A 72,089-nucleotide genomic window follows, 5' to 3' on the forward strand; every position below is an offset into this window, starting at 1 on the left:
TGGGATGACTCATGTGGAATACACTGGTTAATGTAAGAGTTACTCTGGGACTTGGCTTGGACTGAGTCTGCATATCAGACTGACATTCTCCCAGATAGCTTTGGCAAAAGGCTTGTATAAAATATGCAGCTTCCTATTTGAGGATGGACTGTGTACACTGTAGGTTGGATCTTCCGGGGGCATGTACTTCCACAAGTTGAACTAGAAGTGTGTGTGACTAGAGTGCAATGGCCTAGGTGTTCAGTTGACTCATGATCATGGGTGTTCTTTCTCCTCTGTGTGAGTGGTAAAACATGCCTCACTGGTAGTATGTGATTTTGGCCTGAGTCAGTGCATTTTGACATGTGTGGACCTTGGATAGGACAATGTTTGGCTGACTCCAAAGTGTTGCTAGCCCTTCATTGGTGTTGTGTGTGGAGCCAAATACTTGTTGACCTTTCTATACACTCCTGGGTGTGCATTGAATCTGGGATTGTTGGTTGTTCTTCCCACCCCACCCTCAAAGAGTGCCATGTGATTGGGAATAGGGTACCTAGGACTGTAGCAACCAGTATGTTACACATACTTGTGACCTTTTGCAACTTTGTTTAGAACCTAGTGTACACATTCGGTTATGGCCCATGGGTTCAATATTTGCAAACAACAATTTACAAATGGCATTGAGTGAGGGTTGTGATAGTTATCACATAGAGTGACATATGTAGTGAAGTCAGTATGCGGAAGAGGTTCAGCCATAATGTCAGCAGCATTAGGCATTATTTGGATGAGAAGTTTAGGCTGATGTCACCCATCATGTAGAGACATGGATATGCTAGGTGTGAGATGGCCTTATGTATGCAGGCTTCACATGTACTTCCTCTGAGACTTTCAATGAACTATGTTGTGACAATTGCTGGAACAAATACTGTACAAGTGATGTGCAAATGACCCATTGTGCTATTCCACCCAATGCATTTCCCATGGTAAATATTTGCCATATCTCTTCACAGCTGCAAACATGAGTGCCGCAGATAGACACCAGTTTGAGAGGCGTGCCATGCGATACCGGCACATCCTGCAGGTGCAGTCGGGGTACAGGAGGATGGGCCGCAAATACCAAGCAGATCGTGCCTCCGGGGCATGGTGGGCCTCACCACGGGGTGGCCCTACATTGCCCACAACAGCCACCACCACCACATCCACCAGGTCTCCCCAAGTGGCCCCAGCAACGGCGGGGACAGTTGACCCTGCCTCGTCATCAAGACCTGGACCCAGCCATGTTCAACACCCAGGACAGTCCAGTGGGCATTCAATTACTGGCACAAGGTCCACCTCGGCCAGCGCACAGACTGCAGCAGCCCCTCCTGTGGACCCAGCCGCATTCCTGGCATTAAGCCGTAAATTGGACAAAGTTTTTACAAATGTGGACAAGCTAAGCCAGGATGTGGCATATATCAAGAAAAGGGTTCGGTCCATCAGGCGGACCCTACGGAGGGCCAACCTCTAGGACTTTTGCCATGTTTTACTTTTACCCCTCCCCTCTCTTTTCTTTCCTATTTTGTACTGATAGTTGGGTTTTGGGGATTAGTATTAGGTTAGTATAGGTTGTTAGCTTAGTTAGTGTTAGGGAAGAGGGTGGGGGGTCCTTATTCTTTCTATTTTTCTTTTTTGTGTGGGTGGGTGGGGGTCAATGTTGGGATTCCTGTTTGTTTAAAAAAAAAAAAAAAAAAAAATTACAAAATAAAAATAAAATTACAAAAAAATATATGATTGTTTAGGATAGTATAGTATGTGTGTAGGTTAGTATGTGTTGTCCTGCATGTGTCCTGTCTCATAATGGTGGGTGGGGGGTTGATGTTTAGATCGTTTTGTTATATGTGTAGAGTAAGTTTAGCTTAGGTTAGTTAGGGACAGTTGTGGGTTAGTAGTAGTCAGGTTAGATTAGTGTAGGTATTACTTTTCCCTTAGTTGCCTCTTGTGTGAATAAATTGTAATAAATATATAGTTAACCCTTTGCATGATGCGTTAGGTGCTACTTTATCATGGCCTTGACATCAGTGTAGGTGAATGTTTTTCTATGACATTAGTGTCCTATGCTACCCACCACAGAAAATTGAGGTTTAACATGCCAGCTACCCGTGTGCTAACTTGGTAAGTATCCACCATTTGGGAGACCCACCATTGGTAGTTTGCATCAATCACCAAGGTTTTGTGTTGATGAGTAGGTATTCTACTTCACAAAGTGTGCTTCCAGACTTTTTATTGTGGGTAATTTAATAGGTCGGACTGCAGTGTGATGTTCAGGGAGATCTTTGTAGATGAGGTGTTGTTAACACTCTTGTCTTGTTGCCCTCATTGCTGACCTAGATCATGTGTGTAATAATTCAGCATGACTTTCCTTCATGGAAGTATACTCAGAACGGGTGATTGATGCAGTGTTTATTTTTTGTTTGCTTAGATTTTGCTGCATAATTTCATGTTTTAGTATTGCATGGTGCCTACATTTCTCAGCCCCCAGTAGTTGACTAGAATTGCTATAGATGGAGCATTATTCTGTCCAACAGAGCATGAATGTGTGTGGTTTGTCCCTTCATCAGTTATTCTCCTCAGGATGGTAAGGCTATGATGCAATCCTGGCCACTGCACAGATGTATCAGACTAAATGATGTCAGGACAGTTGTATTGACAAGCTACATGGTTGCCACACAGGCACTTTAGAGTTATCTACTGCACAGTTGATGTGTCAAATCACACAGAGACATATTAGGTGTGCAAGTGCTATTTATTGATAGGTGCTGTAGTGCAAAATGTCCATTGTCCATGTTTGCTGATTCTGTTCTAGTGCATTCTTACATGGTGATCCTACAGAAGGGGTGTGGATGATGCTGCTGACATGCTGGGGTGATGTCACAGACAGTGCAGAGGGACAGGAATTGGCAAATAGTAGGAGAGAGACATTCACTGGCAATGGTGACAAGTCATGCAGTGGATTGCAGAACAGTCATTGAGTGTAGTTGTAGTGAGACTGGCATTTGACAAAACGTAGGACCTTGGTCAAAGTAGGCCATGGTGCAGGGACTAGTGCTTCCGGGAACTCTTCCGTGAGAATGTGATCTGTTCCATGTCTTCTTCTTCTGATGTGTGTGTTGCCTGGTTTGTCCTTGTTGTTGTTGGTTATGAAGGGGCAACACACACCTCAGTGTTAGAAGACGTGGAGGCAGACATCCCGGGGGCTGCTCCCTCTGAAGTTCTTAAGGGCAGTACTGCTGCAAGGAGGGCCTGCTGGTTTTTGAGAATAGCAGCCACATCATGATGGTAGGCAGCCAGGTCGGCCCTGAGGGGTTCAATGTTGCATTCGTGCACACGTTGACTGGATTGCAGTTGTTGGTGTTGTGTCAACTGGATGACAGCTGTGCTGATTTCCTTCTGTGTTTTAGCAAGTTCCTGCAAGAGAGATGTTAGGGCTTGCATTGCAGCTGCCTGATCTGCAAATGACGTAATGCACGAACGCACCCCCTCAAGGCTGGCTGCCATGTTTTGCATCCCCACCCGCACCTCCTTGGCCAGCTCCCGCTGGACACCAACTACAGTTCTTTCAAAGCTGGTGCCAGTGTCGTCAGAGTCCTCAGCTGTGTAGGAGCTGGCAGGTCTTACAATTGGGGTGGTGGGTGGGTCTTCTGTGATGGCTGCTTGTTCTCTGCTCCTCCTTGTGACTGAAGGTGGGGTCTGGAGGGTTTCAAGGACCTTTTGGATGGTCTCCTGGGAAATGTTTATGGGCTCGTCATCCATGTCATCAGGGAAATCAGGGACAGGCATATCGGCAGGAGATCCATGTTCCTCTGCAATGAAACAGGGTACAATTAGTGTGTCTGTGTTGTGACAATTTTGCCATAACATGCAAGCCTTTTGCTGAGTTTACTTTGTGCTCTGTTTTGGTATTGGTATCTGCTGTCCTTCATATGAGCATTGTTATAGGCCTATGGCCCACCTGTGCGTCACATGTATGATATATAGTTATCAGACTTGTCTACCTAATCGCCTCTAGGTGTTGCTTTGTACCAATTAGGGAATTGCCATCTTTTTGTCCTACTCGTCCCTCCGTGTATATCTATTCTTATGGAGAGACATTTTGTTGCGTGGGCTCTCATTATCCTAAATGAGACTACTGGATTTCTAGGCAGCAGGATCGATAACGGTGTGGGGGCCTGAGTCTGACTCACTTGTAAAGAACTCTGTCACCCTAAATCTTTTTTATGGCTCTGGCTAACTAGCAGTGCCTCATGTCTCCCACGGGGAATAAATGATTAGGCAGCCGAGCGCGTGACATGTTTTGCAACTTCTCAGGAAAGTGGTGGTCACTCAGATCCAAACCAACTCTCTCATTTCCAGTATGATCTCATATACAAATGACAAAGACAGTATGAGTTTTATATGATGATTTCATTAAACAACTGTATTTTAAATAATAAGGCATGAGCCGCAATAACCAGAACAATACAACATAGTAGAATTGAAATAGTCACCAGGAGAGTAAAACTTAAGAACAAAGCTATCATAGTGCCTAACAGTTTCTACTCTCCCTCTGCTTGTTCTATTTAGAGCACAGCATGTTCAGCTTCTAGCTTGCCTTTCCGAATCACTGGGGAGACATCAGCCCTCATACCTGAGCAAAGGCCTGTGATCTGGTTCAGCATCTGCAACAAAGCAGGCAGCGTCTAGTTGTGGTTCTCTGTTCGGAAACTCCCTCTTGTGTGTATTGGGACAAGGAAGTGTTTTTATAACTAACATGTCATCCTGATCACAAAATGTCCCTACGCAGGAATGCGACATCTAAACTCCTACCACGTCTATCGGCAATGTACCAGACTGTATCCTTGACTGAAACACAGAGTGAATATGTTATGGAGAACTCCAGTGCTGAAGTAGGCAAAACATTGTGAAATGAATACAAAACAAGACCGTAGAACTGGCTATTTGAAAATAACAGTACAATGCCAAATAAAAAGCATTTAGTGCAAAGTGCACAGAGGCTCTAAGCTGTCAGCAAATGAATAAAATACATTCAGGGCAAAGTGCACAAAGGCCTAAAGCCTGAAGCTAATGCGCAAAGGATAGGTAAAACTTACCACACTACACTTTCACTGGCTGTGGGTGTTGTGATTTCCCTGCCAGCACACCTGCCTTTTAGGACCTGCCCCAAAATCTTTTTATTCACATTGACCTAAATGTAATTGTTATGTGACATATCCTATGCATGGCAATGTTAGGATGTGATATGGATTTAAACATTGTTGATGTTTCCAGCTGATGTTGGGTAATGTGTGTTTAATTGGATTGCCCTGTTTATCATATCAATGTCCTATTTGGTTCTCAGACTGTGCAGGTGTGTTTCAGTGACCAGTTACATGTGTCCCCTCCTCAATGTTGTTGTCTGAGCAGTATGACATTAGTGATGTTGCCTCGTTAACCAGGCACGTGAGGGACCCTGACGTATGCAGCATGTGTGTGTCCTTAGTGCTGTGTGGCTCCTATTGCTGTTTACTTTGGCTGATGTATGTGTCAACTATGGGCATTGGCATTTGAGTGTACTGGTGCCTTTGTCTTATTTCTAGAAATAGTTGCAGAAGTCATCCTCACCCCCTAATTTAGGTAGGTATGTTCCATGGGGAGGTTCCTGCCATTTGCTACTATAGCTGCACCGAGATCAGAGGTGTTAGTGTCAACTGTTGTTGCAGTTACATTGCAGTTGTTGTTTTGGCTACTGGATTACTGATAGGGACCTAGTTGATGTAGGATACATTTTGACTGTTGAGTGCCTGGATGTAAGTTTGACGTAGTGGCCTTCCCACCTGTCGCTGCTTTCCCTTAGCTCCATTGTTGTCATGACAGGATGGCCCCATGGGACTGGTGTTGGTGCTGTGTTTTGTCGTGCCACAGCTTCTGTCTGTGCTGGGCATGCCCCCCTGCCGTGCCCCTTTACCCATGCCACTTCATATATATGCTGACTTACATGCATTGTGTAGTTGGTATTCCCCACCCCGGTTGCAGTTATCATTATTGCATTATAATTCCCCATGTGACTTACCCTGCATGAGCGTTGTGTCCTGTTAGTCTGCGCTGTCCTGTCCTTGAATCCCTGTGACGATCTCCTCAGGGATGACGGCTGCGACCATCTCCTCCATGTGGTCCAGGGCCTCCTGTTGTGCTGGACTCCCCCCTCCAGTCTGCAGTGCTGCCTTCCTGTTCCTGGCCATTTTTTCATTGGTCCTACGTTTGCAGTCATGCCAGCGTTTCTTACACTCGGTGACTGTTCTGCGTTCTTCAGCCACACTGTTGATCTTGTCCACAATTTGTTTCCATATGGCCTCTCTCCTGCTGATTGGCAACTTAGAGGTGATGAACAGTTGGTGCTGGTGTTCCGTCACCTCTTTAACCAGGATTTCCTGCTCCTCTGCACTGAAGCGACACTTTCTTTTTTTTCAAAAAATGTCCTGGTTCCTGTATGGATTATCCTGGCTGGTTCCTGGTCTGCTGTCATCTTCCTGGGGTATGTTGGGGCATCTGGGATCCATTTTAGCTCTCATCTGCTGAAAGGGCAGTGTTCGCGGGTAAATTTGACGCTATTGCGTCAAAATTGACGGCGCTTTCGGGGTTGCGCTGTCGTAAATCGACCCACAGTCATTTGCGTCGCGTTAACGTTGGTTTCCTTTAGGACTTGAAGTCGCTGTGTGCGTCACAAAATAATGACTCCCACCTGTTGGTTGCGCCGCCGTGCGTCAAAGTATAAATTTGACGCCCGCATGGCGCATCGAAATGGCGTTAGCCGGCGGTCATTTTTTTTACGCAAAACTGCGACGGCGCAGCTTTGCCTCAAAAAGTATAAATGTGGCCCACAGTTTCTTCTATCTAAACAGGTTGTTTTTTCAATTCATTTTGACATCAATTACAAAAGAGCGCAATTCAACTCAATTGTATGGAGTTTCGTAAAATGTTGTGAAGCAGCCCTGCTGTGATAATGCTGGTGTTTTTAAACGTTTCAGCATGAATCAGTGGGTCTCATCATGACCTGGCACAAGTTACAGAGGCAATAAACCTTACTTCAGAATACGGAGAAATGACATCCTTTCTTTTAAATAGTAATTGGTGTGGAAATATTCAAGGATAAACCACAGGTAACGTTTAATGACAGGGCCGTAGGGTCAAGGCCACATTATAGCTGCCTTGAACACTTCTGGAAGAAACAGAATAGTTTTGTGCAGAATAGACACAGGACAATCTGATAAGAGCAGCTGGTAGTAGTGCGGAAAAAGGCCTACTCCAAAAAGACCTGGGCGTGACACAACTCTATAGACCGTCATTTTGTCATACCTTACAATTGATCCCAAACTGCGATGGCCGTTTGTTAGCTAATATCTGCTCTGTTCTATGTTTTTTAACCCTGTCCAGCATGGACACCACGCCTCTCATTCCAGTGACATACAAAGAAATGGCGAGGCATTCTGCGCCAGTGAAGCGTTTGGTTTGCTGGCAGCAGATCTTAGGTGGGGCGTGGCCACAGAACAAATATTTGCATATTTTCTCGCAGGGCCCACAACCTTTTTCCTTTTTTTTCTATGTGTTAAATTGTCAATACTGTCTTTCGTTAGTACCCTCAGATCTCTGACTTCTTGCCATTCTACTAGAAGTGAATATGGTAAAAAAAAAAAAAAAAAAAAACAAGTCCTAATACAAGTGGGTGTTACTTAACTCTACCCTTATGAATTTGAGCTCTTATATTCAAATCACAGTTATTTATCATTTGTCTAGAAGGTTTTTCTGAAAGAGAGGCCATCTATTTATGTATGAGCAATAGTGTTAAAGCATTTTTAAGGAACGATATTCTAGTTTTTATTACTGCTGATCATAATGATTTTATAATAGAAAGTGGGTTATAAATATGTTTTGTTGGTATTGTTATTATTATCTATTGATATTATGCCAGCAGATGGTTTAGTAAAACGCAATGGGGTACAGTGAAGCACATTCTTTGCTGAAGACTATACAATTTTGGCTTGGTTTGAAAGCCGAGAGTTTTTAGTCTAGGTTACTTTTATTCTAGATTTGCTGGCAACCAGTATTCTTTATGAGAAGTTGGCTTTCCAGGGATAAATACATGATTACAATGTGCTTAACATGTTCAGCAAAACAGACATGCATAGAGTGAGGTAGTGGACCCGAGACCCACATGCTAATGAAACAGACCAAACATACGCAAGCAGTATGGGCACTTAAGTGACCATGAACTCGCACACCCAGGGCCTTTTATTGACAGGGTCATGTGGCTGGTGACATCTGGGTTGGATGTTTGTTGAGTGGGTGTAGTCAATGCCCTTAGGAAGGGGCTGCTACATGACGAGTCCAGTGGGTTGGGCCCGACTGGAAACCCAAAGCAGTTCTGGCAGATTTTATCACACCAGTCCCCATATGCTGCATGTGAGCGAACCTCACCAATACAAGGGGAGACTAGGGAGGACCCTCCCTAAGAAAAGTTGGAAAAATGGCATAAATGGTGCTTTCTACAACACTTTCTTCATAAAGATGAGCCCAAGTTTTTACATTTTTACACAAAGCTCAAGGCAGCTTCTCCGTCTCATTAAGTGGTTTGATCTGGTCTAGTATGCAGAATGGTAAGTTGGCATGGAAGGAATAGCTAATAAATCCATGTTGGTTGTGGGAGTTGATGATATCATTAGCCTAAATCTTCCACCAAGGCAAGAGGGCAAGCTGCTAATAAAAAATGATAGGTTGAGATCTACAGAGGATGATCGAGACGAGCTGGCCACAAAGGCTCATGCTGATTTGTGCATCTCTTTTTATCAGCCTCCTCCCAGTGAGAGTGAAAGTACCTGTAGGAAAGTAGCTTCTTTCTAGCAAGGTAACCCCCATTATTCTGCCTGTTATTAGTGTGTTTGACTGTGTTCATTGGGATCCTGCTAATCAGGACCCCAGTGATTATGCTCTCTCCCTTCCAACTTGGTAACTGTACATTTCTCCTCCTAAAGTTGGCACACTGGTCCCCCTATGTAAGTCTCTAGTATATGGTATAGGGCATTGGGGTAGCAGGGGATCACTATGGGCTACAGCAGTTATTCTGCCACCCACAGGGAACCCATGCAAAGGGTTCTGCAGGCCTGCCATTGCAGTCTGCTTGAAACAGGCGTATGCACCCGTTTTCTCTACAGGTCACTGCACCAGTTCGCTATAAGTCACCCCTATGGTAGGCCCTCTCAGCCCAGAGGGTAGAATGCAGGTACCTGTGTGTGATGACACCCCTGCATTAGTTGAGATGCCCCCTCAACCTCTAGGCCCATTTTCCTGGACTTTGGGAGTGCGGAGTCGCCATTTTACGCATGTACTCGACATAGGTCACTACCTATGTCCAGCTACATAATAGTAACTCCGAACCTGGGCATGTTTGATATCAAACATGTCAAAATCATACACCAATACTGTTGCAAGTATTGGAAGTATGATTCCATGCACTCTGGAGGCTCCTAAGAGGACCCCCCGAATTGCTACCACTAGTCTTACATGGTTTTCCGGGCAGTACAAGCTGCTGCTACCGCTCAGACTGGTTTCTGCTCTCCTGCTGCTTGATTTGATCAAACCCAAGAAGGAGGAACAAATGATTTCCTTTGGGAGAGGAAGGTAACACCCTCTCCCTTTGTAAATAGGTTTTACTGGCTTGGGAGGGGTAGCCTCCCAAAGCCACTTGTATGCGTTGAAGGGCACATTTGGTGCCGTACGTGCATAAACACGTGCCCACCAGTTCAGGGACCCCCAGTCCCTGGTCTGGCACGAAACTGGACAATGGAAAGAGGAGTGATCACTCCCCGGTCCATGCTCAGTTCTGCTCCAGAGGGTCCCTGGGTTCTGCCATCTTGTTTCCAAGGTTGTCAGGGAACTCGGGAGCATCTGAGTGGCCAGGTCAGGCAGCTGACATCAGAGCCCCCTCCTGATAGGTGCTTACCTGGCTAGGTGACCAATCCCCCTTTCAGGGCTATGTAGGGTCTCTCTCTTGCGTGGGTCCTCAGCTTCCGCTTGCAAGATTCCAGTAGGACTCCTCTGCAATCCCACTTCGGCTTCTGGCCTTCAGAACTGCAACTGCAACCTCCAGGACTCGACAACCTGCCTCCAAGAAGAAGGCCTCTTCTACAACATTGTTTCCAGGGCTCCTGCCAGCAACTGCAACATGTCCACCGGCTATGCATCCACTGAGGGCAGCGTGTTTTCAGTCTGCACTAGGACAAAAAAGGAATCTCCCTTGGAGTGAAGGAATCACTCCCCTGCATCCGCAGGCACCTGTTGCAATGACAACCGGCTGCGTGGATCTCCTTTCCTCCTGAGCTGCATGGATCCTGCATCACAGGTGGTGGTCCGGAGTAGTCCTCTTGGTCCTCTCTACTAGCTATCCAACTTTGGTGGAGGTAAGTTCTTGCCTTCCCACGCAGGACAGTACTCCCTTTCATTGAGTCTCTTACAGCTGCCACTGCTTCTTTGCATCTCCTCCAAGGGATCTTCAGGTGATATGTAGCTCTAGTCCCCAGCACCCCTTCCTGCGACGCACAGCCCTCTAAGTGGTTCTCCTGCGGCGCGGGATCCCTTTCTGTAGTTCTGCGTGGGCTCCTTCTAAGACTTCTGTGTCCCCGTCCTGTGGGACTCCGGTGGGTGCTGCCTCTGCTCCTGTGGGCTCTCTCTGTCACTGAGGGCCCCCTCTGACTTCCCCTTCTGGGTTGAGTCCTCCTGGCCCTTGCTGTTCCGAGGGCAGCACCACTTTCCCACTAACCACAAATTTGCCTTCGTCAAAGCTTGTTGATGGAATTCCTCCACCTACATCTGTCTGCAATCTACACTACAGCGTGGGGCGTCTTCTGCATCCATCAGTCTGGCCTGTCCTTCCTCACAGTTGACCAACTCCTGCAAGTACAGCTGGGTGGGTAGTAGCTCCTACTCCTCCTGGACTCCACTGTCACTTTTGGACTTGGTCCCCTCTCTCCACAGGTCTTCTTCTCCTGGAAACCACCGCTGGTTTCTTGCAGTCTTGTCTGGGTGTCTTCTTTTCTTCTTTTCCTTCCTTTCGGGTGTTTTGGGGAAAATCCAGTGATTTACTCCTTCTTTCCTGGTCTCTTGGGGGTACTGTGTTACTTACCTCTGTGGTTTTCTAGTACTCCCAGCTCCCCTCTACACATTCCACATACCTAGGTGGGCGTCCTGTGTTCACATTCCATTTTATTTGGTATATGGTTTGGGCTCCCCTTAGGTTCACTACTGGTTATCTACATTTGCACTGTTTTTTACCTTTTCTATGCCTATTACTGTTTACTAGTGTATATAATTAGGCCCGTATTTATACTTTTTGACGCTAAACTGCGCTAACGCAGTTTAGCGTGGAAAATTTTTGCGCCGGCTAACGTCATTCTGAAGCGCCATGCGGGCGCCGTATTTATTGAATGGCTTTAGCCGGCGCAAGCAGACCGGCGCTGCCTGGTGTGCGTGGAAAAAAACCACGTACACCAGGCAGCGCCGGCGTTGGGAAAAGTGGCGCTAGGGCGTCTTAAAAATGGTGCAAGTCAGGTTGACGCAAAAAATCGCCTCCACCCGATTTGCGCCATTTTTAACGACGCCCAGACGCCATTTACATGACTCCTGTCTTAGTAAAGACAGGAGTCATGCCCCCTTGCCCAATGGCCATGCCCAGGGGACTTATGTCCCCTGGGCATGGTCATTGGGCATAGTGGCATGTAGGGGGGCACAAATAAGGCCCCCCTATGCCACCCAAAAAAAAAAAAAAAAAAAAATTTATACTTACCTGAACTTACCTGAATGTCCCAGGGATGGGTCCCTCCATCCTTGGGTGTCCTCCTGGGGTGGGCAAGGGTGGTAGGGGGAGTCCCTGGGGGCAGGGGAGGGCACCTGTGGGATCATTTTGAGCCCACAGGGCCCTTAACGCCTACCCTGACCCAGGCGTTAAAAAGTGGCACAAATGCGGGGTTTTTTGACCCGACCACTCCCGTGCGTGATTTTTGCCCGGGAGTATAAATACGACGCATTTGCGTCGCAGTCATTTTTTTAGACGGGAACGCCTTCCTTGCATCTCATTAACGCAAGGAAGGCGTTCACGCAAAAAAATGACGCTATTTGCCCATACTTTGGCGCTAGACGCGTCTAACGCCAAAGTATAAATATGGCGTTAGTTTTGCGCCGAATTTGCGTCGAAAAAAACGACGCTAATTCGGCGCAAACGGAGTATAAATATGCCCCTTAGTGTATTACTTACCTCCTACTGGAGGGTTGCCCTTCTATCATTTTCCGTGATGGCCGTTTGGTAGCTAATATCTGCTCTGTTCTACTTTTTTTAACCCTGTCCAGCATGGACACCACACCTCTCATTCCAGTGAGGTACAAAGAAATGGTGAGGCATTCTGCGGCAGTTAAGCATTTGGTTTGCTGGCGGCAGATCTTAAGTGGGGCGTGGCCACAGAACAAATATTTGCATATTTTCTCACAGGGCCAACAACCTTTTTCCTTTGTTTCTATGTGTTAAATTGTCAATACTGTCTTTCGTTAGTACCCTCAGATCTCTGACTTCTTGCCATTCTACTTGAAGTGAATATGGTAAAAAAAAACACACAAAAAAAACGAACAAGTACTAATAGAAGTGGGTGTTACTTAACTCTACCCTTATGAATTTGAGCCCTTATATTCAAATCACAGGTTTTTTTTTTTACTATTTGTCTAGAAGGTTTTTCTGAAAGAGAAGCCACCTATTTCTGTATGAACAATAGTATTAAAGCATTTTTAAGGAACTATATTTTAGTTTTTATTACTGCTGATCATAATGATTTTATAATAGAAAGTGGGTTATAAATATGTTTTGTTGGTATTGTTATTATTATCTATTGATATTATGCTAGCAGATGGTTTAGTAAAACACAATGGGGTACAGTGAAGCACATTCTTTGCGGAAGACTATACAATTTTGGCTTGGTTTGAAAGCCGAGAGGTTTTAATCTAGGTTACTTTTATTCTAGATTTGCTGGAACCAGTATTCTTTATGAGAAGTTGGCTTTCCAGGGATAAATACATGATTACAATGTGCTTAACATGTTCAGCAAAACAGACATGCATAGAGTGAGGTAGTGGACCCGAGACCCACATGCTAATGAAACAGACCACACATACGCAAGCAGTATGGACACTTAAGTGACCATGAACTCGCACACCCAGGGCCTTTTATTGACAGGGTCATCTGACTGGTGACATCTGGGTTGGATGTTTGTTGAGTGGGTGTAGTCAATGCCCCTAGGAAGGGGCTGCTACATGACAAGTCCAGTAGGTTGGGCCCGACTGGAAACCCAAAGCAGTTCCGGCAGATTTTATCACACCAGTCCCCATATGCTGCATGTGAGCGAACCTCACCAATACAAGGGGAGACTAGGGAGGACCCTCCCTAAGAAAAGTTGGAAAAATGGCATAAATGGTGCTTTCTACAACACTTTCTTCATAAAGATGAGCCCAAGTTTTTAAATTTTTACACAAAGCTCAAGGCAGCTTCTCCGTCTCATTAAGTGGTTTGATCTGGTCAAGTATGCAGAATGGTAAGTTGGCATGGAAGGAATAGCCAACAAATCCATGTTGGTTGTGGGAGTTGATGATATCAATAGCCTAAAATTTCCACCAAGGGTACAGAGCAAGCTGCTAATAAAAAATGTAAGGTTGAGATCTGCAGAGGAAGATCGAGATGAGCTGGCCACAAAGGCTAATGCTGATTTGTGCATCTCTTTTTATCAGCCTCCTCCCAGTGACAGTGAAAGTACCTGTAGGAAAGTAGCCTCTTTCTAGCATGGTAACCCCCATTATTCTGCCTGTTATTAGTGTGTTTGACTGTGTTCATTGGGATCCTGCTAACCAGGACCCCAGTGATTATGCTCTCTCCCTTCTAACTTGGTAACTGTACATTTTTCCTCCCAAAGTTGGCATACTGGTCCCCCCATGTAAGTCTCTAGTATATGGTATAGGGCATTGGGGTAGCAGGGGATCACTATGGGCTATAGCAGTTATTCTGCCACCCACAGGGAACCCATGCAAAGGGTTCTGCAGGCCTGCCATTGCAGTCTGCTTGAAACAGGTGTATGCACCCGTTTTCGCTACAGGTCAGTGCACCAGTTCGCTATAAGTCACCCCTATGGTATGCCCTCTCAGCCCATAGGGTAGAATGCAGGTACCTGTGTGTGACACCACCCCTGCATTAGTAGAGATGCCTCCTCAACCTCTAGGCCCATTTTCCTGGACTTTGGGTGTGCGGGGACGCCATTTTACGCATGTACTCGACATAGGTCACTACCTATGTCCAGCTACATAATAGTAACTCCGAACCTGGGCATGTTTGGTATCAAACATGTCAAAATCATACACCAATACTGTTGCAAGTATTGGAAGTATGATTCCATGCACTCTGGAGGCTCCTAAGAGGACCCCCCTGAATTGCTACCACTAGTCTTACATGGTTTTCTGGGCAGTACAAGCTGCTGCTACCGCTCAGACTGGTTTCTGCTCTCCTGCTGCTTGATTTGATCAAACCCAAGAAGCCAGAACAAAGGATTTCCTTTGGGAGAGGAAGGTAACACCCTCTCGCTTTGTAAATAGGTTTTACTGGCTTGGGAGGGGTAGCCTCCCAAAGCCACTTGTATGCGTTGAAGGGCACATTTGGTGCCGTCCGTGCATAAACACATGCCCACCCATTCAGGGACCCCCAGTCCCTGCTCTGGCACGAATTTTTGGACGATGGAAAGAGGAGTGATCACTCCCCCGTCCATGCTCAGTTCTGCTCCAGAGGGTCCCTGGGTTCTGCCATCTTGTTTCCAAGGTGGTCAGGGAACTCGGGAGCATCTGAGTGGCCAGGTCAGGCAGCTGACGTCAGAGCCCCCTCCTGATAGGTGCTTACCTGGCTAGGTGACCAATCCCCCTTTCAGGGCTATGTGGGAATCTCTCTTGCGTGGGTCCTCAGCTTCGGCTTGCAAGATTCCAGTAGGACTCCTCTGCAACCTCCACTTCGGCTTCTGGCCTTCAGAATTGCAACTGCAACCTCCAGGACCCGACAACCTGCCTCCAAGAAGAAGGCCTCTTCTACAACATTGTTTCCAGGGCTCCTGCCAGCAACTGCAACATGTCCACCGGCTATGCATCCACTGAGGGCAGCGTGTTTTCAGTCTGCACTAGGACAAAAAAGGAATCTCCCTTGCAGTGAAGGAGTCACTCCCCTGCATCCGCAGGCACCTGTTGCAATGACAACCGGCTGCATGGATCTCCTTTCCTCCTGAGCTGCATGGATCCTGCATCACAGGTGGTGGTCTGGAGTAGTCCTCTTGGTCCTCTCTACTAGCTATCCCACTTTGGTGGAGGTAAGTTCTTGCCTTCCCACGCAGGACAGTACTCCCTTTCACTGAGTCTCCTACAGCTGCCACTGCTTCTTTGCATCTCCTCCAAGGGATCTTCAGGTGATATGTAGCTCTAGTCCCCAGCACTCCTTCCTGCGACGCACAGCCCTCTGAGTGGTTCTCCTGCGGCGCGGAATCTCTTTCTGTAGTTCTGCGTGGGCTCCTTCTAAGACTTCTGTGTCCCCGTCCTGTGGGACTCCGGTGGGTGCTGCCTCTGCTCCTGTGGGCTCTCTCTGTCACTGAGGACCCCCTCTGACTTCTCCTTCTGGGTTGAGTCCTCCTGGCCCTTGCTGTTCTGAGGGCAGCACCACTTTCCCACTAACCACAAATTTGCCTTCGCCAAAGCTTGTTGATGGAATTCCTCCACCAAAATCTGTCGGCAATCTACACTACAGCGTGGGGCATCTTCTGCATCCATCAGTCTGGCCTGTCCTTCCTCACAGTTGACCAACTCCTGCAAGCACAACTGGGTGGGTGGTAGCTCCTACTCCTCCTGGACTCCACTGTGACTTTTGGACTTGGTCCCCTCTCCCCACAGGTCTTCTTCTCCTGGAAACCACCGCTGGTTTCTTGCAGTCTTGTCTGGGTGTCTTCTTTTCTTCTTTTCCTTCCTTTTGGGTGGTTTGGGGAAAATCCAGTGATTTACTCCTTCTTTCCTGGTCTCTTGGGGGTTCTGTGTTACTTACCTCTGTGGTTTTCTAGTACTCCCAGCTCCCCTCTACACATTCCACATACCTAAGTGGGCGTCCTGTGTTCACATTCCATTTTATTTGGTATATGGTTTGGGCTCCCCTTAGGGTCACTACTGGTTATCTACATTTGCATCGTTTTCTTACCTTTTCTATTCCTATTACTGTTTACTAGTGTATATAATTAGGGCCATATTTATACTTTTTTACGCAAAGCTGCGCCGTCGCAGTTTTGCGTCAAAAAAATTACCGCCGGCTAACGCCATTTCGATGCGCCGTGCGGGTGTCAAATTTATTCTTTGACGCACGGCGGCGCAACCAACAGGTGGGTGTCATTATTTCGTGACGCACACAGCGGCGTCAAGTCGTAAAGGAAACCAACGTTAACGCGACGCAAATGACTGTGGGTCGATTTACGACAGCGCAACCCGGAAAGCGCCGTTTATTTTGACGCAATAGCGTCAAATTCACCCGCGAACACTGCCCTTTCAGCAGAAGAGAGCCAAAATGGATCCCAGATGCCACAACAGACCCCAGGAAGATGACAACAGACCAGGAACCAGCCAGGATAATCCATACAGGAACCAGGACATGTTTAGAAAAAAAAGAAAGTGTTGCTTCAGTGCAGAGGAGCAGGAAATCCTGGTTAAAGAGGTGACGGAACACAAGCACCAACTGTTCATCACCTCTAAGTTGCCAATCAGCAGGAGAGAGGCCATATGGCAACAAACTGTGGACAAGATCAACAGTGTGGCTGAAGAACGCAGAACAGTCACTGAGTGTAAGAAACGCTGGTATGACTGCAAACGTAGGACCAAGTAAAAAATGGCCAGGAACAGGAAGGCAGCACTGCAGACTGGAGGGGGGAGTCCAGCACAACAGGAGGCCCTGGACCACATGGAGGAGATGGTCGCAGCCGTCATCCCTGAGGAGATCGTCACAGGGATTCAAGGACAGGACAGCGCAGACTACCACGAGACAACACACATGCAGGGTAAGTCACATGGGGAATTATAATGCTATAATGATAACTGCAACCGGGGTGGGGAATACCTACATACAATGCATGTAAGTCAGCATATATATGAAGTGGCATGGGTAAAGGGGCACGGCAGGGGGGCATGCCCAGCACAGACAGAAGCTGGGGCACGACAAAACAAAGCACCAACACCAGTCCCATGGGGCCATCCTGTCATGACAACAATGGAGCTAAGGGAAAGCAGCGACAGGTGGGAAGGCCACTACGTCAAACTTACATCCAGGCACTCGTCAGTCAAAATGTATCCTACATCAACTAGGCCCCTATCAGTAATCCAGTAGCCAAAACAACAACTGCAATGTAACTGCAACAACAGTTGACACTAACACCTCTGATCTCTGTGCAGCTATAGTAGCAAATGGCAGGAACCTCCTCATGGAACATACCTACCTAAATTAGGGGGTGAGGATGACATCTGCAACTATTTCTAGAAATAAGACAAAGGCACCAGTACACTCAAATGCCAATGCCCATAGTTGACACATACATCAGCCAAAGTAAACAGCAATAGGAGCCACACAGCACTAAGGACACACACATGCTGCATACGTCAGGGTCCCTCACGTGCCTGGCTAACAAGGCAACATCACTAATGTCATACTGCTCAGACAACAACATTGAGGAGGGGACACATGCAACTGGTCACTGAAACACACCTGCACAGTCTGAGAACCAAATAGGACATTGATACGATAAACAGGGCAATCCAATTAAACACACATTACCCAACATCAGCTGGAAACATCAACAATGTTTACATCCATATCACATCCTAACATTGCCATGCATAGGATATGCCACATAACAATTACATTTAGGTCAATGTGAATAAAAAGATTTTGGGGCAGGTCCTGAGAGGCAAGTGTGCTGCCAGGGCAATCACAACACCCACAGCCAGTGAAAGTGTAGTGTGGTAAGTTTTACGTATCCTTTGTGCATTAGCTTCAGGCTTTAGGCCTTTGTGCACTTTGTCCTGAATGTATTTTATTCATTTGCTGACAGCTTAGAGCCTCTGTGCACTTTGCACTAAATGCTTTTTATTAGGCTTCGTACTGTTTTTTTTCAAATAGCCAGTTCTACGGTCTTGTTTTTTATTCATTTCACACTGTTTTGCCTACTTCAGCACTGGAGTTCTCCATAACATATTCACTCTGTGCTTCAGTCAAGGATACAGTCTAGTACATTGCTGATAGACGTGGTAGGAGTTTAGATGTGGCATTCCTGCGTAGGGACATTTTGTGATCACGATGCCATGTTAGTTATAAAATCACTTCCTTGTCCCAATACACACAAGAGGGAGTTTCCGAACAGAGAACCACAACTAGACGCTGCCTGCCTTGTTGCAGATGCTGAACCAGATCACAGGCCTTTGCTCAGGTATGAGGGCTGATGTCTCCCCAGTGATTCGGAAAGGTAAGCTAGAAGATTAACATGCTGTGCTCTAAATAGAACAAGCAGAGGGAGAGTAGAAACTGTTAGGCACTATGATAGCTTTGTTCTTATGTTTTACTCTCCTGGTGACTATTTCAATTCTACTATGTTGTATTGTTCTGGTTATTGCGGCTCATGCCTTATTATCTAAAATACAGTTGTTTAATGAAATCATCATATAAAACGTATACTGTCTTTGTCATTTGTATATGAGATCATACTGGAAATGAGAGAGTTGGTTTGGATCTGAGTGACCACCACATCCCTGAGAAGTTCCAAAGATGTCATGCGCTCGCCTGCCTAATCATTTCTTCCCCGTGGGAGACATGAGGCACTGCTAGTTAGCCAGAGCCATAAAAAAGATTTAGGGTGACAGAGTTCTTTACAAGTGGGTCAGACTCAGGCCCCCACACCGTTATCGATCCTGCTGCCTAGAAATCCAGTAGTCTCATTTAGGATAATGAGAGCCCACGCAACAAAATGTCTCTCCATAAGAATAGATATACACGGAGGGACGAGTAGGACAAAAAGATGGCAATTCCCTAATTGGTACAAAGCAACACCTAGAGGCGATTAGGCAGACAAGTCTGATAACTCTATATCATACATGTGACACACAGGTGGGCCATAGGCCTATAAGAATGCTCATATGAAGGACAGCAGATACCAATACCAAACCAGAGCACAAAGTAAAGTCATCAAAAGGCTTGCATGTTACGTCAAAATTGTCACAACACAGACACACTAATTGTACCCTGTTTCATTGCAGAGGAACATGGATCTCCTGCCGATATGCCTGTCCCTGATTTCCCTGATGACATGGATGACGAGCCCATAAACATTTCCCAGGAGACCATCCAAAAGGTCCTTGAAACCCTCCAGACCCCACCTTCAGTCACAAGGAGGAGCACAGAACAAGCAGCCATCACAGAAGACCCACCCACCACCCCAATTGTAAGACCTGCCAGCTCCAACACAGCTGAGGACTCTGACGACACTGGCACCAGCTTTGAAAGAACTGTAGTTGGTGTACAGCGGGAGCTGGCCAAGGAGGTGCGGGTGGGGATGCAAAACATGGCAGCCAGCCTTGAGGGGGTGCGTTCGTGCATGACGTCATTTGCAGATCAGGCAGCTGCTATGCAAGCCCTAACATATCTCTTGCAGGAACTTGCGAAAACACAGAAGGAAATCAGCACAGCTGTAATCCAGTTGACACAACACCTACAACTGCAATCCAGTCAACTCGTGCACGAATGCAACATTGAACCCCTCAGGGCCGACCTGGCTGCCTACCATCGTGATGTGGCTGCTATTCTCAAAAACCAGCAGGCCCTCCTTGCAGCAGTACTGCCCTTAAGAACTTCACAGGGAGCAGCCCCCGGGATGTCTGACTCCACGTCTTCTAACACTGAGGTGTGTGTTGCCCCTTCACAACCAACAACAACAAGGACAAACCAGGCAACACACACATCAGAAGAAGAAGACATGGAACAGATCACATTCTCACGGAAGAGTACCCGGAAGCACTAGTCCCTGCACCATGGCCTACTTTGACCAAGGTCCTACGTTTTGTCAAATGCCAGTCTCACTACAACTACACTCAATGACTGTTCTGCTAACCACTGTATGACTTGTCACCATTGCCAGTGAATGTCTCTCTCCTACTATTCGCCAAATCCTGTCCCTCTGCACTGTCTGTGACATCACCCCAGCATGTCAGGAGCATCATCCACACCCCTTCTGTAGGATCACCATGTAAGAATGCACTAGAACGGAGTCAGCAAACATGGACAATGGACATTTTGTACTACAGCACCTATCAATAAATAGCACTTGCACACCTAATATGTCTCTGTGTTATTTGACACATCAACTGTGAAGTAGATAACTCTAAAGTGCCTGTGTGGCAACCATGTAGCTTGTCAATACAACTGTGCTGACATCATGTAGTCTGATACATCTGTGCAGTGGCCAGGATTGCATCATAGCCTTACCATCCTGAGGAAAATAACTGATGAAGGGACAAACCACACACAATCATGCTGTGTTGGACAGAATAATGCTCCATCTATAGCAATTCAAGTCAACTAATGGTGGCTGATAAATGTAGGCACCATGCAATACTAAAACATGAAATTATGCAGCAAAATCTAAGCAAACAAAAAAAAAACACTGCATCAATCACCCTTTCTGAGTATACTTCCATGAAGGGAAGTCATGCTGAATTATTACACACATGATCTAGGTCAGCAATGAAGGCAACAAGACAAGAGTGTTAACAACACCTCATCTACAAAGATCTCCCTGAACATCACACTGCAGTCCGACCTATTAAATTACCCACAATAACAAGCCTGGAAGCACACTTTGTGATGTAGAATACCTACTCATCAACACAAATCCTTGGTGATCCATGTAAACTACTAATGGTGGGTCTATCAAATGGTGGATACTTACCAAGTTAGCACACGGGTAGCTGGCATGTTAAACCTCCATTTTCTGTGGTGGGTAGCATAGGACACTAATGTCATAGAAAAACATTCACCTACACTGATGTCAAGGCCATGATAAAGTAGCAGTTAACGCATCATGCAAAGGGTTAACAAATGTTTATTCCTATTTATTCACACCAGAGGCAACTAAGGGAAAAGTCATACCTACACTAATCTAACCTGACTACTACTAACCCACAACTGTCCCTAACTAACCTAAGCTAAACTTACTCTACACATATAACGAAACGATCTAAACATGAACCCCCCACCCACCATTATGAGACAGGACACATGCAGGACAACACATACTAACCTACACACATACTATACTATCCTAAACAATCATATATTTTTTTGGTGATTTTTTTTTTTTTGTTTTTTGTTTTTTGTTATTTTTTTTTAACAAACATGAATCCCAACATTGACCCCCACCCACCCACCAAAAAAAGAAAAATAGAAATAATAAGGACCCCCCACCCTCCTCCCTAACACTAACTAAGCTAACAACCTACACTAACCTAACACTAATCCCCAAAACCCAACTATCAGTACAAAAAGGAAAGAGGAGAGAGGGGAGGGGTAAAAGTAAAACATGGCAAAAGTCCTAGAGATTGGCCATCCGTAGGGTCCGCCTGATGGACCGAACTCTTTTCTTAATATATGCCACATCCTGGCTTAGCTTGTCCAGCTTTGAAAAAACTTTGTCCAATTTACAGCTTAATGCCAGGAATGCCGCTGGGTCTACAGGAGGGGCTGCTGCAGTCTGTGTGCTGGCCGAGGTGGACGGTGTGGCAGTAGTTGTATGCCCACTAGACTGTCCTGGGTGTTGCAAATGGCTGGGTCCAGGTCTTGCTGACGAGGCAGGGACAACTGTCCCCGCCGTTGCTGGGGCCACTTGGGGAGACCTGGTGGATGTGGTGGTGGTGGCTGTTGTGGGCAATGTAGGCCCACCCTGTGGTGAGGCCCACCATGCCCCGGAGGCCCGATCTGCTTGGTATTTGCGGGCCATCCTCCTGAACCCCGACTGCACCTGCAGGATGTGCCGGTATCGCATTGCACGCCGTTCAAACTGGTGTCTCTCTGCGGCACTCATGTTTGCAGCTGTGAAGAGATATGGCAACTATTTACCATAGGAAATGCATTGGGTGTAATTGCACAATGGGTCATTTGCACATTACTTGTACTGTATTAGTTACAGCGATTGTCACAACATAGTTCATTGAAAGTCTCAGAGGAAGTACATGTGAAGCCTGCATACAAAAGGCCATCTCACACCTAGCATATTCATGTCTCTACATGATGGGTGACATCAGCCTAAACTTCTCATCCAAATAATGGCTAATGCAGCTGACATTATGTCTGAACCTCTTCCGCATACTGACTTCACTACATATGTCACTCTATGTGATAACTATCACAACCCTCACTCAATGCCATTTGTAAATTGTTGTTAGCAAAAATTGAACCCATGTGCCATAACCGAATGTGTACACTAGGTTCTAAACTAAGTTGCAAAAGGTCACAAGTATGTGTAACATACTGGTTGCTACAGTCCTAGGTACCCTATTCCCAATCACATGGCAGTCTTTGAGGGTGGGACGGGAAGAACAACCAACAATCCCAGATTCAATGCACACCCAGGAGTGTATAGAAAGGTCAACAAGTATTTGACTCCACACACAACACCAATGAAGGGCTAGCAACAATTTGGAGTCAGCCAAACATTGTCCTATCCAAGGTCCACACATGTCAAAATGCACTGACTCAGGCCAACATCACATACTACCACTGAGGCATATTTAAACACACACACAGAGGAGCAAGAACACCCATGATCATGAGTAGAATGAACACCTAGGCCATTGCACTCTAGTGCCACACACTTCTAGTTCAACTTGTGGAAGTACATGCTCCCGGAAGATCCAACCTACAGTCCATCCTCAACTAGGAAGCTGCATATTTAATACAAGCCTTTTGCAGAAGCTATCTGGGAGAATGTCAGTCTGAAATGCAGACTCAGTCCAAGCCAAGTCCCAGAGCAACTCTTACATTAACCAGTGTATTCCACATGACTCATCCCACTCCCCATAGCGGGGCAGACTGGAATGACCTACAGCCCCTAAATCTGAGAGATGGCTAAGCATTGGTCTACAGAAACTGAAGTGATATATGAAATCCCACTAATGCAACAATACCAATGAACGGGCAGCGCATCAAACCTTGAATTCTGTTGAACACACAGTAGTCCATCATGCATCACTAGCAAACAAGAAAAATAACACTCAGGCCACACTCACTGTAGGTGTCGGGGTCCTCAAAATGAGCCACCTCTCCCACGGTGTACGGTGCAGGTCCACTTGTAAAGCATGGAAGGAAGAATATACTCAGACTCCGTGCACTGACAAACAATTGCAGTTACAATGACAATGTGAGAATATGACATGCGTAATGATACACTTTCACACATGCTCATACTGCATGGAAGAATACTTAATCAACATTTACATTGGATGAGTCTCCTGCTACAGTTACACACCCTACTACACACATGCAGTGGCCAGGACAGTCATGTGGTGTCAAAGATACACCTCCATTAGTATGCCCCAGCAATATCGGGGTGCATTCATCTCATCATGTGCATCCCAGAGAGACATCCAAAAGCTGGTTACTTGAGGACTGCATGACCCCTCAAACTCAAACAGGCTATGTGGTCATTTTCAACACACACCAACCAGACACACATGTGACATATGTGTGGAGAACATAGCTAACTTCAATTGATGTGAAGGCACCACACATTTATAGCATCATCATGGTTTTAGAAATTTCTGTCTAGCTATGGCGTCTACATATGTAGGTATGATGTTTCAACATCCCTTTTTTCACTGGCAATTATGACCTGTAGAGTTCAAATAGAGGCATTAACGTGTCACTTGTCTGACACAAAGGCAACACTACATTACATACAGCTACAGGCATCCGGTATGTGTTGAAAACATGAGCCATCTGACTGCTAGCATTGGTCTTCCTACACATTGTGCAACAAATACACATTAGGTTTCCCTAGCATTACACACAGTCAGCTACTAATCTAGCAGATTCGGTAACAATCATCACATGTCCCCACACAGCTTTCAATTATTCACATGTAAATGATTTGTACTCACCAACATGGCCACCAATCCTGATTCCCAGGTGGTCCAGCAGATCCTGCTCCCTGGATATCAGATCAGCCCAGCGGTGCTTGAGTTGATGGTCATTCCTCATGCTACCGTAGACCCGGACCAAGTGATGGCGCACCTTCCCCCACCGGACTTTACGTGCCTCCGTGTGATACCCCTGTATCACACGGCCCCCAGCCTCCAGCATGAGTGGGAGGGAATGGCAAACAAGCCAAATGAATCCCCCCAATTCCTCCTCACCCATCCTGGCAAGCCGTGGCCTACCTGACATCTTTACTATTAGTAAGGTGAAAAAATTAGAACAAAAAGTAAAAGGGGGAAATGGGGAAAGGTAGAGTAGTGAAGGAAAAAGAAAACTTAAGAAAAATAGCCCAACTAACCCCAAATTTAAACTACCCAGAACAGACTCCCACAGACAAAAAAAAGAAACACTGGATTTGACAAAAGTATACAAAACAGACTAAGACAATATTAGACAACAAGACTATGATCACAAAAGCACAATAGACAAGGTACACAGGACACAAAAGCAGTAAAACACAGGACAACACTTTTCACACAGCCACTCAGTCTAGAATACTCTGAGACTGCAAAGTGAAAGTGAAAGTAAACTCACAGTACAGATTCTGTAAACAGGATATCCTATTACATCACTTCCCGCATAAAATGGCCTCCTTTTTTATTTTTCCGTTATGCGTCATATTTTCACGCATACAGATTGTGCGTCATATTTTTTGACGCATAACAGTGCACATAATGCAGAGTCAAAACTAATTTCTTCATTGTTCCCTTACATTTGTGTGAGGCTGAGTTTACAGTTCTAGAGTAGAAATGTAATTTGCTGGCAAATATGAGAACCAAATATGAATATGATATTTGTCTCTGCATTCTGTGCACTCCTGTACGTCAAAAAATTATGACGCCCATGCTGTATGCGTGGAAATATGACGCATCATAGAAAATATGGTGGACATGTAATGCAGCTTACTAATCTGTTATTTTTAATAGGAAAATGTTTGACTCTACATTCTGTGCACTCCTGTACGTCAAAAAATTATGACGCCCATGCTGTATGCGTGGAAATATGACGCATCATAGAAAATATGGTGGACATGTAATGCAGCTTATTAATCTATTATTTTTAATAGGAAATTTTTTGACTCTGCATTCTGTGCACTCCTGTACGTCAAAAAATTATGACGCCCATGCTGTATGCGTGGAAATATGACGCATCATAGAAAATATGGTGGACATGTAATGCTGCTTATTAATCTATTAATTTTAATAGGAACATTTTTGACTCTGCATTCTGTGCACTCCTGTACGTCAAAAATTATGACGCCCATGCTGTATGCGTGGAAATATGACGCATCATAGAAAATATGGTGGACATGTAATGCAGCTTATTAATCTATTATTTTTAATAGGAACATTTTTGACTCTGCATTCTGTGCACTCCTGTACGTCAAAAAATTATGACGCCCATGCTGTATGCGTGGAAATATGACGCATTTTGACAAAAATGTCTTAATTTTTTCAAGTTGTGAAAGGAATTTTGTCATGACCAAACAGTGCTATGTGATACACATTTGTGATTAGCTATGACACATGTCCCTTATTGGATGTATAGAAGGCATTCACACTGTAATATCAATGATTGCTCAAAATGGTTATGAACCATATTTTTACACATATTTTGGGTAATTGCTGATGGCTATTTTGAAATGATGAATGGGATACCAGGATGTATTCCTTCTCAAAAATGTGTCCACATTTATCACGGTAATGCATTTATCTATAGTCCAAACAGGTAGTGCAATTGTCACTTACACTTTTTATGGGGCTAACCATGTCCTAATAATTATTTTGTGTATCTTATATGTGTTTTACTTTTGACATGTAGGCCACACATGCGCCTTATGCATGTGTTTACTTCACATGTACGTAATTATTGGATATTTGGGGGGCGGTAGAGGTGGACTTAGGCCCCCAGCACCCTAGGGTTTGCCCTTCCAGATTTGCTAATTTATCCATGGCTTTCATTTATTCTGTTATGCTAAACCTGCAGCAGCAGGCTCATGGAAGGCCATAGGGCATGAATCACTGTTAGCCATTAAATAATCCCATTTGCCCATTTGACGTTTGCCCTATTGATTATTTGGAGCAATCTGACATACCATTTTGCACTGAATTTTTTTTCAAACTCTCGGCGTTCCTCATGTGCTGATGACAAATAGGCTGTTGATGTATGTGGCCCTTTATGCATTACCTGGTTTAGTGGCATGTTACATTCTTCCTGCAAGGTTCGAACTGGGACACTACTGTGATCGGCTGCTTGCAAATATTTGGTTGATTGGATGACATATGTTTATATGTGTGGGCGAATGTAGATCCACTATCAACTGTCTGGGTGTATGTTGTCACTGTAACTTCAAGGTCTCCTCATGAGTTAGTGGCAGCTAATCTTGTTCCAATTGGTCATTGTTTGTAGCAAAAATTGAGAGAAGCCATTGAGGACATGGTCACGTACACATGGATGGTCCCACCCTGTCACTGAACACGTGTAATGAGACTTTCAAATGAGCTACATTTTTGTGCTGAGTGAGAGAATGTCTCAGGTGTCTGGATCAGGCATGTGTCATTGCCACATTTGTACTCCTGTTGGCCTCTGTGGATGGTAATGTATCATGAAACCTCATAGCCTCTGTGCAGACATTTGTGGTGTATATTTTTTGTGTGATGAGTGTTATGTCATTATTGCTCAATGAGACGACATTCTTCTTCAGCAATTTCAAACTAAAGGTGGGCAGAAATGAATAGGCCAAACCATGATGTGGTGTTTGTTATCTGTGTTGATTTACAATTGTGCAATAAGTGTTGATATAAGAAATTAAGAAAATAAATTATTTACAAGCTGTTGGCGCCTACGCACTCCAGCAGCCGTATTTGGTTGCTCCCCCTCCTGTTGCAGGCCAGCATCCTCCTCTTCGTCATCTCCAGGCATGTCTGGGTCTGGTTCAAGGAGGGGAATGTTCCTTTTTACACAAATATTGTGCAATATGGCACAAGTGAGTATGATCCTACAGACCATCCCTGGGGAATATAGTAGGCTACCGCCAGTGATGTCAAAGCAGCGGAACCTTGACTTTAGGATCCCAAAGGTCCGCTCAACAATGCTGCGTGTCCTCTTATGGGCGTCGTTGTATGCCCGCTCGGCAGCAGTAGTCGGGTTCCCAAATTGTGTCATTAGCCAAGGCTGGATGCCATACCCCTGATCAGCTGAAAGAGAAACACAGAATGGGATCATGTAGATGTAGGAGGCACTCTTGTACAGACCTTTGATGGCAGTAGTTATCTTGTGTTGTCTGTGACTCTTTTGTGTACTAATGTGACTACCTATACTTGTAGGAGAAAACTTTTGCATTGAGTTTTTTCCTTGGCTGAGCAAGTGTTTGTTAGCTAACTGTTTGTTAGCAGTATGTATTTGGATTTTCAGTACAGTGTGCCCTCCCTAGCATTGTGACTTGTGATACAGGTGTCCGTGTGTCTTCACTGGGGGTGAGATGATAGTTCCATGCAGAGTTAAAACATGAAAGTGTAGTTAACACGTTCATATGAAAGTACCCTGGACATCCCATACCTTCAGACTTATGCAATGTATTAATGTACAGGTTATTGTAACACTTACAAATTGCAAGGTGACATTTAGGCAACCACACTCATTAATGTCTTCACATTAAGCTGTAGAGTAAATTCCAATGTGTGACAGGTTCAATGGTGACTTCAGAAACATGGCTAGTGATGTCAGGACCTCAGTGTGTTCCTGGCTAGGTGTTGCTATTGTGGTGTATGTGTTGTGTGTCCTAGAGGGTTGCTGTGCAGTGTGTATATAAGTTGGATTTTTGTACTTATCAACAAGTAGTCCATTGCATACCGTCCATCCTGGAAGTGTTGGTTGATGGTAGAGTGACGGAAGATCAATGCGCCATGTACACTCCCAGGATATTTTGCCACAATGTTGCTGATCAATCCTTGGTGATCGACTATGGCCTGCACATTGATTGAATGTGTGTGCTTCCTGTTGCGGTAGAGGTGTTCTGTTGCAGCAGGTGGCACAAGGCGTACCTGTGTGCAGTCGATTGCACCAAGGACGTGTGGGAAGCCACTGATGGAGTAGAACCCCTGTTTTGTTTCCTGCTGCTTCTGCAGTGTGTTAGGGAAGCAGATGTGGAGGGGTGTCAGGCGAATGATGGCATCCAGTACTTTTGGCAGGAATGCAGAGAATGATGGTTGTGATATTCCACCAACCAGGGCACCAGTTGTCTGAAACGAGCCACTTGCCAGCAGGTGAAGTACGGCAAGCAGCTTTGTTTCTGTTGGTATGGTGTGGGGTGTCACCAAAGTGGGGGCCAACTGCTGTTCAATATTTCTCAGCAGCTGCTGAATGTCCTGCCAGTTCAACCGGTACCTCTGTATGATGTCGTATTCCCTGAGGCCATGCAGGGTTGTTCTTGGGCGGAATATCCTCTCCTGCCTTCTGCGCTGCCTTTGGGGTCCCTGCTGTTGTTGTTGTAGCTGCTGTTGTTGCTGCAGGGCTCTGCGTCGACGTGCACGCTGAATAAAAATCAACTCCATGTCTCCCTGTTCCTGCTCTGCTGCTCTGCTGCTCTGTTGTTTGTTCTGTGTGTTCTGATTAAATACAGGTGTGTTTGCCCCATTTTAACGCCTGCCCTGACCCAGGCGTTAAATTTTGACGCACATCGGGCTTTGCGTCATTTTTTTGCTCCCCCTCCCGGCCGAGAGTAATTTTTGCCCGGAAGCATAAATACGGCGCACGGCTGTGTGCGTCGTTTTTTGGACGGGAACGCCAACCCTGCATACCATTAACGCAGGGCGGGTTGCCGCATCCAGAAAATGACGCACATTGTGGATTTTTTCCTTGCGCGGGCTCGGGCGTCAGGGTTTAAATATGGGGCAACGTTTGCGCTGATTGTGCATCAAAATGTTTGACGCACATTCGGCGCAAACGGAGTATAAATATGCTCCTTAGTGTATTACTTACCTCCTACTGGAGGGTTGTCCTTCTATTATTTTCTGTGATGGCCGTTTGTTAGCTAATATCTGCTCTGTTCTACTTTTTTTAACCCTGTCCAGCATGGACACCACGCCTCTCATTCCAGTGAGGTACAAAGAAATGGTGAGGCATTCTGCGCCAGTTAAGCGTTTGGTTTGCTGGCGGCAGATCTTAGGTGGGGCGTTGCCACAGAACAAATATTTGCATATTTTCTCGCAGGGCCAACAACCTTTTTCCTTTGTTTCTATGTGTTAAATTGTCAATACTGTCTTTCGTTAGTACCCTCATATCTCTGACTTCTTGCCATTCTACTAGAAGTGAATATGGTAAAAAAAAACAACAACAAAAAAAACGAACAAGTCCTAATAGAAGTGGGTGTTACTTAACTCTACCCTTATGAATTTGAGCCATTATATTCAAATCACAGTTCTTTACTATTTGTCTAGAAGGTTTTTCTGAAAGAGAAGCCATCTATTTATGTACGAACAATAGTATTAAAGCATTTTTAAGGATCTATATTCTGGTTTTTATTACTGCTGTTCATAATGATTTTATAATAGAAAGTGGGTTATAAATATGTTTTGTTGGTATTGTTATTATTATCTATTGATATTATGCCAGCAGATGGTTTAGTAAAACACAATGGGGTACAGTGAAGCACATTCTTTGCTGAAGACTATACAATTTTGGCTTGGTTTGAAAGCCGAGAGGTTTTAATCTAGGTTACTTTTATTCTAGATTTGCTGGCAACCAGTATTCTTTATGAGAAGTTGGCTTTCCGGGGATAAATACATGATTACAATGTGCTTAACATGTTCAGCAAAACAGACATGCATAGAGTGAGGTAGTGGACCCGAGACCCACATGCCAATGAAACAGACCACACATACGCAAGCAGTATGGACACTTAAGTGACCATGAACTCGCACACCCAGGGCCTTTTATTGACAGGGTCATCTGGCTGGTGACATCTGGGTTGGATGTTTGTTGAGTGGGTGTAGTCAATGCCCCTAGGAAGGGGCTGCTACATGACGAGTCCAGTAGGTTGGGCCCGACTGGAAACCCAAAGCAGTTCTGGCAGATTTTATCACACCAGTCCCCATATGCTGCATGTGAGCGAACCTCACCAATACAAGGGGAGCCTAGGGAGGACCCTCCCTAAGAAAAGTTGGAAAAATGGCATAAATGGTGCTTTCTACAACACTTTCTTCATAAAGATGAGCCCAAGTTTTTTAATTTTTACACAATGCTCAAGGCAGCTTCTCCGTTTCATTAAGTGGTTTGATCTGGTCAAGTATGCAGAATGGTAAGTTGGCATGGAAGGAATAGCCAACAAATCCATGTTGGTTGTGGGAGTTGATGATATCATTAGCCTAAATCTTCCACCAAGGCAACAGAGCAAGCTTCTAATAAAAAATGCAAGGTTGAGATCTGCAGAGGAAGATCGAGACGAGCTGGCCACAAAGGCTAATGCTGATTTGTGCATCTCTTTTTATCAGCCTCCTCCCAGTGACAGGGAAAGTACCTGTAGGAAAGTAGCCTCTTTCTATCATGGTAATCCCCATTATTCTGCCTGTTATTAGTGTGTTTGACTGCGTTCATTGGGATCCTGCTAACCAGGACCCCAGTGATTATGCTCTCTCCCTTCTAACTTGGTAACTGTACATTTTTCCTCCCAAAGTTGGCATACTGGTCCCCCCATGTAAGTCTCTAGTATATGGTATAGGGCATTGGGGTAGCAGGGGATCACTATGGGCTACAGCAGTTATTCTGCCATCCACAGGGAACCCATGCAAAGGGTTCTGCAGGCCTGCCATTGCAGTCTGCTTGAAACAGGTGTATGCACCCGTTTTCGCTACAGGTCAGTGCACCAGTTCGCTATAAGTCACCCCTATGGTAGGCCCTCTCAGCCCATAGGGTAGAATGCAGGTACCTGTGTGTGACGCCACCCCTGCATTAGTAGAGATGCCACCTCAACCTCCAGGCCCATTTTCCTGGACTTTGGGAGTGCGGGGACGCCATTTTACGCATGTACTCGACATAGGTCACTACCTATGTCCAGCTACATAATAGTAACTCCAAACCTGGGCATGTTTGGTATCAAACATGTCAAAATCATACACCAATACTGTTGCATGTATTGGAAGTATGATTCCATGCACTCTGGAGGCTCCTAAGAGGACCCCCCGAATTGCTACCGCTAGTCTTACATGGTTTTCCGGGCAGTACAAGCTGCTGCTACCGCTCAGACTGGTTTCTGCTCTCCTGCTGCTTGATTTGATCAAACCCAAGAAGGCAGAACAAAGGATTTCCTTTGGGAGAGGAAGGTAACACCCTCTCCCTTTGTAAATAGGTTTTACTGGCTTGGGAGGGGCAGCCTCCCAAAGCCACTTGTATGCGTTGAAGGGCACATTTGGTGCCGTCCGTGCATAAACACGTGCCCACCAGTTCAGGGACCCCCAGTCCCTGGTCTGGCACGAAACTGGACAATGGAAAGAGGAGTGATCACTCCCCTGTCCATGCTCAGTTCTGCTCCAGATGGTCCCTGGGTTCTGCCATCTTGTTTCCAAGGTTGTCAGGGAACTCGGGAGCATATGAGCGGCCAGGTCCGGCAGCTGACGTCAGAGCCCCCTCCTGATAGGTGCTTACCTGGCTAGGTGACCAATCCCACTTTTAGGGCTATGTAGGGTCTCTCTCTTGCGTGGGTCCTCAGCTTCGGCTTGCAAGATTCCCGTAGGACTCCTCTGCAACCTCCACTTCGGCTTCTGGCCTTCAGAACTGCAACTGCAACCTCCAGGACCCGACAACCTGCCTCCAAGAAGAAGACCTCTTCTACAACATTGTTTCCAGGGCTCCTGTCAGCAACTGCAACATGTCCACCGGCTATGCATCCACTGAGGGCAGCGTGTTTTCAGTTGCACAGGAACAAAAAAGGAATCTCCCTTGGAGTAAAGGAGTCACTCCCCTGCATCCGCAGGCACCTGTTGCAATGACAACCGGCTGCGTGGATCTCCTTTCCTCCTGAGCTGCATGGATCCTGAATCACAGGTGGTGGTCCGGAGTAGTCCTCTTGGTCCTCTCTACTAGCTATCAACTTTGGTGGAGGTAAGTTCTTGCCTTCCCACGCAGGACAGTACTCCCTTTCACTGAGTCTCTTACAGCTGCCACTGCTTCTTTGCATCTCCTCCAAGGGATCTTCAGGTGATATGTAGCTCTAGTCCCCAGCACTCCTTCCTGCGACACACAGCCCTCTGAGTCGTTCTCCTGCGGCGCAGGATCCCATTCTGTAGTTCTGCGTGGGCTCCTACTGCGACTTCTGTGTCCCCGTCCTGTGGGACTCCGGTGGGTGCTGCCTCTGCTCCTGTGGGCTCTCTCTGTCACTGAGGCCCCTGGCCCTTGCTGTTCCGAGGGCAGCACCACTTTCCCACTAACCACAAATTTGCCTTCGCCAAAGTTTGTTGATGGAATTCCTCCACCGACATCTGTCTGCAATCTACACTACAGCGTGGGGCATCTTTTGCATCCATCAGTCTAGCCTGTCCTTCCTCACAGTTGACCAACTACTGCAAGTACAGCTGGGTGGGTAGTAGCTCCTACTCGTCCTGGACTCCACTGTGACTTTTGGACTTGGTCCCCTCTCTCCACAGGTCTTCTTCTCCTGGAAACCACTGCTGGTTTCTTGCAGTCTTGTCTGGGTGTCTTCTTTTCTTCTTTTCCTTCCTTTTGGGTGGTTTGGGGAAAATCCAGTGATTTTCTCCTTCTTTCCTAGTCTCTTGGGGGTACTGTGTTACTTACCTCTGTGGTTTTATAGTACTCCCAGCTCCCCTCTACACATTCCACATACCTAGGTGGGCGTCCTGTTTTCACATTCCATTTTATTTGGTATATGGTTTGGGCTCCCCTTAGGGTCACTACTGTTTTTTTTTTTTTTTTAAATCTGTTTATTAAGCATAACATTCACATACCGGTACATTGGCTGTTAATAATTTATCGAATTATTTGCTTACATATGTAACCTTGCACAGCCTCATTGCATATTAACTGGTATGAAGGAGAGAGAAAAGAAATCAAATTATAGACAAACATAAGATATTGCTAACAGAGCAGAAAAAGAAGAAACATACAGCTTAAATACTGTGCGACAACTACTTGCCGAATAACAATGCAGCTAAGCACGACTAATGTCATTGATAGTATTTACTGCCTCAGACAGAGGTAAGGAGAGGTTAGAGGAAGGAATGCAGCTTATATATGTAAGTATGTGTAGAGCGGGGGACAGAAGTGGGGCAAGGATTTATGTTTTGCGGTGTTCAACGGGATGCTGAGCAGAATTGGCATTGAACGAGCTGGGTTTGACCTGCGTAAAATGTTGTACGCAGTGAAAACAGCCTGGTATGTTGGGCTATTACTTTGAGGATAATAATGAGAATGTCAGCAATGTCAATAAATGAGATTGAGGCAGTTCGAGTATCCTGCTGACCGTATCCACCTGGCTGTAAGAGTTGTGTATGGTGCGCTATTCACGGGGGGTGTAAGTCATCGCGCGCTTCTATTGCCACCACAAAGGTGTTCCAGACTTCGGGGCCCACCTCAATGAGACCGTTGCGTTGCAATAGGTTGAGTGTCTGCGCCTCAGCCTGTGCGCGACTATGTAAGTCACGTAGCCAAACCAAGTGGGATGGAATATGTGGAGCCTTCCAATGTGTTGCGATCAGACGTTTAAATACAGCAAACGCTAAGTCTATGAATCTGTGTGTCTGTTTATCTCCCTTAGTACGGTGACGTATGCCTAATAAGCAGGATTCTGGTGTGGGGGATAATGCGAGGGATGAGATGTCTGCTGTGACCTCTGTGACTCGGTGCCAGGCTGAGTTTATTGAGTGACAACTCCAAACCATGTGGTAAAAGTCGGCTGCCGGGATAGCACATCTTGGGCATGACGGAGTTGTGTTCGGGTAAATTCTTAGAATGCGGGCTGGGGATAAATAAGACTGGTGAATATAATTGAATTGGGTGTAGCGTAGGCGAGGATTTCGGGATATTGATTTGATCGTTGCAAGAGCTGCGGTCCAGGTTTTTTGTGGTAATGGTGTAGGAAGGACCATGTCCCAACGTGCCTTAGCATGCGGCAGGGTGGTACAGACTGCTGCTAATAGTATATTGTATATTTTAGTTATGGTTCCTTTTACGCTACCTATTGTAAGCATAGTAGTGAGCAATGGGGACTCAGGAGGTTCGTCATTGCCGAGGCCCCAAATCTTGTTTAGTAGCCGTTTAATGGCGCTGTATGTCAAAAAGGCCCCCTTGTGCATCACCCCGGCAGACACCAGTTCCGTAAAGGGGTACAACGCGGAATTGGAGTATAGATCACCCACCTTCAGTGTATTTATGTCACGTGTATTATGATGTGTTGAAATAATTTGGGTGCCCGGTAATTGAAACAGCGGTAGCAAGGGTGAGTAAGGGGGGAAGGGGGTCTTGCCATGGACATATCTATGCCAACAAAAGCGAGCTGCCTCCATCAGTATGTGTTTCGAGGGTAGGGAATGAGGGGTAGATAACAATGTGAGCAGCAGCCCCTGTGGGGCCATACATGACTGCAGCATTACGCCCTCGGTGGAAGGGGCATCCCGCAGCCATGCAGTCAGCCATGACAATTGAGCGGCCGCGTAGTATCTTTCGAGGTTAGGCATGCCCAGCCCGCCCATTTCCTGCGGATGTTGTGTTATGGTCAACGCTACTCTGCGTCTATCTTTGCCCCAGAGTAGGTCGGTCAATATTGAATGTAATTTACTAAAGAAGGAGCGTGGCAGGCACACTGGAAGGGCAGAGAAATAATATAGGAACCTCGGGAGGATAAGCATCTTGGCAATTGCTACCCAGCCCATCGAGGATAAGGGGAGTGAGCTCCAGAATGGTATTGAGCTGCGAGTGGATCTCACTACTCTGTCAATGTTGCCCTCTTTTAGATCTATAACAGAGTGGTAAATCTGCACCCGAGGTATTTAATGGTTGTATGTGACCACGGTGGTTTATACTGCGGTAGTGTTGTGTGTGTGTCAGCCGGGGTGGGGACAAGAGGGAAGATACTGGACTTGGACCAGTTGACGTGTAGTCCAGAAGCGAGGGCGTAGGAGTCCAGCAATTTCAGCACCTCTGACATGGAGGTAGAATGATTACTCAGATAAATCAGGGCATCATCTGCATATAGAGATATAATATGATATATGTTAGATTCCGGGATGCCCCACATATGCGCGCAGCTACGTAGTTTGATCGCCAGTGGCTCCATGGCAATAGCAAACAGCAAGGGGGACAATGGGCAGCCTTGTCTGGTGCCTCTGCTTATGGAAAATGCTTCGGAGATAATGCGACCATTTTTTACCCGTGCTGTGGGCCTAGAGTACAGCGTTTTGATGCAGTTTATGAAGCCAGGTCCAAAACCGAACGCCCTGAGTGTGCAAAGAAGATAATTCCAGCTTAGTGTGTCAAACGCTTTTTCAATATCTAAGGAGAGGGCGACCACTTCGGTGTTTGTGTTGTTGTGCATTATATGGAGCAGCCTCCTCATATTTAGGAAGGTGCTCCTACCAGGAATAAAGCCGGACTGGTCTTGATGTATCAGACTCGGTAGGTAGGGGAGGAGCCTATTCGCTAATATTTTCCCTAATAATTTGCAGTCTGTATTTAGGAGGGAGAGCGGTCTGTATAATTTAACATCCAGGGGGTCCCGACCAGCTTTTGGAAGGACCACTATTAAAGCTTCGCGCATAGAGTCTGGCAGTTGTAAATTATGGTACGCCTCATTAAACACTTCTACGAGCGGGGGCAGGAGATGACTCGCATGAGAGTTGAAGTATTCTACCGGGAGTCCATCCGATCCGGGGGTTTTACTGCGCGCCATTTGTGCCAGTGCTGAGCGCAGTTCATCAATGGTAATGGGGCCATCCAGAATAGGGGTGTTATCGAGGATAAGTTGGTTTTGAGAGACAAGTTGTAATATATCAGTTAGGTGTGATTCCGGCGAAGGAGGAGGAGACGTGTAAAGTGTGCGGTAATATATGAAAAAGGCTTCATTGATGCCTGACTGAGTGTTAACGATATCGTCGGGCTTTAGGCGTATCGCGCCGATAGGCGTTGGCTGTGAGGGCTGTCGAGTCAGCCAGGCTAATAGTCTGCCGGATCTATCTCCTTCAGCGTGCTGTCTTGTCATATAATGTCTGTAGTCATGTTTGCCTAGCCTAGTATCTGCTTCGTTATGGGCAGCCCTGAGCGAGTTCAGTGTTGTTAGTATGGACTCGTCTCTGACAGCCACATTCTCTGCATTGCGGATTTTTACCTCTAGTGTTTGTAGCTCTTTAGTAAGTGCTTTTCTCACCCCCACCGTGGCTGCAAGGCAGTGTCCTTGTATCACCACTTTATGGGCATCCCACTCTATAGAGCGGGATGATGACGAGTTTTTATTTAGCAGGAAATAATCAGCTAATTTTTTAGCTATATCTGTTTGAAAGGGGGGGTCTAAAAGAGCTTCCGGCTGTAAACGCCACGTTGGTATGCAAGTGTGCATGTGACCCCAGGCTATTGTTACACATAAAGGATTATGATCTGATATAGTGCGAGCTAAGTATTCAGATCCGCACACTTTCTGAATTACTGCTGCGGATACAAAAACCATATCTATTCTGGTATATAACTTGTGTACAGGGGAGTTGAGTGGGATGGGCCGTCCTCCATACCTCCCTCAGGCCGTTATTTAAAGCCCAACTTGCTAATGCTTGAGAGGCGCGATTGGAAGGAGCTGAGGTAAGCGGGGGGAACGAGCGATCTATTTGAGTGTCTAAGACACTGTTGAAGTCTCCTCCCCAAACGCATTCCGACGTAGGGTCGTTAAGGTTGCCGGTAGAAAGTGTAGATAGGAAATCGCGCTGGTCTGCATTTGGGGAGTACAGTGCAACTAGGGCTAAAGGGGACCCATCCAGTATGCCCTCAACTATCACGTGTTGACCATTTGAGTCACATTGTGTGCGAGATACGGTGAATGGGACCCCGGGGGCGATCCAAATCGCTACCTCACGGGCGAATGATGAAGAAGTTGTGCCATGCAATTGCCCCTTCCATTTCGAGCTTGTGTTTTCTAGCGTAGTTTTAGAGAGATGTGTCTCTTGCAATAGAGCTATATGTATCTGATGTCTCTTGAGGAAGGCATAAACCCTTTGTCGCTTCCGTAGAGTTGCCATACCTCTAATATTCCATGTGAGCACCTTGTATTTTACTATGCTCCTATGAGTTTGAGTGGCCATGATATTTTTGTGGTTTTCGTGTATTCCAGGGAATGGGTGTCTGCTGACCATGACACAAAAACATTGTGATATGCACACGCTAAGATTGGGTAACTTGTATCTGCGATATTTCGAGCTGTAATCCTGTTACTATAATAATTATGACATGTACGTTTGCTGCTGCATTTGAAATTAACTAGCATGTGACAGAACCAACGACTAAATAGAAAGGTGCACTCTAAAACAACACACAATAACAACTGAATTAAAAGATAAAAATCAATTCCAGCAATTGCTGGCACGAGAGAATGGTCCATATGGAGTAGGGGGGTGTCAGGGAGCATTGGTGCAAAGTCTAGGGTTTACCCTGCCCTATTCGCTTGTGATGCAGAGTGTGCCGCCCAGGGGCACAACCGAGTCACGCGGCACAGCAGGGAGATGTCGACGGCGCCCAGAAGAAGATGTAGTAGAATTGTGATGCTATCCTCACTTTGTAAGAACCAGTAGAACCCCACTGCTTAGCAAATATCGTCCGCTGTGCGTGGTGTGAGGGTAGGGCCTCGTGTGGATTCCGCTGAGTCAGAGTTTGCATCTTGTTCCTGCTCAACGTCCGCTTGTGTAGAGGAGGCAGTTGGTGAAGCGTTAACAAATCTGGATGTGGCCCGCAGGAGTCGGGAGCGTTCAGTTTGCGCTTGTTCAGGCGAGGGCTTCGCGCCTTGTTTTTTGCGCTGTCTACGACCCGACGTGGAGGAGGGTCTATTGACTCCCAAAGCAGTTGTGTCTAACGGATCAGCTAGACCCTTGGCATGTAGCCAGGTCCAGGCGTCCTCCGGAGAAGTAAAGAAGAGTGTACGGGTGTCATCTTGTACCCGGAGTCTGGCAGGGAACAACAAAGCATACTTAATGTTGTGTTTTCGGAGACACGCCTTAACATGGTAGAAAGAGTTGCGTTTCTTCTGTACTTCTGCTGTAAAATCTGGATAGGCTGTAATCACACCATCTTCGAAGCTTACCGGACCAGATTTGCGGAATAGCTGTAGGATAAGGTCTCTGTCATGGTAATTGAGGAGTCTTACTATAAGCAGACGTGGTTGTGAGCCAGGAGGGGGAGGCTTGGCGGGAATCCTGTGTGCCCTTTCGACAGAAAAAAACTTCGGGATGTTATCCTTCAGAATAATATCGGTAAGCCATTTCTCTATAGATAATTCAGCACTGAGGCCCTCGGCACGCTCGGGAAATCCCACCATACGGATATTGTTGCGGCGGGATCTGCCTTCTGCATCCTCAGCTCTGCGTTTTAAAGAATCCACCTCTGTTGATAAGTGAGCTAGCTGCGATTGGAGATCTTTCACAGAGCGGGGGAGGGCCACAGTGTCTTTTTCAAGTTCTGATACCCTATCAGCTAGTGCGTGTTGGTCAGTGCGAAGTATGTTAAGATCTTCCGTTACCGAACCTATTTTAGCTTCTAGAGTAGTTTTAGTGTCTAGAATGGCTTGTAGTATCTTTTCAAATTGTGATGTGTGTGATTGTAGGGTCAGTTCTAGCTTCTGAAGTGCCGCTTGCGTGGTGGCGTAGGGTTCTGAGGAGGATGAGGTGGTGTGTTCCATCTTGCCCAGCGGTGCACGTGGGGTTTTTGGTTTGACCATTTGGCAAGTGCGGGAGCTCTTAGACGTTAGCGTGCTGAGAAAACGCGAAGCAGTGTGTACGACCAAGTCAAGTGTCCCGTCAGTTCAACCTGGACGTTGAGGAGGCCCGGGCCAATACAGGACAAGGACCTGTGCAGCAGGGGCTGTGATTGTGGCCCCTTGTGCTGGTGCAGCAATCCACATTAAACCAGTACGTTTAATTGGCCGCGATTAATGATCCAGCGCAGCCTGCGACGTTGGAGCCGGTTGATTTGGTTGATTTGCGACTCCGTGCAGGGGGCAGGAATACCACAGGTCGATGCCACCACTCAACAACGCCCCAGAGTAAGTTTTCGGGGTGGGCGCCCTGATGTGTTGCACTGCTGCGCGACGCTTCCTGCGCACCAATGGGCCTTTTATGGCAGAGTTAGGCGCTATTATTTACAAAGGATGCAGTGGTAAAGATTATTGGCCGTCACTTGTTGGGCCTGTTGATACGTGGTTTACGTGGTCTAACCACTAGCCGGAGCGCGGAGCGCAATGTATCTTTAGGCAAACGGGGGGGGCCAGGTCATAGTCACCCACATCGGCCGCATACCTCGATGATTATGGTACGGAAAGGGCCCACCACGACAGGTCACGACCCGCGAGGGGTCACGTTGCAGTGAAGAGATTTCAGCCGGCGCCGCCCTTACAGGATGTCACTCACGGGCCGGCGTGCCATATCATCGCACAGTTCTGGGTAGGGTTCTCGATGGTGTCCTCCATCCGTACGGCGCGACTCCCGGGCCTCACCGATAGAGGGCGTATCACTTGCGGCACGATCTCCGGGTCGGCCGCGGAGCGGCGTATTGCCACAGATTAGCGGGTGAGCCACGGCACGGAGAGCCCCTTTCACTGGGCAAGAAGCGGGTAAGCCTACCACAGCAAGGCTTATCCCGATAAAAATGGCGCTGTGTCGGAGGTGGCCTGGACGGCACCGCCCCTCCAGCGTGCACGCGACTGGACGGCGCGCCTCACCGCCTCTCACCTGCGGGTAGGATCAATGTTGTTGCGCCACACCCGCGGTCCAGGTACGGGTCCCGGGTGGCACTGTGCCTCGTCCGTCGCGAGCGTATTGTCCGTGCCACGAACTCGGCCTCAATCCAGCCGATTGTCAGCTATTCGTCGGCAGTGCGACTCCGGCTGCGGTCACCGATGCAGCCCCAGGGCAGCCCTCTTAACGGCGGAAGGACCCGCTCCAGGGGGGGCCCGGGCACCTCTAACAGGATGTTTTTCCGGGCCAGAAATAGGAGCTGTAGTTTATGCTGCCGCTCCGGTCGCCATCTTGGCCACGCCCCTCTAGGGTCACTACTGGTTATCTACATTTGCACCGTTTTCTTACCTTTTCTATGCCTATTACTGTTTACCAGTGTATATAATTAGTGTATTACTTACCTCCTACTGGAGGGTTGCCCTTCTATTATTTTCTGCGATGGCCGTTTATTAGCTAATATCTGCTCTGTTCTACGTTTTTTAACCCTGTCCAGCATGGACACCACGCCTCTCAATCCAGTGACGTACAAAGAAATGGTGAGGCATTCTGCGACAGTTAAGCGTTTGGTTTGCTGGCGGCAGATCTTAGGTGTGGCGTGGCCACAGAACAAATATTTGCATATTTTCTCGCTGGGCCAACAACCTTTTTCCTTTGTTTCTATGTGTTAAATTGTCAATACTGTCTTTCGTTAGTACCCTCAGATCTCTGACTTCTTGCCATTCTACTAGAAGTGAATATGGTAAAAAAAACGGAAAAAAAAAAAAGAAAAAAAACAAGTCCTAATAGAAGTGGGTGTTACTTAACTCTACCCTTATGAATTTGAGCCTTTATATTCAAATCACAGTTCTTTGCTATTTGTCTAGAAGGTTTTTCTGAAAGAGAAGCCACCTTTTTATGTATGAACAATAGTATTAAAGCATTTTTAAGGACCTATATTCTAATTTTTATTACTGTTGATCATAATTATTTTATAATAGAAAGTGGGTTATAAATATGTTTTGTTGGTATTGTTATTATTATCTATTGATAGTATGCCAGCAGATGGTTTAGTAAAACACAATGGGGTACAGTGAAGCACATTATTTGTTGAAGACTATACAATTTTGGTTTGGTTTGAAAGCCGAGAGGTTTTAGTCTAGGTTACTTTTATTCTAGATTTGCTGGCAACCAGTATTCTTTATGAGAAGTTGGCTTTCCAGGGATAAATACATGATTACAATGTGCTTAACATGTTCAGCAAAACAGACATGCATAGAGTGAGGTAGTGGACCCGAGACCCACATGCTAATGAAACAGACCACACATACGCAAGCAGTATGGACACTTAAGTGACCATGAACTCGCACACCCAGGGCCTTTTATTGACAGGGTCATCTGCCTGGTGACATCTGGGTTGGATGTTTGTTGAGTGGGTGTAGTCAATGCCCCTAGGAAGGGGCTGCTACATGACGAGTCCAGTAGGTTGAGCCTGACTGGAAACCCAAAGCAGTTCTGGCAGATTTTATCACACCAGTGCCCATATGCTGCATGTGAGCGAACCTCACCAATACAAGGGGAGACTAGGGAGGACCCTCCCTAAGAAAACTTGGAAAAATGGCATAAATGGTGCTTTCTACAACACTTTCTTCATAAAGATGAGCCCAAGTTTTAAAATTTTTACACAAAGCTCAAGGCAGCTTCTCCGTCTCATTAAGTGGTTTGATCTGGTCAAGTATGCAGAATGGTAAGTTGGCATTGAAGGAATAGCCAACAAATCCATGTTGGTTGTGGGAGTTGATGATATCATTAGCCTAAATCTTCCACCAAGGCAACAGAGCAAGCTTCTAATAAAAAATGCAAGGTTGAGATCTGCAGAGGAAGATCGAGACGAGCTGGCCACAAAGGCTAATGCTGATTTGTGCATCTCTTTTTATCAGCCTCCTCCCAGTGACAGGGAAAGTACCTGTAGGAAAGTAGCCTCTTTCTAGCATGGTAACCCCCATTATTCTGCCTGTTATTAGTGTGTTTGACTGTGTTCATTGGGATCCTGCTAACCAGGACCCCAGTGATTATGCTCGCTCCCTTCTAACTTGGTAACTGTACATTTTTCCTCCCAAAGTTGGCATACTGGTCCCCCCATGTAAGTCTCTAGTATATGGTATAGGGCATTGGGGTAGCAGGGGATCACTATGGGCTACAGCAGTTATTCTGCCACCCACAGGGAACCCATGCAAAGGGTTCTGCAGGCCTGCCATTGCAGTCTGCTTGAAACAGGTGTATGCACCCGTTTTCGCTACAGGTCACTGCACCAGTTCGCTATAAGTCACCCCTATGGTAGGCCCTCTCAGCCCAGAGGGTAGAATGCAGGTACCTGTGTGTGACGGCACCCCTGCATTAGTAGAGATGCCCCCTCAACCTCCAGGCCCATTTTCCTGGACTTTGGGAGTGCGGGGATGCCATTTTACGCATGTAGTCGACATATGTCACTACCTATGTCCAGCTACATAATAGTAACTCCGAACCTGGGCATGTTTGGTATCAAACATATCAAAATCATACACCAATACTGTTGCAAGTATTGGAAGTATGATTCCATGCACTCTGGAGGCTCCTAAGAGGACCCCCCGAATTGCTACCACTAGTCTTACATGGTTTTCCGGGCAGTACAAGCTGCTGCTACCGCTCAGACTGGTTTCTGCTCTCCTGCTGCTTGATTTGATCAAACCCAAGAAGGCAGAACAAAGGATTTCCTTTGGGAGAGGAAGGTAACACCCTCTCCCTTTGTAAATAGGTTTTAGTGGCTTGGGAGGGGTAGCCTCCCAAAGCCACTTGTATGCGTTGAAGGGCACATTTGGTGCCGTCCGTCCATAAATACGTGCCCACCAGTTCAGGGACCCCCAGTCCCTGGTCTGGCACGAAACTGGACAATGGAAAGAGGAGTGATCACTCCCCTGTCCATTCTCAGTTCTGCTCCAGAAGGTCCCTGGGTTCAGCCATCTTGTTTCCAAGGTTGTCAGGGAACTAGGGAGCATCTGAGTGGACAGGTCAGGCAGCTGACGTCAGAGCCCCCTCCTGATAGGTGCTTACCTGGCTAGGTGACCAATCCCCCTTTCAGGGCTATGTAGGGTCTCTCTCCTGCATGGGTCCTCAGCTTCGGCTTGCAAGATTCCAGTAGGACTCCTCTGCAACCTCCACTTCGGCTTCTGGCCTTCAGAACTGCAACTGCAACCTCCAGCACCCGACAACCTGCCTCCAAGAAGAAGACCTCTTCTACAACATTGTTTCCAGGGCTCTTGCCAGCAACTGCAACATGTCCACCGGCTATGCATCCACTGAGGGCAGCGTGTTTTCAGTCTGCACTAGGACAAAAAAGGAATCTCCCTTGGAGTGAAGGAGCAACTCCCCTGCATCCGAAGGAACCTGTTGCAATGACAACCGGCTGCGTGGATCTCCTTTCCTCCTGAGCTGCATGGATCCTGCATCACAGGTGGTGGTCCGGAGTAGTCCTCTTGGTCTTCTCTACTAGCCATCCAACTTTGGTGGAGGTAAGTTTTTGCCTTCCCACGCAGGACAGTACTCCCTTTCACTGAGTCTCTTACAGCTGCCACTGCTTCTTAGCATCATCTCCAAGGGATCTTCAGGTGATATGTAGCTCTAGTTCCCTTCTGCGTTGGCTCCTTCTGCGACTTCTGTGTCAGGTGGGTGCTGCCTCTGCTCCTGTGGGCTCTGTCTGTCACTGAGGGCCCCCTCTGACTTCCCCTTCTGGGTTGAGTCCTCATGGCCCTTGCTGTTCCGAGGGCAGCACCACTTTCCCACTAACCACAAATTTGCCTTCGCCAAAGCTTGTTGATGGAATTCCGCTACCGACATCTGTCTGCAATCTACACTACAGCGTGGGGCATCTTCTTCATCCATCACTCTGGCCTGTCCTTCCTCACAGTTGACCAACTCCTGCAAGTACAGCTGGGTGGGTAGTAGCTCCTACTCCTCCTGGCCTCCACAGTGACTTTTGGACTTGGTCCCCTCTCTCCACAGGTCTTCTTCTCATGGAAACCACCGCTGGTTTCTTGCAGTCTTGTCTGGGTGTCTTCTTTTCCTTCCTTTTGGGTGGTTTGGGGAAAATGCAGTGATTTACTCCTTCTTTCCTAGTCTCTTGGGGGTACTGTGTTACTTACCTCTGTGGTTTTCTAGTACTCCCAGCTCCCCTCTACACATTCCACATACCTAGGTGGGCGTCCTGTGATCACATTCCATTTTATTTGGTATATGGTTTGGGCTCCCCTTAGGGTCACTACTGGTTATCTACATTTGCACCGTTTTCTTACCTTTTCTATGCCTATTACTGTTTACTAGTGTATATAATTGGGGGCATATTTATACTCCGTTTGCGCCGGAATTGCGTCGTTTTTTTTACGCAATTCCGACGCAAAACCAACTCCATATTTATACTTTGGCGTTAGACGCGTCTAGCGCCAAAGTCCATGGAGTTAGCGTAATTTTTTTGCGTGGACACCTACTTTGCGTTAATTATATGCAAGGTAGGCGTTCCCGTCTAAAAAATCGACTCCGAGGCATGTGCGTCGGATTTATACTCCCGGGCAAAATTCACACCCGGGAGTGGGCGGGTCAAAAAAAATGACGTACGGCCGCTTTTGCGCCGTTTTTTAGCGCCTGCAAAAGGCAGGCGTTAAGGGACCTGTGGGCTCTGAAGGAGCCCAGTGGTGCCCTCCCATGCCCCCAGGGACACCCCCTGTCACCCTTGCCCACCCCAGGAGGACACCCAAGGCTGGAGGGACCCATCCCAGGGACATTAAGGTAAGTTCAGGTAAGTGTTTTTTGTAATTTTTTTTGTGGCATGGGGGGCCTGATTTGTGCCCCCCTACATGCCACTATGCCCAATGACCATGCCCAGGAGACAGAAGTCCCCTGGGCATGGCCATTGGGCAAGGGGGCATGACTCCTGTCTTTGCTAAGACAGGAGTCATTTCTATGGGGGTTGGGAGTGAAAAAAAATGGCGCAAATCGGGTTGAGGCGAAAAAATTGCCTCAACCTGACTTGCCCCATTTCTTGACGCCCAAGCCCCATATCCCCCTACGCCGGCGCTGCCTGGTGTACGTCGTTTTTTTTAACGCACACCAGACGGTGCCGGCGGCTAACGCCGGCTAACGTCATTCGATAAATACGGCGCCCGCATGGTGCTTCAGAATGGCGTTAGCCGGCGCTAATTTTTTTGACGCAAAACTGCGTTAGCGCAGTTTTGCGTCAAAAAGAATAAATATGGGCCTTAGTGTATTACTTACCTCCTAATGGAGGGTTGTCCTTATATTATTTTCCGCGATGGCCGTTTGTTAGCTAATATCTGCTCTCTTCTACGTTTTTTAACCCTGTCCAGCATGGACACCACGCCTCTCATTCCAGTGACGTACAAAGAAATGGTGAGGCATTCTGCGCCACTTAAGCGTTTGGTTTGCTGGCGGCAGATCTTAGGTGGGGCGTGGCCACAGAACAAATATTTGCATATTTTCTGGCTGGGCCAACAACCTTTTTCCTTTGTTTCTATGTGTTAAATTGTCAATACTGTCTTTCGTTAGTACCCTCATATCTCTGACTTGTTGCCATTCTACTAGAAGTGAATATGGTAAAAAAAAAAAAAAAAAAAAAAAACGAACAAGTCCTAATAGAAGTGGGTGTTACTTAACTCTACCCTTATGAATTTGAGCCCTTATATTCAAATCACAGTTCTTTACTATTTGTCTAGAAGGTTTTTCTGAAAGAGAAACCACCTATTTATGTACGAACAATAGTATTAAAGCATTTTTAAGGACCTATATTCTAGTTTTAATTATTGCTGATCATAATGATTTTATAAGAGAAAGTGGGTTATAAATATGTTTTGTTGGTATTGTTATTATTATCTTTTGATAGTATGTCAGCAGATGGTTTAGTAAAACACATTGGGGTACAGTGAAGCACATTCTTTGCTGAAGACTATACAATTTTGGCTTGGTTTGAAAGACGAGAGGTTTTAGTCTAGGTTACTTTTATTCTAGATTTGCTGGCAACCAGTATTCTTTATGAGAAGTTGGCTTTCCAGGGATAAATACATGATTACAATGTGCTTAACATGTTCAGCAAAACAGACATGCATAGAGTGAGGTAGTGGACCCGAGACCCACATGCTAATGAAACAGACCACACATACGCAAGCAGTATGGACACTTAAGTGACCATGAACTCGCACACCCAGGGCCTTTTATTGACAGGGTCATCTGGCTGGTGACATCTGGGTTGGATGTTTGTTGAGTGGGTGTAGTCAATGCCCCTAGGAAGGGGCTGCTACATGACGAGTCCAGTAGGTTGGGCCCGACTGGAAACCCAAAGCAGTTCTGGCAGATTTTATCACACCAGTCCCCATATGCTGGATGTGAGCGAACCTCACGAATACAAGGGGAGACTAGGGAGGACCCTCCCTAAGAAAAGTTGGAAAAATTGCATAAATGGTGCTTTTTACAACACTTTCTTCATAAAGATGAGCCCAAGTTTTTAAATTTTTACACAAAGCTCAAGGCAGCTTCTCCGTCTCATTAAGTGGTTTGATCTGGTCAAGTATGCAGAATGGTAAGTTGGCATGGAAGGAATAGCCAACAAGTCCATGTTGGCTGTGGGAGTTGATGATATCAATAGCCTAACTTTTCCACCAAGACAACAGAGCAAGCTGCTAATAAAAAATGCAAGGTTGAGATCTGCAGAGGAAGATCCACACGAGCTGGCCACAAAGGCTAATGCTGATTTGTGCATCTCTTTTTATCAGCCTCCTCCCAGTGACAGGGAAAGTACCTGTAGGAAAGTAGCCTCTTTCTAGCATGGTAACCCCCATTATTCTGCCTGTTATTAGTGTTTTTGACTGTGTTCATTGGGATCCTGCTAACCAGGACCCCAGTGATTATGCTCTCTCCCTTCTAACTTGGTAACTGTACATTTTTCCTCCCAAAGTTGGCATACTGGTCTCCCCATGTAAGTCTCTAGTATATGGTATAGGGCATTGGGGTAGCAGGGGATCACTATGGGCTACAGCAGTTTTTCTGCCACCCACAGGGAACCCATGCAAAGGGTTCTGCAGGCCTGTCATTGCAGTCTGCTTGAAACAGGTGTATGCACCCGTTTTCGCTACAGGTCAGTGCACCAGTTCGCTATAAGTCACCCCTATGGTAGGCCCTCTCAGCCCAGAGGGTAGAATGCAGGTACCTGTGTGTGACGCCACCCCTGCATTAGTAGAGATGCCCCCTCAACCTCCAGGCCCATTTTCATGGACTTTGGGAGTGCGGGGATGCCATTTTACGCATGTACTCGGCATAGGTCACTACCTATGTCCAGCTACATAATAGTAACTCCGAACCTGGGCATGTTTGGTATCAAACATGTCAAAATCATACACCAATACTGTTGCAAGTATTGGAAGTATGATTCCATGCACTCTGGAGGCTCCTAAGAGGACCCCCCGAATTGCTACCACTAGTCTTACATGGTTTTCCGGGCAGTACAAGCTGCTGCTACCGCTCAGACTGGTTTCTGCTCTCCTGCTGCTTGATTTGATCAAACCCAAGAAGGCAGAACAAAGGATTTCCTTTGGGAGAGGAAGCTAACACCCTTTCCCTTTGTAAATAGGTTTTACTGGCTTGGGAGGGGTAGCCTCCCAAAGCCACTTGTATGCGTTGAAGGGCATATTTGGTGCCATCCGTGCAAAAACACGTGCCCACCAGTTCAGGGACCCCCAGTCCCTGGTCTGGCACGAAACTGGACAATGGAAAGAGGAGTGATCACTTCCCTGTCCATGCTCAGTTCTGCTCCAGAGGGTCCCTGGGTTCTGCCATCTTGTTTCCAAGGTGGTCAGGGAACTCGGGAGCATCTGAGTGGCCAGGTCAGGCAGCTGACGTCAGAGCCCCCTCCTGATAGGTGCTTACCTAGCTAGGTGACCAATCCCCCTCTCAGGGCTATGTAGGGTCTCTCTCTTGCATGGGTCCTCAGCTTCGGCTTGCAAGATTCCAGTAGGACTCCTCTGCAACCTCCACTTCGGCTTCTGGCCTTCAGAACTGCAACTGCAACCTCCAGCACCCGACAACCTGCCTCCAAGAAGAAGACCTCTTCTACAACATTGTTTCCAGGGCTCTTGCCAGCAACTGCAACATGTCCACCGGCTATGCATCCACTGAGGGCAGCGTGTTTTCAGTCTGCACTAGGACAAAAAAGGAATCTCCCTTGGAGTGAAGGAGCAACTCCCCTGCATCCGCAGGCACCTGTTGCAATGACAACCGGCTGCTTGGATCTCCTTTCCTCCTGAGCTGCATGGATCCTGCATCACAGGTGGTGGTCCGGTCCGGAGTAGTCCTCTTGGTCCTCTCTACTAGCTATCCAACTTTGGTGGAGGTAAGTTCTTGCCTTCCCACGAAGGACAGTACTCCCTTTCACTGAGTCTCTTACAGCTGCCACTGCTTCTTTGCATCTCCTCCAAGGGATCTTCAGGTGATATGTAGCTCTAGTCCCCTTCTGCGTGGGCTCCTTCTGCGACTTCTGTGTCAGGTGGGTGCTGCCTCTGCTCCTGTGGGCTCTCTCTGTCACTGAGGGCCCCCTCTGACTTCCCCTTCTGGGTTGAGTCCTCCTGGCCCTTGCTGTTCCGAGGGCAGCACCACTTTCCCACTAACCACAAATTTGCCTTCGCCAAAGCTTGTTGATGGAATTCCGCCACCGACATCTGTCTGCAATCTACACTACAGCGTGGGGCATCTTCTTCATCCATCAGTCTGGCCTGTCCTTCCTCACAGTTGACCAACTCCTGCAAGTACAGCTGGGTGGGTAGTAGCTCCTACTCCTCCTGGCCTCCACTGTGACTTTTGGACTTGGTCCCCTCTCTCCACAGGTCTTCTTCTCCTGGAAACCACCGCTGGTTTCTTGCAGTCTTGTCTGGGTGTCTGGGTGTCTTCTTTTCTTCTTTTCCTTCCTTTTGGGTGGTTTGTGGAAAATCCAGTGATTTACTCCTTCTTTCCTAGTCTCTTGGGGGTACTGTGTTACTTACCTCTGTGGTTTTCTAGTACTCCCAGCTCCCCTCTACACATTCCACATAACTATGTGGGCGTCCTGTGTTCACATTCCGTTTTATTTGGTATATGGTTTGGGCTCCCCTTAGGGTCACTACTGGTTATCTACATTTGCACCGTTTTCTTACCTTTTCTATGCCTATTACTGTTTACTAGTGTATTACTTACCTCCTACTGGAGGGTTGCCCTTCTATTATTTTCCACGATGGGCGTTTGTTAGCTAATATCTGCTCTTTTCTAAGTTTTCTAACCCTGTCCAGCATGGACAGCACGCTCTCATTCCAGTGACGTACAAAGAAATGGTGAGGCATTCTGCGCCAGTTAAGCGTTTGGTTTGCTGGCGGCAGATCTTAGGTGGGGCGTGGCCACAGAACAAATATTTGCATATTTTCTCGGAGGGCCAACAACCTTTTTCCTTTGTTTCTATGTGTTAAATTGTCAATACTGTCTTTCCTTAGTACCCTCAGATCTCGGACTTCTTGCCATTCTACTAGAAGTGAATATGGTAAAAAAAAAAAAAACGAACAAGTCCTAATAGAAGTGGGTGTTACTTAACTCTACCCTTATGAATTTGAGGCCTTATATTCAAATCATAGTTCTTTATTATTTCTTTTGAAGGTTCTTTGGAAAGAGATGCCATCTATTTGTATACCAACAATAGTATTAAAGCATTTTTATGGACCTATATTCTACATTTTATTACTGCTGATCATAATGATTTTATAATAGAAAGTGGGTTATAAATATGTTTTGTTGGTATTGTTATTGTTATCTATTGATTTTATGCCAGCAGATGGTTTAGTAAAACACAATGGGGTACAGTGAAGCACATTCTTTGCTGAAGACTATACAATTTTGGCTTGGTTTGAAAGCCGAGAGGTTTTAGTCTAGGTTACTTTTATTCTAGATTTGCTGGCAACCAGTATTCTTTATGAGAAGTTGGCTTTCCAGGGGTAAATACATGATTACAATGTGCTTAACATGTTCAGCAAAACAGACATGCATAGAGTGAGGTAGTGGACCCGAGACCCACATGCTAATGAAACAGACCACACATACGCAAGCAGTATGGGCACTTAAGTGACCATGAACTCGCACACCCAGGGCCTTTTATTGACAGGGTCATCTGGGTTGGATGTTTGTTGAGTGGGTGTAGTAAATGCCCCTAGGAAGGGGCTGCTACATGACGAGTCCAGTAGGTTGGGCCCGACTGGAAACCCAAAGCAGTCCTGGCAGATTTTATCACACCAGTCCCCATATGCTGCATGTGAGCGAACCTCACCAATACAAGGGGAGACTAGGGAGGACCCTCCCTAAGAAAACTTGGAAAAATGGCATAAATGGTGCTTTCTACAACACTTTCTTCATAAAGATGAGCCCAAGTTTTTAAATTTTTACACAAAGCTCAAGGCAGCTTCTCCGTCTCATTAAGTGGTTTGATCTGGTCAAGTATGCAGAATGGTAAGTTGGCATGGAAGGAATAGCCAACAAATCCATGTTGGTTGTGGGAGTTGATGATATCATTAGACTAAATCTTCCACCAAGGCAACAGAGCAAGCTGCTAATAAAAAATGCAAGGTTGAGATCTGCAGAGGAAGATCGACACGAGCTGGCCACAAAGGCTCATGCTGATTTGTGCATCTCTTTTTATCAGCCTCCTCCCAGTGACAGTGAAAGTACCTGTAGGAAAGTAGCCTCTTTCTAGCATGGTAACCCCCATTATTCTGCCTGTGATTAGTGTGTTTGACTGTGTTCATTGGGATCCTGCTAACCAGGACCCCAGTGATTATGCTCTCTCCCTTCTAACTTGGTAACTGTACATTTTTCGTCCCAAAGTTGGCATACTGGTCCCCCAATGTAAGTCTCTATTATATGGTATAGGGCATTGGGGTAGCAGGGGATCACTATGGGCTACAGCAGTTATTCTGCCACCCACAGGTAACCCATGCAAAGGGTTCTGCAGGCCTGCCATTGCAGTCTGCTTGAAACAGGTGTATGCACCCGTTTTCCCTACAGGTCACTGCACCAGTTCGCTATAAGTCCCCCCTATGGTAGGCCCTCCCAGCCCAGAGGGTAGAGTGCAGGTACCTGTGTGTGACGGCACCCCTGCATTAATAGAGATGCCCCCTCAACCTCCAGGCCCATTTTCCTGGACTTTGGGAGTGCGGGGACGCATCTCCTCCAAGGGATCTTCAGGTGATATGTAGCTCTAGTCCCCAGCACTCCTTCCTGCAACGCACAGCCCTGTGAGTGGTTCTCCCGCGCAGCCGGATCCCTTTCTGTAGTTCTGCGTGGGCTCCTTCTGCGACTTCTGTGTCCCCGTCCTGTGGGACTCTGGTGGGTGCTGCCTCTGCTCCTGTGGGCTCTCTCTGTCACTGAGGGCCCCCTCTGACTTCCCCTTCTGGGTTGAGTCCTCCTGGCCCTTGCTGTTCCAATGGCAGCACCACTTTCCCACCAACCACAAATTTGCCTTCGCCAAAGCTTGTTGATGGAATTCCTCCACCGACATCTGTCTGCAATCTACACTACAGCGTGGGGCATCTTCTGCATCCATCAGTCTGGCCTGTCCTTCCTCACAGTTGACCAACTCCTGCAAGTACAGCTGGGTGGGTAGTAGCTCCTACTCCTCCTGGACTCCACTGTGACTTTTGGACTTGGTCCCCTCTCTCCACAGGTCTTCTTCTCCTGGAAACCACCGCTGGTTTCTTGCAGTCTTGTCTGGGTGTCTTCTTTTCCTTCCTTTTGGGTGGTTTGGGGAAAATGCAGTGATTTACTCATTCTTTCCTAGTCTCTTGGGGGTACTGTGGGCCATATTTATACTTTTTGACGCAAAACTGCGCTAACGCAGTTTTGCGTCAAAAAAATTAGGGGCATATTTATACTCCGTTTGCGCCGGGATTGCGTCATTTTTTTGACGCAATTCCGACGCAAAACTAACTCCATATTTATACTTTGGCGTTAGACGCGTCTAGCGCCAAAGTCCATGGAGTTAGCGTCATTTTTTAGCGTGGACACCTACTTTGCGTTAATTATATGCAAGGTAGGCGTTCCCGTCTAAAAAATCGACTCCGAGGCATGTGCGTCGGATTTATACTCCCGGGCACAGTTCACGCCCGGGAGTGGGCGGGTAAAAAAAAATGACGTTCAGCTGCTTTTGCGCTGTTTTTTAGCGCCTGCAAAAGGCAGGCGTTAAGGGACCTGTGGGCTCTGAAGGAGCCCAGAGGTGCCCTCCCATGCCCCCAAGGACACCCCCTGTCACCCTTGCCCACCCCAGGAGGACACCCAAGGCTGGAGGGACCCATCCCAGGTACATTAAGGTAAGTTCAGGTAAGTTTATTATTATTATTTTTTTGTGGCATAGGGGGGCCTGATTTGTGCCCCCCTACATGCCACTATGCCCAATGACCATGCCCAGGGGACAGAAGTCCCCTGAGCATGGCCATTGGGCAAGGGGGCATGACTCCTGTCTTTGCTAAGACAGGAGTCATTTCTATGGGGGTTGGGAGTGAAAATAAATGGCGCAAATCGGGTTGAGGCGAAAAAATTGCCTCAACCTGACTTGCCCCATTTCTTGACGCCCAAACCCCATATCGCCCTACGCCGGCGCTGCCTGGTGTATGTCGTTTTTTTTAACGCACACCAGACGGCGCCGGCGGCAAACGCCGGCTAATGTCATTCAATAAATACGGCGCCCGCATGGCGCTTCAGAATGGCGTTAGCCGGCGCTAATTTTTTTGACGCAAAACTGCGTTAGCGCAGTTTTGCGTCAAAAAGTATAAATATAGGCCTTAGCGCCGGCTAAAGCCATTCTGAAGCGCCATGCGGGCGCTGTATTTATTCAATGACGTTAGCCGGAGTTAGCCGCAGGCGCTGCCTGGTGTGCGTGAAAAAAAATGACGTACACCAGGCAGCGCCGGCGTAGGGGAATATGGAGCTTGGGCACCAAAAAATGGGGCAAGTCAGGCTGAGGCAAAAATATCGCCTCAACCCGATTTGCGCCATTTTTTTCGACTCCCAACCCCCATTGAAATGACTCCTTTCTTAGCAAAGACAGGAGTCATGCCCCGTTGCCCAATGGCCATGCCCAAGGGACTTCTGTCCCCTGGGCATGGTCATTGGGCATAGTGGCATGTAGGGGGGCACAAATCAGGCCCCCCTATGCCACAAAAAATAAAAATAAAAAATACTTACCTGAACTTACCTTAAGTTCCCTGGGATGGGTCCCTCCATCCTTGGGTGTCCTCCTGGGGTGGGCAAGGGTGGCAGGGGGTGTCCCTGGGGGCAAGGGAGGGCACCTCTGGGCTCCTTCCGAGACCACAGGTCCCTTAACGCCTGCCTTGTCCAGGCGCTAAAAAAAGGCGCAAAAGCGGCTGGACGTCATTTTTTTTTACCCTCCCACTCCCGGTTGTGAATTTTGCCCGGGAGTGTAAATACGGCGCACATGCCTCGGAGTCACTTTTTTAGACGGGAACGCCTACCTTGCATATCATTAACGCAAAGTAGGGGTCCACGCTAAAAAATGAAGCAAACTCCATCGACTTTGGCGCTAGACGCGTCTAACGCCAAAGTATAAATATGGAGTTAGTTTTGCATCGGAATTGCGTAAAAAAAAAACGACGCAATTCCGGCGCAAACAGAGTATAAATATGCCCCAGTGTTACTTACCTCTGTGGTTTTCTAGTACTCCCAGCTCCCCTCTACACATTCCACATAGCTAGGTGGGTGTCCTGTGTTCACATTCCATTTTATTTGGTACATGGTTTGGGCTCCCCTTAGGGTCACTACTGGTTATCTACATTTGCACCGTTTTCTTCCCTTTTCTATGCCTATTACTGTTTACTAGTGTATATAATTAGTGTATTACTTACCTCCTACTGGAGGGTTGCCCTTCTATTATTTTCCGCGATGGCCGTTTGTTAGCTAATATCTGCTCTGTTCTACGTTTTTTAACCCTGTCCAGCATGGACACCACGCCTCTCATTCCAGTGACGTACAAAGAAATGGTGAGGCATTCTGCGCCACTTAAGCGTTTGGTTTGCTGGCGGCAGATCTTAGGTGGGGCGTGGCCACAGAACAAATATTTGCATATTTTCTCGCAGGGCCAACAACCTTTTTCCTTTGTTTCTATGTGTTAAATTGTCAATACTGTCTTTCGTCAGTACCCTCAGATCTCTGACTTCTTGCCATTCTAGTAGAAGTGAATATGGTAAAACAAAAACGAAAAAAAAACAAAAAACGAACAAGTCCTAATAGAAGTGGGTGTTACTTAACTCTACCCTTATGAATTTGAGCCCTTATATTCAAATCACAGTTCTTTACTATTTGTCTAGAAGGTTTTTCTGAAAGAGAAGCCATCTATTTATGTATTAACGATAGTATTAAAGCATTTTTAAGGATCTATATTCTAGATTTTATTACTGCTGATCATAACGATTTTATAATAGAAAGTGGGTTATAAATATGTTTTGTTGGTATTGTTATTGATATTATGCTAGCAGATGGTTTAGTAAAACACAATGGGTTACAGTGAAGCACATTCTTTGTTGAAGACTATACAATTTTGGCTTGGTTTGAAAGCCGAGAGGTTTTAGTCTAGGTTACTTTTATTCTAGATTTGCTGGCAACCAGTATTCTTTATGAGAAGTTGGCTTTCCAGGGATGAATACATAATTACAATGTGCTTAACATGTTCAGCAAAACAGACATGCATAAAGTGAAGTAGTGGACCCGAGACCCACATGCTAATGAAACAGACCACACATACGCTAGCAGTATGGGCACTTAAGTGACCATGAACTCGCACACCCAGGGCCTTTTATTGACAGGGTCATCTGGCTGGTGACATCTGGGTTGGATGTTTGTTGAGTGGGTGTAGTCAATGCCCCTAGGAAGGGGCTGCTACATGACGAGTCCAGTAGGTTGGGCCCGACTGGAAACCCAAAGCAGTCCTGGCAGATTTTATCACACCAGTCCCCATATGCTGCATGTGAGCGAACCTCACCAATACAAGGGGAGACTAGGGAAGACCCTCCCTAAGAAAACGTGGGAAAATTGCATAAATGGTGCTTTCTACAACACTTTCTTCATAAAGATGAGCCCAAGTTTTTAAATTTTTACACAAAGCTCAAGGCAGCTTCTCCGTCTCATTAAGTGGTTTGATCTGGTCAAGTATGCAGAATGGTAAGTTGGTATGGAAGGAATAGCCAACAAATCAATGTTGGTTGTGGGAGTTGATGATATCATTAGCCTAAATCTTCCACCAAGGCAACAGAGCAAGCTGCTAATAAAAAATGCAAGGTTGAGATCAGCAGAGGAAGATCAACACGAGCTGGCCACCAAGGCTCATGCTGATTTGTGCATCTCTTTTTATCAGCCTCCTCCCAGTGACAGTGAAAGTACCTGTAGGAAAGTAGCCTCTTTCTAGCATGGTAACCCCCATTATTCTGCCTGTTATTAGTGTGTTTGACTGTGTTCATTGGGATCCTGTTAACCAGGACCCCAGTGATTATGCTCTCTCCCTTCTAACTTGGTAACTGTACATTTTTCCTCACAAAGTTGGCATACTGGTCCCCCCATGTAAGTCTATAGTATATGGTATAGGGCATTGGGGTAGCAGGGGATCACTATGGGCTACAGCAGTTATTCTGCCACCCACAGGGAACCCATGCAAAGGGTTCTGCAGGCCTGCCATTGCAGTCTGCTTGAAACAGGTGTATGCACCCGTTTTCGCTACAGGTCACTGCACCAGTTCGCTATAAGTCACCCCTCTAGTAGGCCCTCTCAGCCCAGAGGGTAGAAAGCAGGTACCTGTGTGTGACGGCACCCCTGCATTAGTAGAGATGCCCCCTCAACCTCCAGGCCCATTGTCCTGGACTTTGGGAGTGCGGGGACGCCATTTTACGTATGTACTCGACATAGGTCACTACCTATGTCCAGCTACATAGTAGTAACTCCGAACCTGGGCATGTTTGGTATCAAACATGTCAAAATCATACACCAATACTGTTGCAAGTATTGGAAGTATGATTCCATGCACTCTGGAGGCTCCTAAGAGGACCCCCCGAATTGCTACCACTAGTCTTACATGGTTTTCCGGCCAGTACAAGCTGCTGCTACCGCTCAGACTGGTTTCTGCTCTCCTGCTGCTTGATTTGATCAAACCCAAGAAGGCAGAACAAAGGATTTCCTTTGGGAGAGGAAGGTAACACCATCTCTCCCTTTGTAAATAGGTTTTACTGGCTTGGGAGGGGTAGCCTCCCAAAGCCACTTGTATGCGTTGAAGGGCACATTTGGTGCCGACCGTGCATAAACACGTGCCCACCAGTTCAGGTACCCCCACTCCCTGGTCTGGCACGAAACTGGACAATGGAAAGAGGAGTGATCACTCCCCTGTCCATGCCCAGTTCTGCTCCTGAGGGTCCCTGGGTTCTGCAATCTTGTTTCCAAGGTTGTCAGGGAACTCGGGAGCATCTGAGTGGCCAGGTCAGGCAGCTGACGTCAGAGCCCCCTCCTTATAGATGCTTACCTGGCTAGGTGACCAATCCCCCTTTCAGGGCTATGTAGGGTCTCTCTCTTGCGTGGGTCCTCAGCTTCGGCTTGCAAGATTCCAGTAGGACTCCTCTGCAACCTCCACTTCGGCTTCTGGCCTTCAGAACTGCAACTGCAACCTCCAGGACCCGACAACCTGCCTCCAAGAAGAAGACCTCTTCTACAACATTGTTTCCAGGGCTCCTGCCAGCAACTGCAACATGTCCACCGGCTATGCATCTACTGAGGGCAGCGTGTTTTCAGTCTGCACTGGGACAAAAAAGGAATCTCCCTTGGAGTAAAGGAGTCACTCCCCTGCATCCGCAGGCACCTGTTGCAATGACAACCGGCTGCGTGGATCTCCTTTCCTCCTGAGCTGCATGGATACTGCATCACAGGTGGTGGTCCGGAGTAGTCCTCTTGGTCCTCTCTACTAGCTATCCAACTTTGGTGGAGGTAAGTTCTTGCCTTCCCACGCAGGACAGTACTCCCTTTCACTGAGTCTCTTACAGCTGCCACTGCTTCTTTGCATCTCCTCCAAGGGATCTTCAGGGAATATGTAGCTCTAGTCCCCAGCACTCCTTCCTGCGACGCACAGCCCTCTGAGTGGTTCTCCTGCGGCGCGGGATCCCTTTCTGTAGTTCTGCGTGGGCTCCTTCTGCGACTTCTGTGTCCCCGTCCTGTGGGACTCTGGTGGGTGCTGCCTCTGCTCCTGTGGGCTCTCTCTGTCACTGAGGGCCCCCTCTGACTTCCCCTTCTGGGTTGAGTCCTCCTGGCACTTGCTGTTCCGAGGGCAGCACCACTTTCTCGCTAACCACAAATTTGCCTTCGCCAAAGCTTGTTGATGGAATTCCTCCACCAACATCTGTCTGCAATCTACACTGCAGCGTGGGGCATCTTCTGCATCCATCAGTCTGGCCTGTCCTTCCTCACAGTTGACCAACTCCTGCAAGTACAGCTGGTTGTGTAGTAGCTCCTACTCCTCCTGGACTCCACTGTGACTTTTGGACTTGGTCCCCTCTCTCCACAGGTTTTCTTCTCCTGGAAACCACCGCTGGTTTCTTGCAGTCTTGTCTGGGTGTCTTCTTTTCTTCTTTTCCTTCCTTTTGGGTGGTTTGGGGAAAATCCAGTGATTTACTCCTTCTTTCCTAGTCTTTTGGAGGTACTGTGTTACTTACCTCTGTGGTTTTCTAGTACTCCCAGCTTCCCTCTACACATTCCACATACCTAGGTGGGCGTCCTGTGTTCACATTCCATTTTATTTGGTATATGGTTTGGGCTCCCCTTAGGGTCACTACTGGTTATCTTCATTTGCACCGTTTTCTTACCTTTTCTATGCCTATTACTGTTTACTAGTGTATATAATTAGGCCCATATTTATACTCTGTTTGCGCCGGATATGCGTCGTTTTTTTTACGCAAATCCGACGCAAAGCTAACTCCATATTTATACTTTGGCGTTAGACCCGTCTAGCGCCAAAGATCTTGGAGTTTGCGTCATTTTTTTGCGTTGACACCTATCTTGCGTTAATGATATGCAAGGTAGGCGTTCCCTTCTAAAAAATTACTCTAAGGCATGTGCGCCTTATTTAAACTCCCGTGCAAAAATGACGCACAGGAGTGGGCGGGCCTGAAAAAATTACGTCCAGACGTTTTTGCGTCATTTTTTAATGCCTGGTCAGGGCAGGCGTTAAGGGACCTGTGGGCTCGGAAGAAGCCCAGAGGTGCCCTCCCATGCCCCCAGGGACACCCCCTGCCACCCTTGCCCACCCCAGGAGGATGCCCAAGGATGGAGGGACCCATCCCAGGGAACTTAAGGTAAGTTTAGGTAATTATATATATTTTTTTTTTTGTGGCGTAGGGGGGCCTGATTTGTGCCCCCCTACATGCCACTATGCCCAATGACCATGCCCAGGGGACATAAGTCCCCTGGGCATTGCCATTGGGCAAGGGGGCATGACTCCTGTCTGTGCTAAGACAGGAGTCATTTCAATGGGGGTTGGGAGTAAAAAAAAATGGCGCAAATCGGGTTGAGGCCAATATTTAGCCTCAGACCTGACTTGCCCCATTTTTTGACGCCCAAGCTCCATTTTCCCCTACGCCGGCGCTGCCTGGTGTGGGTCATTTTTTTTTACGCACACCAGTCAGCTGCACCGGCTAACGTCATTCAATAAATAAGGCGCCCGCATGGCGCTTTGGAATGGCGTTAAAATTTTTGATGCACAACTGCGTTGGCGCAGTTGTGCGTCAAAAAGTATAAATATGGCCCTTAGGGGCATATTTATACTCCGTTTGCGCCGAATTAGCGTTGTTTTTTTTTACGCAAATTCGGCGCAAAACTAACGCCATATTTATACTTTGGCGTTAGACGCGTCTAGCGCCAAAGTATGGGCAAATAGCGTAATTTTTTTGCGTGAACGCCTTCCTTGCGTTAATGAGATGCAAGGAAGGCGTTCCCGTCTAAAAAAATGACGGCGACGCAAATGCGTCGTATTTATACTCCCGGGCAAAAATCACGCCCGGGAGTGGTCGGGTCAAAAAACCCCGCATTTGCGCAACTTTTTAACGCCTGGGTCAGGGTAGGCGTTAAGGGGCCTGTGGGCTCAAAATTAGCCCACAGGTGCCCTCCCCTGCCCCCAGGGACCCCCCCTGCCACCCTTGCCCACCCCAGGAGGACACCCAAGGATGGAGGGACCCATCCCAGGGACATTCAGGTAAGTTCAGGTAAGTATAATTTTTTTTTTTTTTGTTTTTTTTGGGTGGCATAGGGGGGCCTTATTTGTGCCCCCCTACATGCCACTATGCCCAATGACCATGCCCAGGGGACATAAGTCCCCTGGGCATGGCCATTGGGCAAGGGGGCATGACTCCTGTCTTTACTAAGACAGGAGTCATGTAAATGGCGTCTGGGCGTCGTTAAAAATGTCGCAAATCGGGTGGAGGCGATTTTTTGCGTCAACCTGACTTGCACCATTTTTAAGACGCCCTAGCGCCACTTTTCCCAACGCCGGTGCTGCCTGGTGTACGTGGTTTTTTTCCACGCACACCAGGCAGCGCCGGTCTGCTTGCGCCGGCTAACGTCATTCAATAAATACGGCGCCCGCATGGCGCTTCAGAATGACGTTAGCCAGCGCAAAATTTTTCGACGCTAAACTGCGTTAGCGCAGTTTAGCGTCAAAAAGTATAAATACGGGCCTTAGTGTATTACTTACCTCCTACTGGAGGGTTGCCCTTCTATTATTTTCCGCGATGGCCGTTTGTTAGCTAATATCTGCTCTGTTCTACTTTTTTTAACCCTCTCCAGCATGGACACCACGCCTGTCATTCCAGTGACGTACAAAGAAATGGCGAGGCATTCTGCGCCAGTGAAGCGTTTGGTTTGCTGGCGGCAGATCTTAGGTGGGGCGTGGCCACAGAACAAATATTTGCATATTTTCTCGGAGGGCCAACAACCTTTTTCCTTAGTTTCTATGTGTTAAATTGTCAATACTGTCTTTCGTTAGTACCCTCAGATCTATGACTTCTTGCCATTCTACTAGAAGTGAATATGGTTAAAAAAAAACTAAAAAAAAACAAACAAGTCCTAATAGAAGTGGGTGTTACTAAACTCTACCCTTATGAATTTGAGGCCTTATATTCAAATCACAGTTTTTCTTACTATTTGTGTAGAAGGTTTTTCTGAAAGAGAAGACTCTTATTTGTGTATGAACAATAGTATTAAAGCATTTTTAAGAACCTGTATTCTAGACTTTGTTACTGCTGATCATAACGATTTTATAATAGATGCAACGTCCACTTCGGCTTCTGACCTTCAGAACTGCAACTGCAACCTCCAGCATCCGACAACCTGCCTCCAAGAAGAAGACCTCTTCTACAACATTGTTTCCAGGGCTCTTGCCAGCAACTGCAACATGTCCACTGGCAATGCATCCACTGAGGCAGCGTGTTTTCAGTCTGAAGTAGGACAAAAAAGGAATCTCCCTTGGAGTGAAGGAGTCACTCCCCTGCATCCGCAGGCACTTGTTGCAATGACCACCGGCTGCGTGGATCTCCTGAGCTGCGTGGATCCTGCATCACAGGTGGTGGTCCGGAGTAGTCCTCTTGGTCCTCTCTACTAGCTATCCAACTTTGGTGGAGGTAAGTTCTTGCCTTCCCACGCAGGACAGGACTCACTTTCACTGAGTCTCTTACAGCTGCCACTGCTTCTTTGCATCTCCTCCAAGGGATCTTCAGGTGATATGTAGCTCTAGTCCCCAGCACTCCTTCCTGCGACGCACAGCCCTCTGAGTGGTTCTCCTGTGGCGCAGGATCCCTTTCTGTAGTTCTGCGTGGGCTCCTTCTGCGACTTCTGTGTCAGGTGGGTGCTGCCTCTGCTCCTGTGGGCTCTCTCTGTCACTGAGGGCCGCCTCTGACTTCCCCTTCTGGGTTGAGTCCTCCTGGCCCTTGCTGTTCCGAGGGCAGCACCACTTTCCCACTAACCACAAATTTGCCTTCGCCAAAGCTTGTTGATGGAATTCCTCCACCGACATCTGTCTGCAATCTACACTACAGCGTGGGGCATCTTCTGCATCCATCAGTATGGCCTGTCCTTCCTCACAGTTGACCAACTCCTGCAAGTACAGCTGGGTGGGTAGTAGCTCCTACTCCTCCTGGACTCCACTGTGACTTTTGGACTTGGTCCCCTCTCTCCACAGGTCTTCTTCTCCTGGAAACCACCACTGGTTTCTTGCAGTCTTGTCTGGGTGTCTTCTTTTCTTCTTTTCCTTCCTTTTGGGTGGTTTGGGGAAAATCCAGTGATTTACTCCTTCTTTCCTGGTCTCTTGGGGGTACTGTGTTACTTACCTCTGTGGTTTTCTAGTACTCCCAGCTCCCCTCTACACATTCCACATACCTAGGTGGGCGTCCTGTGTTCACATTCCATTTTATTTGGTGTCTACATTTGCACCGTTTTCTTACCTTTTCTATGCCTATTACTGTTTACTAGTGTATATAATTAGGGCCATATTTATACTTTTTTACGCAAAACTGCGCTAACACAGTTTTGCGGCAAAAAAGATTAGCGCCGGCTAACGCCATTCTGAAGCACCATGCGGGCGCCGTATTTATTCAATGACGTTAGCCGGCGTTAGCCGCCGGCGCTGTCTGGTGTGCGTTAAAAAAAACGATGTACACCAGGCAGCTCCGGCGTAGGGGGAAAATGGCGTATGGGCGTCCACAAATGGTGCAAGTCAGGGTGAGGCAAAAAAATCGCCACAACCCGATTTGCGCCATTTTTTTACGACGCCCATCCCCCATTGAAATGACTCCTGTCTTAGCAAAGACAGGAGTCATGCCCCCTTGCCCAATGGCCATGCCCAGGGGACTTCTGTCCCCTGGGCATGGTCATTGGGCATAGTGGCATGTAGGGGGGCACAAATCAGGCCCCCCTATGCCACAAAAAAAATAAAAATAAAAACTTACCTGGACTTACCTTAATGTCCCTGGGGTGGGTCCCTCCATCCTTGGGTGTCCTCCTGGGGTGGGCAAGGGTGGCAGGGGATGTCCCTGGGGGCAGGGGAGGGCACCTCTGGGCTCATTCTGAGCCCACAGGTCCCTTAACGCCTGCCCTGACCCAGGCGCTAAAATCCGGCGCTAATGCGGGTTTTTTAGACCCGCCCACTCCCGGGCGTCATTTTTGCCCGGGAGTATAAATACGACGCATATGCATCGGTGTCATTTTTTAAGACGGGAACGCCTACCTTGCATATCATTAACGCAAGGAAGGTGTTCACAAAAAAAAATGACGCTAACTCCATGAACTTTGGCGCTAGACGCGTCTAACGCCAAATTATAAATATGGAGTTAGTTTTGCGTCGAATTTGCGTCTAAAAAAACGATGCAAATTCGGCGCAAACGGAGTATAAATATGCCCCTTAGGGCCATATTTATACTTTTTGACACAAAACTGCGCTAACGCAGTTTTGCGCCAAAAAAATTAGCGCCGGCTAACGCCATTCTGAAGCGCCATGCGGGCGCCGTATTTATTGAATGACGTTAGCCGGCGTTAGCCGCTGGCGCCGTCTGGTGTGCGTTAAAAAAAACGACGTACACCAGGCAGCGCCGGCGAAGGGGGAAAATGGCGTATGGGCGTCCACAAATGGTGCAAGTCAGGCTGAGGCAAAAAAATCGCCTCAACCCGATTTGCGCCATTTTTTTACGACGCCCAACCCCCATTGAAATGACTCCCGTCTTAGCAAAGACAGGAGTCATGCCCCCTTGCCCAATGGTCATGCCCAGGGGACTTCTGTCCCCTGGGCATGGTCATTGGGCATAGTGGCATGTAGGGGGGCACAAATCAGGCCCCCCAATGCCACAAAAAAAATTCAAAAAAAATACTTACCTGAACTTACCTTAATGTCCCTGGGGTGGGTCCCTCCATCCTTGGGTGTCCTCCTGGGGTGGGCAAGGGTGACAGGGGGTGTCCCTGGGGGCAGGGGAGGGCACCTCTGGGCTCATTCTGAGCCCACAGGTCCCTTAACGCCTGCCCTGACCCAGGCGCTAAAATCCGGCGCTAATGCGGGTTTTTTTGACCCGCCCACTCCCGGGCGTGGTTTTTGCCCGGGAGTATAAATCCCACGCACATGCCTCGGAGTCGATTTTTTAGACTGGAACGCCTACCTTGCATATAATTAACGCAAAGTAGGTGTCCACGCTAAAAAAGGACGCTAACTCCATGGACTTTGGCGCTAGACGCGTCTAACGGCAAAGTATAAATATGGAGTTAGTTTTGCGTCGAAATTGCGTTAAAAAAAACGACGCAATTTCTGCGCAAACGGAGTGTAAATATGCCCCTTAGGCCCATAATTATACTTTTTGCCGCAAAACTGCGCCAACGCAGTTTTGCGTCAAAAAAATTTGCGCCGGCTAATGCCATTCTGAAGCGCCATGCGGGCGCCGTATTTATTGAATGACGTTAGCCGGCGTTAGCCGCCGGCGCTGTCTGGTGTGCGTAAAAAAAAACGACGTACACCAGGCAGCGCCGGCGTAGGGGGAAAATGGCGTATGGGCGTCCGGAAATGGTGCAAGTCAGGCTGAGGCAAAAAATTCGCCACAACCCGATTTGTGCCATTTTTTTACGACGCCCATCCCCCATTGAAATGACTCCTGTCTTTGCAAAGACAGGAGTCATGCCCCCTTGCCCAATGGCCATGCCCAGGGGACTTCTGTCCCCTGGGCATGGTCATTGGGCATAGTGTCATGTAGGGGGGCACAAATCAGGCCCCCCTATGCCACAACAAAATAATAATAATACTTACCTGGACTTACCTGAATGTCCCTGGGGTGGGTCCCTCCATCCTTGGGTGTCCTCCTGGAGTGGGCAAGGGTGGCAGTGGGTGTCCCTGGGGGCTTGGGAGGGCACCTCTGGGCTCATACTGAGCCCACAGGTTCCTTAACGCCTGCCCTGACCCAGGCGCTAAAATCCGGCGCAATTGCGGGTTTTTTAGTCCCGCCCACTCCCGGGCGTCATTTTTGCCCGGGAGTATAAATACGACGCATATGCATCGCAGTAATTTTTTAAGACGGGAACGCCTACCTTGCATATCATTAACGCAAGGAAGGTGTTCACGCAAAAAAATTACGCTAACTCCATTAACTTTGGCGCTAGACGCGTCTAACGCCAAATGATAAATATGGAGTTAGTTTTGCACCGAATTTGCGTCGAAAAAAACGACGCAAATTCGGCGCAAACGGAGTATAAATATGCCCCTTAGTGTATTACTTACCTCCTACTGGAGGGTTGCCCTTCTATTATTTTCTGCGATGGTCGTTTGTTAGCTAATATCTGCTCTGTTCTACATTTTTTAACCCTGTCCAGCATGGACACCACGCCTCTCATTCGAGTGACGTACAAAGAAATGGAGAGGCATTCTGCGCCAGTGAAGCGTTTGGTTTGCTGGCGGCAGATCTTAGGTGGGGCGTGGCCACAGAACAAATATTTGCATATTTTCTCGCAGGGCCAACAACCTTTTTCCTTAGTTTCTATGTGTTAAATTGTCAATACTGTCTTTCGTTAGTACCCTCAGATCTCTGACTTCTTGCCATTCTACTAAAAGTGAATATGGTAAAAAAAACAACAACAAAAAAACGAACAAGTCCTAATAGAAGTGGGTGTTACTAAACTCTACCCTTATGAATTTGAGGCCTTATATTCAAATCACAGTTTTTCTTACTATTTGTCTAGAGGGTTTTTTTTGAATGAGAAGCCACCTATTTATGTATGAACAATAGTATTTAAGCATTTTTAAAGACAATATTCTAGACTTTGTTACTGCTGATCATAACGATTTTATAATAGAAAGTGGACTATAAATATGTTTTGTTGGTATTGTTATTGTTGTCTATTGGTATTATGCTAGCAGATGGTTTAGTAAAACACAATGGGGTACAGCAAAGCACATTCTTTGCTGAAGACTATACAATTTTGGCTTGGTTTGAAAGCTGAGAGGTTTTAGTCTAGGTTACTTTTATTCTACATTTGCTGGCAACCAGTATTCTTTATGAGAAGTTGGCTTTCCAGGGATAAATACATGATTACAATGTGCTTAACATGTTCAGCAAAACAGACATGCATAGAGTGAGGTAGTGGACCCGAGACCCACATGCTAATGAAACAGACCACACATACGCAAGCAGTATGGGCACTTAAGTGACCATGAACTCGCACACCCAGGGCCTTTTATTGACAGGGTCATCTGGCTGGTGACATCTGGGTTGGATGTTTGTTGAGTGGGTGTAGTCAATGCCCCTAGGAAGGGGCTGCCACATGACGAGTCCAGTAGGTTGGGCCCGACTGGAAAACCAAAGCAGTCCTGGCAGATTTGATCACACCAGTCCCCATATGCTGCATGTGAGCGAACCTCACCAATTCAAGGGGAGACTAGGGAGGACCCTCGCTAAGAAAACTTGGAAAAATGGCATAAATGGTGCTTTCTACAACACTTTCTTCATGAAGATGAGCCCAAGTTTTTAAATTTTTACACAAAGCTCAAGGCAGCTTCTCCTTCTCATTAAGTGGTTTGATCTGGTCAAGTATGCAGAATGGTAAGTTGGCATGGAAGGAATAGCCAACAAATCCATGTTGGTTGTGGGAGTTGATGATATCATTAGCCTAAATCTTCCACCAAGGCAACAGAGCAAGCTGCTAATAAAAAATGCAAGGTTGAGATCTGCAGAGGAAGATCAACACGAGCTGGCCACCAAGGCTCATGCTGATGTGTGCATCTCTTTTTATCAGTGACAGTGAAAGCACCTGTAGGAAAGTAGCCTCTTTCTAGCATGGTAACCCCCATTATTCTGCCTGTTATTAGTGTGTTTGACTGTGTTCATTGGGATCCTGTTAACCAGGACCCCAGTGATTCTGCTCTCTCCCTTCTAACTTGGTAACTGTACATTTTTCCTCCCAAAGTTGGCATACTGGTCCCCCCATGTAAGTCTCTAGTATATGGTATAGGGCATTGGGGTAGCAGGGGATCACTATGGGCTACAGCAGTTATTCTGCCACCCACAGGGAACCCATGCAAAGGGTTCTGCAGGCCTGCCATTGCAGTCTGCTTCAAACAGGTGTATGCACCCGTTTTCGCTACAGGTCACTGCACCAGTTCGCTATAAGTCACCCCTCTAGTAGGCCCTCTCAGCCCAGAGGGTAGAAAGCAGGTACCTGTGTGTGACGGCACCCCTGCATTAGTAGAGATGCCCCCTCAACCTCCAGGCCCATTGTCCAGGACTTTGGGAGTGCGGGGACGCCATTTTACGTATGTACTCGACATAGGTCACTACCTATGTCCAGCTACATAGTAGTAACTCCGAACCTGGGCATCTTTGGTATCAAACATGTCAAAATCATACACCAATACTGTTGCAAGTATTGGAAGTATGATTCCATGCACTCTGGAGGCTCCTAAGAGGACCCCCCGAATTGCTACCACTAGTCTTACATGGTTTTCCGGCCAGTACAAGCTGCTGCTACCGCTCAGACTGGTTTCTGCTCTCCTGCTGCTTGCTTTGATCAAACCCAAGAAGGCAGAACAAAGGATTTCCTTTGGGAGAGGAAGGTAACACCATCTCTCCCTTTGTAAATAGGTTTTACTGGCTTTGGAGGGGTAGCCTCCCAAAGCCACTTGTATGCGTTGAAGGGCACATTTGGTGCCGACCGTGCATAAACACGTGCCCACCAGTTCAGGTACCCCCACTCCCTGGTCTGGCACGAAACTGGACAATGGAAAGAGGAGTGATCACTCCCCTGTCCATGCCCAGTTCTGCTCCTGAGGGTCCCTGGGTTCTGCAATCTTGTTTCCAAGGTTGTCAGGGAACTCGGGAGCATCTGAGTGGCCAGGTCAGGCAGCTGACGTCAGAGCCCCCTCCTGATAGATGCTTACCTGGCTAGGTGACCAATCCCCCTTTCAGGGCTATGTAGGGTCTCTCTCTTGCGTGGGTCCTCAGCTTCGGCTTGCAAGATTCCAGTAGGACTCCTCTGCAACCTCCACTTCGGCTTCTGGCCTTCAGAACTGCAACTGCAACCTCCAGGACCCGACAACCTGCCTCCAAGAAGAAGACCTCTTCTACAACATTGTTTCCAGGGCTCCTGCCAGCAACTGCAACATGTCCACCGGCTATGCATCCACTGAGGGCAGCGTGTTTTCAGTCTGCACTGGGACAAAAAAGGAATCTCCCTTCGAGTAAAGGAGTCACTCCCCTGCATCCGCAGGCACCTGTTGCAATGACAACCGGCTGCGTGGATCTCCTTTCCTCCTGAGCTGCATGGATCCTGCATCACAGGTGGTGGTCCGGAGTAGTCCTCTTGGTCCTCTCTACTAGCTATCCAACTTTGGTGGAGGTAAGTTCTTGCCTTCCCACGCAGGACAGTACTCCCTTTCACTGAGTCTCTTACAGCTGCCACTGCTTATTTGCATCTCCTCCAAGGGATCTTCAGGGAATATGTAGCTCTAGTCCCCAGCACTCCTTCCTGCGACGCACAGCCCTCTGAGTGGTTCTCCTGCGGCGCGGGATCCCTTTCTGTAGTTCTGGGTGGGCTCCTTCTGCGACTTCTGTGTCCCCGTCCTGTGGGACTCCGGTGGGTGCTGCCTCTGCTCCTGTGGGCTCTCTCTGTCACTGAGGGCCCCCTCTGACTTCCCCTTCTGGGTTGAGTCCTCCTGGCACTTGCTGTTCCGAGGGCAGCACCACTTTCTCACTAACCACAAATTTGCCTTCGCCAAAGCTTGTTGATGGAATTCCTCCACCAACATCTGTCTGCAATCTACACTACAGCGTAGGGCATCTTCTGCATCCATCAGTCTGGCCTGTCCTTCCTCACAGTTGACCAACTCCTGCAAGTACAGCTGGGTGGGTAGTAGCTCCTACTCCTCCTGGACTCCACTGTGACTTTTGGACTTGGTCCCCTCTCTCCACAGGTCTTCTTCTCCTGGAAACCACCGCTGGTTTCTTGCAGTCTTGTCTGGGTGTCTTCTTTCCTTCTTTTCCTTCCTTTTGGGTGGTTTGGGGAAAATCCAGTGATTTACTCCTTCTTTCCTGGTCTCTTGGGGGTACTGTGGTACTTACCTCTGTGGTTTTCTAGTACTCCCAGCTCCCCTCTACACATTCCACATACCTAGGTGGGTGTCCTGTGTTCACATTCCATTTTATTTGGGATATGGTTTGGGCTCCCCTTAGGGTCACTACTGGTTATCTACATTTGCACCGTTTTCTTACCTTTTCTATGCCTATTACTGTTTACTAGTGTATATAATTAGTGTATTACTTACCTCCTACTGGAGGGTTGCCCTTCTATTATTTTCCACAATGGCCGTTTGTTAGCTAATATCTGCTCTGTTCTACTTTTTTTAACCCTGTCCAGCATGGACACCACGCCTCTCATTCCAGTGACGTACAAAGAAATGGTGAGGCATTCTGCGCCAGTTAAGCGTTTGGTTTGCTGGCAGCAGATTTTAGGTGGGGTGTGGCCACAGAACAAATATTTGCATATTTTCTCGCAGGGCCAACAACCTTTTTCCTTTGTTTCTATGTGTTAAATTGTCAATACTGTCTTTCTTTAGTACCCTCAGATCTCTGACTTCTTGCCATTCTACTAGAAGTGAATATGGTAAAAAAAACAGAAAAAAAAAAAAAAAAACGAACAAGTCCTAATAGAAGTGGTTGTTACTTAACTCTACCCTTATGAATTTGAGCCCTTATATTCAAATCACAGGTCTCTACTATTTGTCTAGAAGGTTTTTTTGAAAGAGAAGCCGTCTACTTATGTACGAATAGTATTAAAGCATTTTTAAGGACCTATTTTCTAGATTTTATTATTGCTAATCATAACGATTTTATAATAGAAAGTGGATTATAATTATGTTTTGTTGGTATTGTTATCTATTGATATTATGCTAGCAGATGGTTTAGTAATACACAATGGGGACAGTGAAGCACATTCTTTGCTGAAGACTATACAATTTTGTCTTGGTTTGAAAGCCGAGAGGTTTTCGTCTAGGTTACTTTTATTCTAGATTTGCTGGCAACCAGTATTCTTTATGAGAAGTTGGCTTTCCAGGGATAAATACATGATTACAATGTGCTCAACATGTTCAGCAAAACAGACATGCATAGAGTGAGGTAGTGGACCCGAGACCCACATGCTAATGAAACAGACCACACATACGCAAGCAGTATGGGCACTTAAGTGACCATGAACTCGCACACCCAGGGCCTTTTATTGACAGGGTCATCTGGCTGGTGACATCTGGGTTGGATGTTTGTTGAGTGGGTGTAGTCAATGCCCCTAGGAAGGGGCTGCTACATGACGAGTCCAGTAGGTTGGCCCCGACTGGAAACCCAAAGCAGTCCTGGCAGATTTTATCACACCAGTCCCCATATGCTGCATGTGAGCGAACCTCACCAATACAAGGGGAGACTAGGGAGGACCATCCCTAAGAAAACTTGGAAAAATGGCATAAATGATGCTTTCTACAACACTTTCTTCATAAAGATGAGCCCAAGTTTTTAAATTATTACACAAAGCTCAAGGTAGCTTCTCCGTCTCATTAAGTGGTTTGATCTGGTCAAATATGCAGAATGGTAAGTTGGCATGGAAGGAATAGCCAACAAATCCATGTTAGTTGTGGGAGTTGATGATATCATTAGCCTAAATTTTCCACCAAAGCAATAGAGCAAGCTGCTAATAACAAATGCAAGGTTGAGATCTGCAGAGGAAGATCGACACGAGCTGGCCACAAAGGCTCATGCTGATTTGTGCATCTCTTATTATCAGCCTCCTCCCAGTGACAGTGAAAGTACCTGTTGGAAAGTAGCCTCTTTCTAGCATGGTAACCCCCATTATTCTGCCTGTTATTAGTGTGTTTGACTGTGTTCATTGGGATCCTGCTAACCAGGACCCCAGTGATTATGCTCTCTCCCTTCTAACTTGGTAACTGTAAATTTTTCCTCCCAAAGTTGGCATACTGGTCTCCCCATGTAAGTCTCTAGTATATGGTATAGGGCATTGGGGTAGCAGGGAATCACTATGGGCTACAGCAGTTATTCTGCCACCCACAGGGAACCCATGCAAAGGGTTCTGCAGGCCTACCACTGCAGTCTGCTTGAAACAGGTGTAAGCACCCGTTTTCGCTGCAGGTCACTGCACCAGTTCGCTATAAGTCACCCCTATGGTAGGCCCTCTCAGCCCAGAGGGTAGAATGAAGGCACCTGTGTGTGACGGCACCCCTGCATTAGTAGAGATGCCCCCTCAACCTCCAGGCCCATTTTCCTGGACTTTGGGAGTGCGGGGACGCCATTTTACGCATGTACTCGACATAGGTCACTACCTATGTCCAGCTACATAATAGTAACTCCGAAACTGGGCATGTTTGGTATCAAACATGTCAAAATCATACACCAATACTGTTGCAAGTATTGGAAGTATGATTCCATGCACTCTGGAGGCTCCTAAGAGGACCCCCAGAATTGCTACCACTAGTCTTACATGGTTTTCCGGGCAGTACAAGCTGCTGCTACCGCTCAGACTGGTTTCTGCTCTCCTGCTGCTTGATTTGATCAAACCCAAGAAGGCAGAACAAAGGATTTCCTTTGGGAGAGGAAGGTAACACCCTCTCCCTTTGTAAATCGGTTTTACTGGCTTGGGAGGGCTAGCCTCCCAAAGCCACTTGTATGCGTTGAAGGGCACATTTGGTGCCGTCCGTGCATTAACACATGCCCACCAGTTCAGGGACCCCCAGTCCCTGGTCTGGCACGGAACTGGACAATGGAAAGAGGAGTGATCACTCCCCTGTCCATGCTCAGTTCTGCTCCAGAGGGTCCCTGGGTTCTGCCATCTTGTTTCCAAGGTTGTCAGGGAACTCGGGAGCATCTGAGTGGCCAGGTCAGGCAGCTGACGTCAGAGCCCTCTCCTGATAGGTGCTTACCTGGCTAGGTGACCAATCCCCCTTTCAGGGCTATGTAGGGTCTCTCTCTTGCGTGGGTCCTCAGCTTCGGCTTGCAAGATTCCAGTCGGACTCCTCTGCAACGTCCACTTCGGCTTCTGGCCTTCAGAACTGCAACTGCAACCTCCAGCACCGACAACCTGCCTCCAAGAAGAAGACCACTTCTACAACATTGTTTCCAGGTCTCTTGCCAGCAACTGCAACATGTCCAAAGGCAATGCATCCACTGAGGCAGCGTGTTTTCAGTCTGCACTAGGACAAAAAAGGAATCTCCCTTGGAGTGAAGGAGTCACTCCCCTGCATCCTCAGGCACCTGTTGCAATGACAACTGGCTGCGTGGATCTCCTTTCCTCCTGAGCTGCGTGGATCCTGCATCACAGGTGGTGGTCCGGAGTAGTCCTCTTGGTCCTCTCTACTAGCTATCCAACTTTGGTGGAGGTAAGTTCTTGCCTTCCCACGCAGGACAGTACTCCCTTTCACTGAGTCTCTCACAGCTGCCACTGCTTATTTGCATCTCCTCCAAGGGATCTTCAGGTGATATGTAGCTCTAGTCCCCAGCACTCCTTCCTGCGACGCACAGCCCTCTGAGTGGTTCTCCTGCGGCGCGGGATCCCTTTCTGTAGTTCTGCGTGGGCTCCTTCTGCGACTTCTGTGTCAGGTGGGTGCTGCCTCTGCTCCTGTGGGCTATCTCTGTGACTGAGGGCCCCCTCTGACT

At 47.2% G+C, this 72,089-nt stretch overlaps 1 non-coding gene and 4 pseudogenes across 1 annotated transcript; all 5 read left to right on the forward strand.

Moving 5' to 3' along the window:
• The first annotated feature begins 12,727 nt into the window (after window positions 1-12,727).
• LOC138294329 (U7 small nuclear RNA) lies at window positions 12,728-12,783 on the forward strand. The gene has a single exon (XR_011203351.1). It is a non-coding gene; the product is annotated as a U7 small nuclear RNA (small nuclear RNA).
• Window positions 12,784-29,782: 16,999 nt separating this feature from the next.
• On the forward strand, window positions 29,783-29,837 carry LOC138294319 (U7 small nuclear RNA; annotated as a pseudogene).
• An 11,302-nt stretch (window positions 29,838-41,139) lies between these two features.
• Window positions 41,140-41,194, forward strand: LOC138294312 (U7 small nuclear RNA; annotated as a pseudogene).
• Window positions 41,195-46,014: 4,820 nt separating this feature from the next.
• Window positions 46,015-46,069, forward strand: LOC138294327 (U7 small nuclear RNA; annotated as a pseudogene).
• Window positions 46,070-54,678: 8,609 nt separating this feature from the next.
• On the forward strand, window positions 54,679-54,733 carry LOC138294321 (U7 small nuclear RNA; annotated as a pseudogene).
• Window positions 54,734-72,089: the final 17,356 nt, after the last annotated feature.

This window comes from Pleurodeles waltl, chromosome 4_2, assembly GCF_031143425.1.
Source record: "Pleurodeles waltl isolate 20211129_DDA chromosome 4_2, aPleWal1.hap1.20221129, whole genome shotgun sequence".
Taxonomy (NCBI): domain Eukaryota; kingdom Metazoa; phylum Chordata; class Amphibia; order Caudata; family Salamandridae; genus Pleurodeles; species Pleurodeles waltl.